A 72,089-nucleotide genomic window follows, 5' to 3' on the forward strand; every position below is an offset into this window, starting at 1 on the left:
TAGTTTGCTGCTGACTGAGCAGTTTGCCTTGATGTGTTGGCGCCAACAATATGTTTGTGATTTCAACTTGTTTTTCCATCACAATCTCAGTGTGACATGTTTCCCAGTATGAACTAACACTATTTTCTCTGTTGTGAAAACGGGAGTACAAATTATGTTTTGTTCTGCTATTTCACTAATTATAGCTCATAGCAATGTGGGTTAGCTTGCACTTGTTTTTGAGCTTAAACGACAGTTAGTGAGTGTATCCTTATAGCTGTCCTCTTTTCTAAACAGTAATGTTATCTATGTATTAGGAACTGAATGTTCATTTTAAAATGCTTTTCTTTTCAATTGTGTTCATGGTTATCTGTGTTTATTGCTTGGTTTTATGAAAACCATAAACCAATATTACATTTATTGAAGAACACTTATTTTAACACTTTAATATCCTAAACTTAGAAGTACAATAAAAACAAAAACAGGATTCTTATGCCTATTTCCACCTTTATTCAAATACAAATACAACTAATTTTGCTGCCTAAACAAATACAGATACAAATACAAATACTTGGCTCTCTGCACATCCCTAGTGTGTGTCTACATGTGAAAGTACATGTTGTGTCCTCACCCTGTCACTTGCTGCTTCTCTACATTCCTCCTCTACATTCCATACCTCTCATTTTCTTCCTCCTACTTGGCCTCTGTTCTAAATCAATCTACACTTTCTTTTTATCCATCCATTCATGTACAATTCCCTTGTCTAACTCCTCATTGTTATTTTTGTGACTGTAAATAGCTCACAAAGATCAGACATGCTGGCATCCTTTTCCCTTGTGGCTTCAGAACGATTGTACTTATACAACTTTAAAACAATCTGTACGATTAACCCATTTTAACACTAAAAGCAGCACAGTAAACTAGTTGACCCTCTACAACAAATGCAGATGAAGTTTTAAAGATTTTCATCTTTTAAAAAATGCAAAGCCTTCTCCTAGTTTTCACCCTATAATAATTTGCATTTGTGAGTGGCAGACTCACTTGAGCACAGAGACCACATTGAGACCATAAATCCATAATTTTATCACAAGAAATTATGCTGTACATTCTCACTATTTTCCTCAAGTGAAGGTTTGACATTACAGTAGTGAGTCAGAATGTGGCTGCAAAGGGGTCTAGCAAAGGGGTTAAGTCTGCTTAACCCCTTTGCTAGACTGGTTAATATACCTCCTGGGGATGATCTCAAGGACATTGTCTCTCCCATTACTGCTGGTTCTATTCTATAGCAGCATGTGGATAGTGTGTTAGTGGATGGAGGCAAGTCAATGACATCTAGTGAGCACTGGCAATCACAACAGTTGAACAGACAGGTGTGGTGGTGGAGTTATTGGCATGGTTGTCTAATGAAGCTGAAATGTGCAGACTCGAATGGCAACTGATGGCAGACCCATCCGAGTAACAGAAGGATATTTTTCCATGTTCTCAGACTGTCAGTGTAATATTTCTGAGTGAAGTGACTCTATATGGGAATGATTAACCCCCTATGTGTGGTGGCTAGTCAATAGCACCAGCCATGTGTCAGCAACAGCACCCTCCCAATGTCCTCCTTGACAGAGGTATTAGAGCAGGCTCTTTCTATTTTTATCAAACAGCTATATTCCTCTGGTGCAGCCTCTTTATCCATGTCTTGAGTGAGATTTGTATTAGTAAGATGCTACATATACAGATATTGGTTGGCAGAAAGGTAAAGTAATCAATCATACTGTGCCATCCATGCATGCCATAAACGTAACAATTTAAGGTATATCATATAAAACATCTTGCCCTGTTGGATCAGTTTCAAAAGTTTTTTTCACAATAGGCATGTAGAACAGTGCAGTACACTTTTGTATGTGCCCACAACAAAATCAATGTCAAGAAGAGAGGGTCTGATTCTATATTTTTACGAAACAAATCAGTTATTGTATAATGTATTTCAGTAGATGTAAAATATTTTGAGGATGATGGGCAACTGATCCATTAATATAGGACTTCTCTATACAATTTATTATCAGTCAGTCAAAATGAACAATCTGTAAACACTAATAATGACAATAATCATTTAATAGAACAAAGTACACAGTAATATATGCATCCATTTTGCAAATAAGAGCAAAATACATATCTCCATTAACCAGAATGGTATGGGGGGGTGGGAGGGACAATAATCATCATCATAACATCAGGGTAGATTCATCATGTATCATAAACCAGGTTATGAGTGTAGTGTGCCTCGACCTTTCCCTCTCTATGACTCACAATGAAGGGAATGTTCCTCATCTCTCCAGTCTATAAGTGACAGAACAACAGCACAGCATCATTTGGTCCTTATGGTTCTATTGTATTTGGGGGATAAATCTCATAAGAGCCCCTCTTCAACAACAGTTTGGTTGAATTACAGCCCCTGGGATTTGAATAGTCTAGTCTAAATGTAAGTGAAGCTATGGAGCCATGATTCCTCCCTTATAGCGTTGTGTAATTGCATTGTCCAGATCACCATTTCTGATAACTCCCTCATGAGGTTTACATTTTTTTTTGTTTGTGCCATGTACTTTTGTCAGCCAACATGGGCATTGTAATATGTATATGCAAATGGGTCGTATAAAAGGCTAACAGAAACCACTTGACTTCCCTTTTAACCCTTCAGCAAATGGCTATATGTTATTGTGTGGCACAGCTGGGCGAGATTATCTAGACAGGTGTCGATCATGTCCACTGAAGGGATGTGCAGAGAGCCCAGTATTTGTATTTGTATCCATATTTATTGAGGCTGCAAAATTATTTATATTTGTATTTGTATTCGAATAAAAGTGGAAACAGGCATAAAAATCCTGTCTTTGTTGTTATCACACTTTTATTTTTAGGATATTAACGTGTTAAAATAAATGTTTATGAATAAACTATCTTATGAAGGATGTCCCCACACCGGGTCTCGAACTCGAGTCTCCCAGATCATAGACGACTGCACTGTCTACTGATCTAAAACTCAGCTCATTGCCCAGATGCAGACATACCTCTACTTATTTATACATCCATAACACAGAGACAGCACAGCATGTAACATGTAGGGAAGAAGAGGAGAGGAGAGTCCCTTGAGAGCACTTTGCTCGTGTCAGTAGCTCAGCTTTATCTCTGGGGAACACCCCCAACTCCAGGAGTGATGTCCAAATAACGAAATGTGCGTCATGTAGCAGGTGGATGTGACTCCCCTCATTGAGACCTGCTGATAGACGTAACAACGAAGCAGAGGAGAAAGACTGAGATAGCGATGTAATCATTCTGTGCGCTGGTATTTTTTTCTTCCCAAAAACAAATAATTTTTAAAATATTTGTACGGAAGAATTGTTCATTAAAAACCCACTATTTGTGCTTTGCGGAATAATGTATTTGGATTCAGGCCCACCCTTAGTCTGCTGATCAGTTCAACAAACCAAACCTACCTGAAACATCCCAACCTCACTGCTCTGCAAACTCCGAGACTGTGTGCATCCAAGAATATATTGTATGTCCATGTATCTCTACAGTTCCTTTGAAGTTTGGATGAATGAAATTGTATTGCATACAACACGTGAATTGTCCATTCAGTTGTTGCAACACACCGCAGTTTGTGGTGGGTGCACACTCAAGTACACAAAGGCAACGGACAATAGTATTAAAGTTTATAAACTGCACAAAATGTGTTGACTGTGTTGACTGTTTCAACTTATAAATGCAAACAGACATTTGAAGTATATATTTACAAATATTGTTCATTGCTCTGCCATTGAAATTATAAGCATAATTCCAAATTGGTTATGTCTACTCACACTTAATAGTTATAGAGTTATATGACTCATATAGTTATATGAGTTGCTTGATTATTCTGCTTAAATTACCTGCATTATATTCTTATTTGATTTAATATTTGAACGTACCAAATGGAAATACTGATCTTTGAATTAAAAATGTTCCATTTATTACACTATGAATATTGAACTATTAATTGCATATCAGTAATTGGTCATCTATAGCCATCCTGTTATTGATTGTCATTAGCTATTTGATTTATGGAAAATCAACATGAATTCCTCTGTAACTTTCAGTAAAATACCACATAGTGGTGAAACTTAATCCCTGTGTCCGCCTCCTCCTTCATTGATCAGCCTGGCCGTTACCTGCTCACCTTGTCAGTCGCCTCACCTGATCATAGCCTAACCTAAACCTTTTTCATGGATGCTGCAGCATTGCTGATGCAGTTCATCACCTTGAATAGCATCGGGCTATCTCTGTTAGGACCATGCCAGTCAAAAGCAAGTGTCAACTATCAAAAGACATGCAACCAGCTTCAGGTGATCGTGGCTGTTTTAGTCATTTTTAGTCGTTCCACCACTTTGGTACTGACTAAAATATCTCAACAAGTATTGGATGCATTGCCATGAAATTTGTTACAGATGTCTATGCTGTCCAGAGAATTAATCCTATTGACTTTGGTGATCCCCTAACTTTTCTTCTATTGCCACCAACAGATCAAATTTTTTACTTATCCTATGAAATATCTGTAGATGGATTGGAAAAAGGTTTTGTAAGCACATTAATGGTTACCAGATGATAATGACTTTGGTGATCCCTTGACTTTTTTCTCTAATGCTACCATAATGTTGACATTTGGGGAAGGGGTGGAGGGGGTTGAAAAGTCTCAACTATTGGATGGATATTCATGAAGTCTGATACACTCATTTCCTCATGAATTGTAATAACTTTTGCCAGCATAATACCTGTAAAACTAATGACATTCCCATCATCCTCAACTGTACTTTGTATTTAGTGCTAATAGCATGATAGCATGCTAACAAGCTAAACTGAGATGGTGAAGAAGTTGTATTGAAGGAGCCATTTTCAGTTGTATGTAGTGCTGTATATATTCGTGTTATTTATGTTTATACCTCTTACCACCAGGCACGCTGCCTTGTTTTGGGTAAATTGAGAGTTGTACTTAAGGAAGTCAAGGTTGATCAGCTTCAAGTGTAGCTATGTGGGAGGCATACAGTTTCTGACCATGGTCTGCTATACCCCAGCCTTTATTTGGTCTGTTTAATTCGTTTTTGGCTTTGTTGTCGATATGCTTACCATATGATTGAAGCAGCTCCACCTGAGCAGTTGAGAATAAAGCCAACCCAAATATCAGATCACTATCAAATATCAAATTTTCAATTACTGTAGACAAGTAAAGACTGTAGAATGACTTTGGCTTCAACATACCATATATACTGTATATCAACAATGGTGTTACATTATCACTGTTTCAAGTTTTCAAGTTGACTGAAGCATAAGATAGTTGTTTTTTTAATTAAACTGTGTGCACAGTGGGATTGAGTGCAGTGCCTTTTACTGAGATAGAGCCTACTACTTCTTGTCTTAAGGTATCTTGTTGTTCTGTGGTCAAGGAGTTAGAGCAAAAGCTCATAGCACTCTAATTTCACACAGTGTTGTTTAGAAAATAAGTTCCGCGTGCTTGTATATGTGCTAGTGTGTGTCTAAGCCTGTGTAAAATAGTGCATTTTGTATACATGTGTGTGGGCAGGCTAATGTATAACTTGCATGGTAGTGGGAGTTTGTGTAAGAGATTATGTGTGAGATTGTGTGTTTATGGGTGGTATGAGAAAGAGAGTCACACAGGTTTGTGAGAATATGTGTGTAAGTGTTTAATTCCTGTTTTTTTTCTGGATGGTTAATTCCCTCAGACTTTGCTGTGATAGTGTGATTAATGACCCAGAGCCTGACTTAAAACAGCAGGCGACAGGATCAGGTCTGCCTCTTTTTTTTTTTTCCATCTCTGCATCTTGAACCATTGCCATCCCTTCCTTGTCTCACTGAATCTCATTCTCTTCGTTTTCCTCTACACTGTGATTTTTACAGTAACTAACCAGCACCAACTGACAAGTAACTTACTGTAATTTATTTAACAGTAAGTTACTTGTCAGTTAATTGCTGACAGTTAGTTACTGTAAATATAAATGCAGTAAACTTACTGTGAAAATGATTGCAGTAAGTTTACTGTGTTTATATTTACAGTAGCAATATTGTAACTGTAAAATGAAAAAGTTATTTAATGATAATGTATCTACAGTTACAGTGGCTGTGTGCAACTGTAAAATAAAATACAGTAATTTTATCTTACTGTGTATTGGATTACAGCATCAGACATTTTGCAGTAAATTAGAATATGGTTATTCATGTAATGCTGTAAACTTTCAAACTACAAATTTCAATAAATGAGTACAGAACCAGCTCTTTAAATGACAATTAGTTATTGTTAACTGCTGAACGGGAACATGCATATTTACTTGTTTTCATTGTGTGCAGGAATTGTGCATACCATGTTTGCAGAAATCTGATGGCCTCCCATATGGCAGAAATACCCCTGAATAGTAAACTGCTGCAATTATATCTGTGATGCACAGTGCAGATGGTTTTCCCTTGGATAGGACAGCAGAACAAAATAAGTTGTTTATCCATAATGACATACTAGATGTGCAGTGATTCGCACAAACTGCAGTAAAGGTGCCTGTTGCCTGCTGCTCTAAGTCTACCAGCTCACTGTGACCGTTTCCTTCTTTTTTACCAATCCTCCTTTGCAATATATAAATCTGATCTGCTGACCAAACAGCACAAAACATTTTGCTGTGTACACCAATATTTACTGACCAATAGCACCAATGCAGTCAGTTTAGTATTTCCTGTACATACTTCATGATAAAAGCCACACAGTGGTATACCCAACACATCCTCATAACTAAACAACAGTATAGGTCTAAAATTCACCCGGCAAAAAACAACCTATAGTTACACTGATGCCATCTTTCAAAAACCTTTACAAATCAGGTTAAAAAATAATTATATTTTATGGTGTGACAATGCTGTGGTTAAGGTCTGGTTAGATTTAGGCACAAGAATCACTTGGTTAGGATTAGGGAAAGATCATGGTTTGGGTTAAATGATCACTGGAAACGTGTTTTATACTTCCTTAACGTTATTAAGTTAGTTAACTTTTGTTGACATTGCAACAGCAAACACCATGATGTTACAGTTTTTAAAAAATGTCCCAACTTGCGGTTGGAAACACTTGCAGTGGGACACGGGAAGCGAACAGTGATCTCCTGCAGCAAAGTCCCCTTTTTGCCATCTAACGCCTGGGACACACTGGATGCGTGAACCTCAGCAGTGCGTGTGTGTCGCTGAACTGCTGCGTCTCGCACACTTGCAGAGTCCACACAGGAAGCGTGTCTGCTGCGGCGCTTCTGCCACTGGCAGCCCTATCTTTCTTGTTTTCCGTCTATTTCTGCTGATAATCTCACGTGTCACGTGAGAAAATAGGCGAGACTTTGAATCTCTAGATGAAGCAACGTAGCAGCTGTGTCACACGTGTCTCACGCAGGCTGTGTGGCTGCTCTAACCTGTCAACATGGGCGCCTAAATGAAAAGCAAGAGGTTTCGCAGCGCACACACGCTGCTCACACATCTAGTGTGTCCCAGGGGTAACTATCTATCTAGCCATCCAGCCAACCTACCTCATCCTAATAAGGCAAAATCATCTTATCAGGTCACTTTGTATTGACGTCATGTGAACTGCGTCACTTCCCCGTGTCATAATTATTGCAGCCACTAGATGACATGACTGTAACTATAGGGCATTTTTCCGGCCTGATTTTTAGACCTATACTGTTGTTTTTCTTGTGAGGATGGGCTGGTATACCAGTGAAAAGCTTTTAATGTGAAGTAGCAACAGCTAAGTCACAAGGTCAGCAAAGTTTTCAAAATTACAAACATTAGCAAATCTTACAAAGACAGCATTAAAAAAACAATATGTAAAAAGCTTGTTTAAATCTTCAGCCACAGTTAAACAAATCCTCATGAAAAAAATATTGATGTTATTGCTTAAGCCCACTACAATTAGAGAAAAAAAAAAAATGAAATTACTGAACTTGACAATATACTAGGCACTGTAATTTCTCACTATATAATGCTTACTGTGATTTCATACAGTAGCATACTGTTTACTGTGATTATCTACAGTAGCATGCTAATTACTGTGATTTCTACTATACTGTAGAAACAATAAATTACTGTGGATTTCACAGCCATTTTTTACATTGTACCGCTTTCCGTCTTGCCATCAATACACATACTTCCTCTTCTCATGCTGGCTTTCTCCTCTATCTTTCCTTCTTGTTTGTATCCCTCAAAATTACCCTTTCTGTCTTGTACATTTTCCTTTTTGCTCTTGTTCTTTCTCTTTCCCTGAGTCTGTCTGTCCCTCTTTCTTTTTTCTTGATTGTCAGGTTTATGGATTACAAAATCCAAAACAAACAAACAAACAAACCATTTTATTTTTCAGTTTATTTGTGTTTTGTCCTTTTCAGCAAGTTGCGTTGACTTTGTCAAAATACCTGATGGCATACACCAATTTTGGACACAGTTCGATCAGGCCATAGTGGAACTTTTAGTTTATGCCTCTCCTAAATAAAATAAAATAATAAATCTTTCTAGTAGCTTCCTATTGCATGATGGCATTGTGGTATGTGGCCCATTCTTATGACAGAATTACCTTTGCTGGTCCCTCAGTCTTGGTGGGGAACTGCCTCTGGCAAACAGTGCCATAGGCCAGATGCTGGTTTCACAGCACATGAACCCTGAATGGCATCCACTGATGAGTTTCAGTTTGTCTGCCCTCAGTGGAGCAGACAATCAAAATGGATTAGTTTTCTGAAATGATGTGAATAGAAGGGGCTTGACCCACTGTCCTGTTTGATCAGTTCAGTGCTGTCTTTCCTCCAGCTTCTCTTTGATAGTACCTACCTCACACCATAAAGTTGCACAGGTCATTGGTTTTGGTGAGAGAACTAGAGACGTTTTTGGCAGGAAGTGACAGAGACCAACTGTTTGTTCCTTTGCCTTGGTGCAGAGACTTCCTGTGGTGCTCAGGTCGTTCTCTGAGCCATATGAGCTCAGGACAGACTGGTTGACCTTGGTGAAACAAGTTTGTGGTTGGATGCTCTGTCAGTCCAACCAAGTTGCCTGGTCATCCATGGAGATCACAGTGGGGCGACATTTTAACAAACCACATCTATTATCAACCCAAGATTGGCTTGCTAGGTTGGAATGTGATTCTTTTCTATCCCTCATGCTAGTGGGAGAAGAAACTTCTTTGATTGTGGCCTATGCTTTTTTGTCATGCTATATGGAATGCATAGGTTATTTTAGATACTCACACCTACTATTTGTTTGTCCTTTTTCACCTTCTGAAATGTTTCTGGATTATTGTGTTCAGTGGTTTCAGACCCTTAGAGAAACTAAAAGAACTTGCATCTGCATTGTTAAGTCTGGATGAATCATACTTTGGTTTGTTTTTCACCTTGGTACAATTATTTGGGAAGATCTGAACAATCAATCAATCAGTCAATTTTTATTTATATAGTGCCAAATCACAACAAAAGTCATCTCAAGGCACTTTTCACATAGAGCAGGTCTAGACATACTCTTTAATTTACAGAGACCCAACAATTCCCCCATGAGCAAGCATTTGGCGACAGCGATAAGGAAAACCTCCCACACGCACAGTAATCATACTTGGATGTGGACCAAAACAACCATGCCGAGACCTTTTGAGGAAGTGGTCTTGGTCCAGCCCCAAACAAATTCTGGAGCAGTTCATCTTAGGGACATGATCTGATTTCAATCTGACCTAACTACAAGGCGTACTCTGCAAGTTTGAGTTAAATGGCTCCCATAGCCAGGTGTGCTTTGCATATAGGGATGTGGATAAGCAAAATCAACATTTGCTAGCAGCTACCCAAAGAGCGAATTGAGATCCGAGCTGGATTAGTACAACGAAGTACGTTGCATTCTTGATATTTGGACAGATAGGACCTTCTTCAGAACCTTCATCCTGCCCTAGACATATCTAATCAATGAGCAGAGTGAATGTTTTAGCGATGCATTTTGGCTGACTTGGATTTTCCCTGTGTGAAATAAAATTTAGGATTGGACACAGATTAAGTGAACTACAGGCTTGACGATGCCCTAAGGCTGCTGAGACATCTGAGTTTGTCAAAAATATGTTTGCTTCCAATCGTGGTTGTATAATGACACCTTCATACCTTAATTTCTTTTTGTTGGCCAATATCTTAAGTGTTTTTTTGTTTGTTTGCTTGTTTTGTGAGTGTGGGCGCGCGTGTGAATGTGTGTGTGTGTGTTTGTTTGTTTGTTTTTTTACCCCCAGTAGGTATTTCAGTTTACTTTCAACACAACTTTATTTATTTGAATTTTCTCCAAAATACCAACACCTCACATTTATTTACATGGATCTCACACCTAACTTTGCTTCTGTTCTAGCACCAGGCCCGATGTGTAGGGTGTGAAAATACCAAATGAACAAATGAAGTGTTGTGGTACTGCATTCAACAGTCTCATTGATGAACATCAAAATCTGTCTTACATTCACTCAGACTTTCTTGTTTTCTCTACCCTTTGTTTGCATCCACCTGATTTTTTTGCAGTACTTGTACTCTCTATTTTATGTTATTCTGTCTCTTAGTCTCACCCTCTCACCCAGAATCTTCCACTGATAACTGCAGATGGCCTCAGTTCCACATCAGTGTTGAAAGTGAAACTAGTAGTGAAGTGGAATTCCCAAGGAAGCAAGGTAAATAATTTCACTAGACAGCAGTTTACCTGTTGATGTCACAAGCAGATTGAAAATAAATGGGCCGTTTTTCTATGTTCTTCTTCTGATAAAGCCTAATTTATCCAGCTATATGCATGTGCATATACCAATACAGCATTTGGACTTGTATATAACTCATTGTGAGCACATAAGTGTGTGTAAATATGGGTATGTATATACATGTATGTGTGTGTGTGTGTGTGTGTGTGTGTGTGTGTGTGTGTAATTCTGTTGAGGTGGACCATGGATAAGTGCCTGTGGCATGTTGTGATTACTGTTTGCTTCTTTCACTCTGTCCTCTTTACCTCTCTGCTCCCTCCACTCAATCATCCCATGTTTGTGCGTACACACACACACACACACACACACACACACGCACATATCTTATGTTACAGTAAGTTGTCCACAGGGTCCACCTGCTGTCTGTCATTACCAGATCAAAGACACAATGGTACTTGTGTGTGTGTACAAGTCACATTGTAGACAGAATGTGTTTTTGCATTCATGAAACAACTGGGATACAAATAAAAACAATAACATGAAGCATTATTTATGATGCATGTCCACTGAACACTAGGGACACTTTTTCCTAATTTAACAGCTTAAAAGTGTTACATGACTGACTGACTAGCTAACGGCATGACTTCAACTGTAGGCCACAGCGGAGCTCTATGACACAAATGCTAGCAATGGTTCTCATACATTTTGCAAGAACTCTCTCTAACCATTGACAGTAGGCCTTATCTGCCATGTTTAAAAAATGTTTCATGACACTTGGTGTTTGTGTGGATAATGCATATTGAAATATCATCTGGTAAGGACTGGTAATCATTTCATGCAGTGGTATGTACATAAAAGAAAGTGTCACAGAAAAAATATTTAATGCATCCCCACAAAATAGGTGTCAGTTGGGATAGAGTGAATACTTGAAGGTCGCGTATCACAGCAACTGTAATATGTAGCTTCCTGAGGACTCTCATGTTCTCTGCATTCCCTCAAAGGTTATCAAAGTCAAGACAGTTTGCAAATTGGTCTAAGGCACAAATTTGCATGTTGCGGTTCACCAAAGTTGAACTTGAATATTTAGCTGCAGTGATTTACATTCAGTCATCATGGCAATTTCATTCAAATTACCTGATTTTGGTCAAATATTTCACTTTTGTGAAAAGTGACTGAGCCCTAAGAGACAGGTATGGAAATTAAAAACTCCTTAGATCACACTGGAAGTAATCAGGGCATTTGGGCTACTGGGGACAATATGGTTACTCAAAACCAACAAACTCTTTTCTCTTTGCTGTATTTCTTCAGACTAGATTAATAGAAAGATAGAAAGGGAAAATTAATGTTTAATATTATATAAAAAGGTTAGCATAGGGGATACTACAAATAGATAGAGCTTACAACTGGAAAACATTTCATGAGCGTGAGATAAATCTTTAGTCTATAAAACAGATCTCCCATTTCCTGGAACCCACACATGATCAGTACCAACCAAATGTATATGTACAGACACAGAAACACATAGCACTTGCTAATGTGTTTGTTTATCACATGGTGATGATAGAATTTTGCAATGAGAGGAAAATGAAAGAACATAGTGTTAGGACACCACTATTTTTTGGTCTCTATGTTTTGCATAGCATCATAATCTCCCTTTATATCTCGGTCTGTTTCTATCTCTCCCCCGCTGCTGTGCCTAAACAGGCTGGGCTTCATGCATATGGATTAGTTCAGTCTTCAAGGCTGCTCATTGGATGAGGCTTAAATTGCTGACTCTTTACTATTTGTGGCCATGTTCTCTGGAGAATGTTAAACATGAGATACAGTACATTATTAAAGTAATCTGTACTTTTACTCATTCCCCAAGTAATCCATTTAGTCAAGTTATGTGGTTGAAACAATAAAAGGAAGAACAAGGATTCAATGTGTACCTTCTAATAAAGTCTGTGGGTAGCTATTCAAATACTAAAATTAAGTTTTACTTTAATATTTTATTAAATATATACAACTGTGTTTGTACAACTATACTGACACCTACCATTGTTCTCTGGAGAAAAAATATCACATTCAGGTTTTATAGAGAACTTCATTCCCTTTTAACAAAATACAACACAAACCATTCAAAAGGATTGATTGGATTAATTTAGATGTAAACAAATAATTGGGACTTTTGGATGAAATGCATGGTTTGTAACTCTTCTGTATTACCTGAGTTGTCCATTTTTCATTTGATTTACATTTAAGCTAAGAAAATAAACACAAGTTGAAAAGAGACAGCAGCCATAAATTCAGTACTTTTTAAAATGTGTTCTGTATGATAGACAACATATCAGGTTTTGTTTTTCATATTGCACACATCAATATTTTCTAGGGTTTGATAATCTTCCTCCTTGCTTTAGGCAGAATGTCCAATTTGCCTTCCCTCACATTCTTCCCTTGATTTGTGATAGTGAAGAGAAAAACAACTAATCCATTATGTGGACAATACAGAAAAACAAAACTGAAACAAGGCAGAAATGACAGTGTCTGTGATGTCATTCTAATATACAGCCTAAAGATACTAAACTGAATGGGAGGCTGACTTTGTCGGCATGCGGAGGTGTTTTATAACCACTGAATGAATGTCATTTTTGTTATTGCCAGGGGTCATCTGCACTACCCAGTCAAATTCAGGAAACAGAGTCTATCATACATGTTGAAATCTCAAGCTCTGGGCAGGGTGACAGCAGGGAATTGAAAACTTTGAACCCCACTAGCAGTATTAGTTTGAACCCACCAAATATGATATAACAGATTCTGCCTTGTTTCTCACTGGTAGTAAAATAATGGGTGATTAAGTCACTTAAAAAATTTTAGCTGGAACATTCACAACTGCAGATTAAATTGTGTTGACTTTATAAAGTATTTAGTTTTACTTCTGGTAGAATGGGTCACATTATTTAACAGATAATTTTCCATCAGAGACGTCTGTCAGTGGCAGTTTGGAATAGGCACCAGGGTGCACACAGCTTCAGGGCAGAGCTTTCTGATGCTCAGTGTTTTAAATCTCTTTAGCCAGAGGGCCAGAGGTGTGTGACAGACTGTGAACAAAGGATGACAGTGATTTGAAAAGAGCCATAAAAGATGGTTGTTACAAAACCAGAAAAACTGCAAGTTTATGATCTACCTGATATTATTGATGTGGCACTGTTAGAGCACCAAGAGCCTCAAAGATACAGATTTGGGCAGAACCTGTGGATAAAAGATGTCAAGCCAGATAACCCAGGTGTATGGCTAGAGCGGGAGAGAAGTAGAGGGAGAGGTGAGGTTTGAAAGAGATGGACGTCACAGGAGGAACAAAAACTGTGACCAGTATGAGTCATATCTGTGGTCTCTTCATCCCAGAGAAACGCTGCTACAGCAGGTTCCCCCAGCAAACTGTTATTGCACACACAGACGGGCGCTCACACATTCTCTTTTCGCTTCCTCCTTCCTTAGAAGTTTGCTTCTTAAAAATTACACACGTCATACTCAGTCACACTCACAAAGTGATTCACACAGATACAAAGGAGGATGCACCCCCAGTCACACACACTTTCAAAAAATTAGCCTCTCAACGCTTTGACTCTGTGTGTTCTATTATTCCTCACTTCTTTCCCACTTTTCCCCAGCACTCTTTGGAAACCTTTGCTCAGGGAAAGTAAATCTGTAATCAGCTTAGTCGTGTTGATGCATCAGACATTTTTAATCAGCGGTATTGAAAAGAGAGCAGCTCAGCGCTAAGTCGCTTGGCAAAAGCAATGCACCAAGAGGAGAGGAGAGGTGAAGTAATGAAGAATGGGGGAGCATGGGTGGAAAGATGAGGAGAGAAGTGCACGTTTGTTTTTTTTCAATTTCTATATCCCTCCTTTTAATGGGAGTATCAAATGAAAAACAAATTTACAATGTTCAAGCACCGCATCACCGCTCTTTGAATGATTTCAGTAGACTCTTTCATGGATAGACCGATAAGAGGCAAAAAAAAGGACAAACATTTTATTTAAAAGAGAAACAGAGATTGTAATATTTGAAATATGTTGAAATATGTTTACTAGAACTGTTAATGGGAGGAGCTGTGGCTTTTCTGTGTGGATCAGAGGTGCTCAAATACAAGTCTTAGAGTTCCAGTTAGTACATTTTCACCACATGAATGGTGCAGTAAGGGTGCATTACATGATGATAGTAAAAACAAACAAACAAAAAAACCAAAAAACAAACTCCAAAGCTCAGTAAAAAAAAAACTCTGTACATGAACAGTGAACTGTCCTTAAACATGAGCATAAAAAAGGTGCGATGGCCAGGTGGAGATACTGGTGTAAATGTTCATTAAAAGTCTGCATTTATTGTTTAAAGTGTTTGATTTTACTGTTATTCTGCTGGAGTCTTAATATCACAACTTCAACTGGTTCAGTTTTGTGGTTTTTATCTGTGTGTTTTTGGAGTAGTTTTGTTCAAAACAGGAATGTTTGATGTCGTAGTGGCATTTTGTGCCACTATTCATTATGGCCACTGTTGTGGATATTTTGAGCGATGGTCAGCAGTGGAGAAAGGTGCACACAAGACTTTGATGTCTTAATGCCGAAAATGTTTATTCAAGCACTTGGCCAAGTGGAGAACCAGTAAACACCAGAGTGTTCTGCTCCGATGCTGTCTCTTTCCGTTCTGCCCTCTGAAGTTCCGAGTCCTAGTCTTTATCAGCCTAAAATATGAAAAATTAGTCTGATTGGTTCACTAGTTTCTAAACAAGGGACTGCACTTTACGTTGCATGTAATTTCAGCAGTTTTGGTTTGAGCGTCTGACTGTGTCATCCACCTATCTGTGTTGTTTAGGGAAGCCTCCTCTGACCTTCATAACCATGGAAATGCTAATATACCCTCTATCAGAGAGGTTTCTGCCTTCCCCAAAACATGACAGACAGCTGAAGTCTCAAGGAGAAGATATCTTAATCTCTGATTAAGAATTACAGTGTGACCTCAAAGCCAAGCTTGACCCAATGTAACCGAATTTGTAACCTCTAAAGATGGAAAATTCCATAACAGCCACTGTTTCATTGCAAGTCATGCACAATGGTCTTGTACTTCCAGATCCAGACCAAAGTCTGCTTATTGCGTATGTGGTGTCGATGCTTAACCTTTGAAAGCAAATAATGACTGTATAGATTTGAATCCTATAAGCAACTGATAATCTGATTTGAAATTTAATCGTTACTGAATTCTTATTTAAATTTAAAAACCACAAAATTTATAGCACTGAAATATTTTACTTTATAAAACCAACTACCTGGTCTGAATTCCTGTCCTCCAATTTTCCAATAGACAATTTCAATCCGTACAACTTCATAAAAGAATTTCCAGTACTGAATATGTATGTCTTAGTGTGCATAAATTCAAATAGAAAATTCAAATGCAGAATACTAAAAAAAACAACATTCAAATTGCTCAAATTCAGTAAGATCAATTAGGATCTTAAAATTCTATGCAAATCCAAAGATGTGAGGTCTAAACATCAAGTATTTCGAGGATAAGCAATTGAGCCTGAATGGAATCGATCAGACATCAACTGCGTATCCTCTGAATCCTGGATGTTCAGCTCTGAATTTCACACACATTGAATTTTAGGATCGGATTTTTATCAAGCCAATTTGAACAACTACATTTTTTTAACTTGACTTGAATTTTTACATCCAAATTGAGTTTATAGAATTTGAAAACTAGTTTTTGAAATTACACAATTTGAAACTGACAATTGAAATTTTCAAAAATGAATTTAGACCATATAGCTGGTTTTCAAAGTAAAATATATCAGTGCTATAAATTCTGAGGTATTTATTGCATATTTAATTTAACATTAAGAATTCAGTAGTGATTCAATTTCACAATTAGATAAGATCCACATATTTATGGCCATTATTTGATCCATTATAAAGAACAAACACATGCTGAGACTTATAATATAACATAACAATATACTATAATATAATAGCAGTTATAAGCTGCTCTCAAAAGACAAGAGGGAGAGGCAGACTGGTTGTTTACTTTGCTGTCTAATTCCTTTCTCATTCCCCAGTTGAAATGAAAGCTCCTTTATTTGGAAGGTAAAAGTGAACATGTGCCAGGCTTAAAATATATGGTTGCTTTTTCATCTTCTTTTGTTAGACATGCACTACACACTTGGCAAGCAAAAAAATAAATATTCAAATAATAACCATTCCTAAATCCCTATAGTAGCACTGATTTCAAATTTTATCACATATCTAAAAAATGCTCTTTTGAAGCAAGGAGAGTCAACAGCAAGTCAAGCATATGCCTCTTTGCATTGTAAATGCAGAAGGAGGTTAGGACCACCACAGCAAAACTACTTCTCTCTAGCTTCAAACAGCATCTCGGGGATCCAATTTTACTCTTAGAGCAAATTATTCAGCACCAAAGCTATAGCATAAACTTTTGTTGACATTTTAGACTTTAAACTTTCTTTAAATACACAGTATCATCTCTTTCTTCCCGACACACAGACAGTAGATAGGCTGGCTCGATTTCACTTCAAAGAAATGAGCTACTAATTGACATTTGCTTTTAAGCAATTCCAACATGATGAAATGTGCATGCAAAATTATTCAGTTTCTAATATAATGACTGATAGATAAACATTCTACATTCTCTTTGTCATATTAGGCTGGCACAGCACTGTCACTCTTTCAAAAACAAGATGGTCCTGGTTTCAAACCACATGGTTGGCTGGGACCTTTCTGTGTGATATTAGCATGGTTACTTGGGCTGCATGTTATTAGAAACTCTAAATTATGTAAGTTGTGTGATAGACTGACAAACTGTGTAGTATGCACCCTTCCTCTTGCCCAGTCTAAGCTGGGATATGCTCCAGATCCCCACAACCATGTACTGAGAGGACAGGAGAGTCTGGAGCCCAACCCAGCAGGCACTGAGCACAAGAGGGGGTACTCCTAGGATAACTAAGTAGAGCACACAGACACTAGTCAAAATAACATCATGGTAAGTATTTTCTTGTAATTTGTTTAATTACATGATGTGTCTTGGTATGTTTTTATTCTTGCTTTTGTCTCTGTAAAACCTTTTGAGACTCACATGTAATAAAGAGATAAATTCATAAATTACCTATTGAGAAAATGAAAATACTAAATGACTGAAACCAAAAATAACTAAGAACATGATTGAAATGATTTTGACCGTGGTTCAATGCTGTCATTTTTCTAATGTGAATCTACTGTTCAGGGGAAAAAAAGAAATGTTGAAATGAAAAGGAATTGGATTCATTGGGTAACTAGAATTAATGCAAGCAGAATGTTACAGAATTTAAATCAAGAGGAAGACAGGCAGACTGAATTCCTTTACTGTCCGATTAGATTCATTATGGTGCAAGAGTGAAAAAAAGAACAATGCATATAGAATAATCTGGCAATAGAAAAGAACAGGTGCTTTACACAGTTCACCGGGTATATGCATGGTGCTAACATCTATAGCATGTAGGGTGGGAGATTCAGAATATCCCTACATATGACAGCATAAGAGGCATAAGTGCAATCCATCACTTAGTGAAAGAGAAGTTACATTAAACAGTTCATGTATTAAATTAACATGGCTAAAGCCCTAAGCTCAGATACAGGCCACTAGAGGCTGCAGTGTTCATTATATTACAAGGAATGAAAGAATGAACACAATTTCATCTGAAAGCCACACACACAGAAAAAGTTGCATTTTCTCCACACAGATGTTCCCAAACAGGAAAAATAAATCAAACTAAAGCATTAGCCTAAAATTTCACAAAAGAGCTAACTGATTATAGGTTGTGAGGGTGCAAAGTTGACCCGAAGCATCCATCACACTGCCACTTGGTCATTTATTTTATTCACCACTTCATTGTGTATATGATGATTAATTCCTTCCTCACCTTCACTTGTCATTCAGTGACAATAGGCAAGGTCAGTTCATCTTCTCATTTAGCCAAGGCTAAGAGGAGCAGGAGAGGGAGACTGCTGTTTCCTTTAATACAGGGACATGGTTAATTACCACAAATAGAAATTACACAAAGCAAACCAATTCCGGTTCTATAATGTGATGCACTATACCTATTCTAGATTTGACTCACCTCATCGTTTCATCTTGCAGCCTCCTCTCCCTTTCCTTGACCATTCAGCAAGGTCAAGCCGGCAGTTTGTCTTTTGTGTGCTCACGCCTGGCCTCACAATAGAACACAACTATTTGCTCTACCTCTGCTTCACCTCCATTAAAACCTCTGAGTGGTGATTAAAAAAATAATCAATTTTAAAAGGGCAAAGTTTACATGTGATGAACTCACTGACTTACACAGCAATTTGCACAGCAGACCACTAGGCACCAAGGCAGTATCACATCATCTGACGTCATCTTTTTCCTTAATCCCCTGTGTCTGTCCTGCAGTGCAATGCACTCACAGCATCTCTAAACAGCTCAGTGTTTATGGCAAGCTTTCCGTCAGAAACTTTAGGTACTGCAGCCAAGCTACTACTCTTAGAGACCATCCATTCAATGTGCAGACAGTTAAAAAAAGAGTTAGCATTATCTGGCTGTTCGAGTATGTAATATACTCAACCATCTATATTCATAGAATCCAAACAAATTAAAAAATTTGTAAAACTACTGTTAAGTCACAATGAATAATGGGGATCAGAGTTATAATCCAAAAGCTAAAATACAATAAAGCTGTATATCTCTTAATATGTCTTAAAAGCTAAAAAAAAAAAAAAAAAAAGAAGTGTTATTGTGATGTTTAAATTCTGACAGTTCTTATGAGGTCTTCTGATTCTGCTTGGTTAAAGGCGTTCAACCACCAATAATACTTATTTCTGGGATGAGAAAGTAAACTGTCTAAATGAGATATTATCACTAGATAATCCCTTGAACAAAAAATATTTTCACTATAGAGAGTGGGAAACAATTTAACCTCTTGCATCTAAATTTAAATCTCTCTTGTGTGTTAGTGGATGTCAGTACTGGAACTGGAGTTCCCTCAAAGGCAGTTTTCATTGATCTGTTAACCTATACGACATCCCTAACGACGGCTTTCATAACCTCTCTGGCATGATACCAGACCTCTCGGATGCAGAGTCTTTTTTTGTACAAATCGCTACCTCACAGCATATGCACTGATAAAAACAGACCACAAACACACACCCACACATACACACACAGATAAGGAGTGATATTAAGGGAAAAAGTTTATACTAATTCAGTATTTTCTTTCCAATACCAAGCACACATACACCCATATGCTTAACAGTAAGTCAGCTGAATACAAAGTAATACAGAATAAACATGGGAACTTTTCTCTATAGAGAAGAAAAAGTGGGAGGAAATTAAATAAAGGAAGAGAATATTTGGTCAATTGTTAGATATGAGCTGCAGAAGTGACACATCCGCCTTGAACTAGTTGTTCCATCCTACAGACTGTAGAAGTATACTTCATAAAACAAGTGTGATAGCACTATTATTATGTGTGAGGATGTAACCCACCACGGCACTACAATATTGTTTTGTATTGTATCATTGTGAATGTCTGTCTTTGCGAGGGAGTGAGTGTGAGAAGACTTCATATAATTGTTGCAAAACGGAGGAAGTGAGGTAAGGGAAAAGTTGAAATAGGGCAAATGAGACAGTAGACATCAGCTTTCAGACAAGGTTGTGTTTATTTTGCTCCTTCACGCCTAAAAAATTATCCACATGCCCCATAATAAACCATACTTTGTGCATAAAAAAGATTAAAAAAAAAAAAAAGAAAAAAACATGTCCAGGACCTTTTTCAATTTTCATGGAATGATGCTATTATATTTCTCCGCCTCCACTCATCAGTAGCCTGATGAAAGCCGGCTGCCTCTCCTTGTATCGTTCAGTGTCACCAAACCCCCTCTCATTTTGAAAGTCTTCAGTCTTTCATTACCCTCTCTATGTGTCCCTTTATCATCTTTTTTTTTCTTTCTCTCTCTTGCCAGACTTTTGTGTTTATTTTTCATGGTCTGCATCAAAATGATTCATCCTCCCTCGCTTTATCCCTTGCACACTTTTTCTGTATTCTTGCAAATTACTTCCTTCACGACCTCAGTCTGCTTTTTACCACTTCTGAACCCTTTCCGTACTTCTGCTGTATTCCCAGTTTATTCTCCACCACTTGCCATCATGTTTCTGCTCTCCCACACCACCGCAGCCCATCTCATCTCATACCTCCCTCTGTCTTTTTCTGTTTCTCTTTAGCTGTCTGAGTTTGTCCTTCTCCTAATCGCCTGTCTCATTTGAATGATGGGTGTCTCCGTCTCAACTGACAGCCGAGGTCAGACTCATTCTCACTTCGCCATGGTGTTAAATAGCATTTTCTGGTTAACTCCAGGGAATGTCTGAAATGGCTCTTGTTATGGGATTAACCAGTTGAGCTCTGTTTTTCATGGGCATACCATTCATGGGCGTGGCTACATGTCCCGACATAAGTGTTGAAGATGATTTGGCTTTTTGTCCAAAGGTACAGGAGATGGTTCTAATTTGCAAGTGAAAGTAGGTGTCCACCTGTCTTGTTGAAGTTGTTTTGGAAAACAAAAAAAAAATAAATAAACAAAACAAAAAAAAACAAAAAAACCCTAAGTTTTAGGGGAACAGGTATAGGTAGTATTTGATGACATGATCCAAGCTAATATAACTTAAATTATACATTTCCATTATATAAAATTATTTTTTTGCAACTTTTATTACCAAGCCCCTGCATCCACTGTGTTTTATACATTTGGATTTGAGTTTCATAGTTGAAGATAGCATTTCATCATATTGAAGCACAGAGTTCTGTAACGGCTATCTTTAATATAAATACATGAATAAGGAAATTAATGACTGATGAAAATGTAATTAGACCACATTTCTTTTATAAAGTCTTTACCAAAATAAGTGCTTTAATACACTCATAACAATAAATACTTAAGTTGAGAGTCTATACAGTAGGTGTGCAGTAAAAGTTTGCATTAAAGGACTTGTTTATCAGCTATTCAAGTTCACTTGCCATGCATTTGACCCTGCATCTCTCTGAATCTCCCTTTCAAAACTTTTTTTATTGTTTTTCATTCTCTCAACACATTTGTATTTTTCCCTCTGCTGTCATTGATTAATTTTGTTAGACCAGGGATAAACTAATCATAAGAGCATGCTTCTATGTCAGCTGAAGTATGACAGAGCAACAACCACTCCCTTGTTGTTGAGAAACAACCAAAATGCCTTTTACGGGACAAGTTTCCCAGAATGACCCAGGACACACAGAATTGTCTAACTGAGGTAATTGTAGAAGAGTTTGAAAAGAGTCTGGAAAAATAAAACAATGATCAACTTTGTAGTGGTTTCCACAGCAAATGTATATAGTGCTATATAAAGGTGCAGATACATGAAACACCATAAAGTAGTCAGTAATCAGTCCCTGTACCATAACTGCATGTCACCCTGTATTGCTTGGGATACACAATAAGAAAAGAAGGGTAAAAATTAGCATCCAGAGTTGCAACTAATGATTATTTTCATGATCAATCTGCTGATTATCCTCTCAATTAGACAATTAATCAATTTGTCAAGACAAATTTAAAAAAAGCCCTTTCTTATTTGCTAGAGTCCAGTATGATGTATTCCAAATGCTTGTTTTATCTGACTATCCACCCACAAAATCCAAAGATATTCAGTTTATTTTCATATGACAAACAAAGCATCAGTTCTTCACTGACATTGATGGTGACCCTTTTATCAAAATAATTGCTGAATAAGTTTCTGTTAATCAACTCATCAATTAATAAACTAATCGTTTCAGCTCCATCAGCATTGCTTCCATTAGCCAACCGCTGACCACTGTCAGAAATACAGAATATATGAAGAAAAAGATTAAGAAATAGTGCTACTAGAGTGCTACTCGTGACATTCCGGGGAGAGTTTGAATTTCATCAAATCATTCAAATGTCGCTATGAATTAGTAATGTTTTAAGGTGTGTAATTTTCTTGAAAACACCCCACATGTGTCTGTCTAATGTGAAACAACAGTGCTGTTAGCCTCTTACATCAAGCATTGTCATTCTTTTGACAATGTGCTCTGCCTTGACTATGCCTGGGGGTTGGTAATACTAATTTCACATGACACGCAGTGGGAGGTGTTGTCCTCTTAATTAATGAAGCTGTCACTGTCATACGCATTAATCACAGCTCACCCCTGACATCTGTCTCAAAGTGTCATGTCTGCGAACTAAACTGTAGCACTGACATGAGTCAAAACAACTAACCTCCTGTGAAGCAGCTGTTCATCACTCAGAAGAAATATTTTTTTAATCTAATTTGGTGATCAAACTACAGTGGTAAAGATACAGGGACACGAACATCAAGAAAATAAAGACAATTATATGAATAGCAACCCTAAACTATAAGTTTACACAGTATGCTCTTCTAATAATAATGTGAAGATATTATAGAATCTATAAATTAGAAAACCTGTATCCACATTCTGCCATAATAAGCTATAAAGATCAAAACCCAGACTCCTCAGACAACAACAACACAAGGGTGACTTGGCTCATGCAGTTGAATGTATACAGACAGCTTTGCTTCATAAAGAGTAACACATATCAATGTTCCAATGTTTCCTCATTCAGCATATATGATCTTTAGTTTGTCAGTTATTATGAAGATTTTTGCAGGCTTTCTATTGTTGCTATAGTGGTTGCTGTGGTTGCTGTGGTCGCAGCTATCGCTGAAACCACAAAGTTGTGACAAGGTTGTCTGGTACACCAGGGCTAGACCCAAATGCACGACTCAAACAGTAGTTCCAAAAAACAAGTCTTTAATAGCAGGTTCGGTACACGGGCAGGCAGTCAGAGAGGGCAACAGGACCAAAAAGGGCTAGGCAGAGGCAAAGTCAAAAAAAGGCAGATCCGGGGTCAAAAACACTAGAGACTATAACAAAGAGGATAATGCTGGAACGCTTGCGACTAAGGGCTAAGACGAACTGGCACAGGAAGCAGGGGTCACACAGACTAAATATACAAGGGGAGTGAGGGTAATGAGACACAGGTGGAGGACATTAGGGGACGATGACGAGGACAGGAGCGGGAAACACACAAGGGCAGGAAGTGGATCTGAAACGAGAGGAGAGTTAGAAACCAAAATAAAACAGGAAATGCAGGACTAAAAGAGAGAAAAAACAAAACATAACCTAAAGGCAGGATGATTCATGACAAGTTGCATGTTGTTTGAATCATTCTCTTTGCGTTGTGCAGTTATCTGAGCTGTTATGTTATTTGTGTTATTTTATGTAACTGTTTGATGATGTTCTCTCAATAAAAATGTAGATTTTAGAGCACCCAAGAGATTAATTGAAAGAAAGAAAGAAAAGTGAAAGAAAAAGTAAGTGTCCATCTGTCTTGTTGAAGCTGTTTTGAAAAAAAAACAGCAAAAAAGTCTTGAGGGGAACGGGTATAAGTAGTGCTATTCAATGTCATGATCCAAGCTAATATAGCTTAAATTATACATTTCCATTATATGAAATTGTTTTTTGCAACTTTTAGCACTAAGCCCCTGCATCCACCATGTTTTTATATATTTGGATTTGAGTTTCACAGTTGAAGATAACATTTCATTATTTTGAAGCACAGAGTTCTGTAACTGCTATCCTTAATATAAATACATGAATAAGGAAATTAATAATTGATGAATAGATCACATTTCTTCCATAAGGTCTTTACCAAAATGAGTACTTTAATACACTCATAACAATAAATACTTGAGTTGAGAGTCTATACAGTAGGTGTGCAGTAAAAGTTTGCATCAAAAGAATTGTGGAACTCAGCTATTCAAGTCTTTCACTCGCCATGTATTTGACCCTGCATCTCTCTGAATCTCCCTTTCAAAACTTTTTATTGTTTATTATTGTGCTGTCATTATTTCATTTTGTTGGACCAGCGATCAACTAATCATAAGAGCCAGCTTATGTATCAACTGAAGTATGACAGAACAACATCCAACAACCTCTCCCTTGTTGTTGAGAAGCAACCAAAATGCCTCATACGGGACAAGTTTCCCAGAATGACCCTGGACACACAGAATTGTCTAACTGAGGTAATTGTAGAAGAGTTTGAAAGAGTCTGGAAAAATAAAACAATGATCAACTTTGTAGTAGTTCTCACAGTAAATGTATATAATGCTATATAAAGTTGCAGATACATGAAACACCATAATGTAGTCAGTAACCAGTCCCTGTACCATAATTGCATGTCACCCTGTATTGCCTGGGACCCACGATGTAAGAAAGGAAGGGTGAAAATTAGCATCCAGAGCTGCAACTAATGATTATTTTCATGATTAATCAATCTGTTGATTAGCCTCTCAATTAGATAATTAATCAATTTGTCAACACAGATCAAAAAATAGTTAAAAAATGACCATTCTAATTTGCTAGAGTACAATATCATGTATTCCAAATGCTTGTTTTATCTGACTATCCCCCTACATGTTGGGCCTCAAACCACTAGGTCACACAGAGAACGCCTAAATGTAACCTGTGAGGCCTGACCATGAGGTGCTTTTTCCTTTGTTTCCCCCGAAACAAAGGAATAGCGCCAAAATGCTCTTTACAGACAATGGGAGTCCATTGCAAACTCCATTTCCAAGGATGCTTTGTGATTTTCACACCTGAGCAGGGAACAGTCAACATACAGTCTCTCATTGATGGAGACACTCCTGCACAGCGGAGCGTCCTGATGACGCAGCCATGTCTCTGAATCTCCAAAAACTTTTTGTTGTTTTTCATTTTTATCAGCAAATATATATCTTTCCCTCTGCTGTCATTATTTCATTTTGTTGGACCAGAGGTCATTCTTGAGAGCCAGCTTATGTGTCAGCCAAAGCATGCAAAAGCAACAACCAAATTGAATTTGAAATCCAGAGTTTGAAGTTTCGCAACTGGAGGTCCACTGCCTGGAAGTGGTTTCCTCACTGTCACCGTGTTAAGATTTTCTTTGAATGATATCTTTAACATTTCTCAACATAAAAACACAAAACTGTCCTTGATAACTCAACAACAGGATAGGTTAATGTTAAGGCCAGTTTTAATTATTTCTCCTTTGATGTTGAGAAATAACATTTTTTTGTCAGGCCAAAAACACATTTCACAATTTTAGAGCCGTTACTGTGAAACTAATTTGTCTTGCGCTGTCGACCAACGCAGCTTTTACACATTTTGATGTGAGACTGGGTTGTCATTATGGTATATGGACTACATTATACATTAGTTTTCAACCTGAGCAGACCAAGGCATTTCATAATGCCTCTCATTCATCCATTCACACATAAAACTCATATCCACATACTGCTATCATAAGGACAAACAACCCCACTCAGTTATCTCCTTTGTTTGTTCATTCCCAGCTTTTCTTGATCTCTGTGGAAAGAAGCTAAGCCATGGCTAACTCCTGTACCTCCAAAGACTTCCTCATAGTACTTTACAAAGATTCCCTTTGTCCTCTTCTTCTTTGTAAGTCTTCAACTCCTTCTCTCTCTTTATCCTCTTCTCTCTTCTCTCTCTCAATCTGTCTCTTGTCCTCCCCCTTGCCCCACCTCACTGTCTTTAACTTCATCCATAATTGATGAGGCACACTGAAGACAATTATTCTCTTTTGGAAAATACCAAACGTTTTTCGGAAATGAGGGTGCAATGATGTCACTTCTAATGCCAGCGGTCATGTCTCAACCGACCACCTTTGCAAAATGTACTTCTTTCCTCCTGTACTCCTTTGCTTTCAGTGTCAGGCACATGCACATACACCACATCCTGTAAACAGCAGTGGTCAGCAGTCATCTTACAACAGTCACTTTAAAAGGTCAAATCGAAAAGAGCAATCTTAACTTATTGTGTGTGATTTTGTGTAGGTGTGTGTGTATTTGTGGCAGTGCTTGTGATGGGGAAGGGTAAAGATCCAAATAGATTATGACAAAAATAAATTGCTTGGCATTTAACGACAAGTTCATTTTGGCAGAAAAAATACAAATTGCTACACACCACAGTATACAGTAGATACAAAATAATATGTTAGAGGTCTCTGCAACTTAAATGCCCCCACTTACACACACACACACACACACACACACACACACACACACACACACACACACACACACACATTTACTTTGTACCAGATGCTCAAACAATGTAATTACTTTTGCACCAGAGATTTTAAATAGCATCCAAGGTCATTCAACCAAAGCCGTTCATTTCTCTCAAACATCTCATTAGCTTTTTGTATCAACACCCTGACCTTTGTTTGGCAACACTGTTTATTATCACATTACTGTCTTCAATGACGGAATGGGGAACAATAACACAATACACTAAACTGTGAAACACTTCTGATGACAAAAATAAATATCATTCATCAAGTACTAATGGCAGCTAAGTGATGGTTTTGACATTACAAATAACTTGTGTTTACAAAATTATTTCCATTGCTTACAGTAATATTATGTGTTTGACAGGATTGTCTGGCAAAAGTGCATTCTTTGGTCTTTGTATATTTTTACAGAAAAACTCAGTTCATACACCCAGATTTTATGTCCCCATGCATCCACAAGGTAAGTAGCAAGTAAGTATTCTTCTGCAAGAAGACACTGATCATTACACCACAGAAATTACATCTAATAATAGAAAGGAGAACATTCCAATTAGATACATGTACCTTCAAATATACTGTAGTATTTCCACTGAGGTCAGATTTTCTTTTGGATTTTCCCATTGTTGACTTTCTAGAATCAGATTTTTACTGAGTTTTACATATAAAATAAATATTGAAATACTTTTTTTGTCCATAAAAACCAAAGTCTGACACAGAAGTAGAGTAAAATAAGTGATTATGTGTGAGCATATGTGTGTGTGTGTGTGTGTGTGTGTGTGTGTGTGTGTATGTACAGACGGGTGACAAATTTAAGGGTAAAACCGGTACAAGCCTGAATAATTGACCCCTACAGTGAGGGGATCTGGTGGCTGTGTTATGCTTTCGAGGGCATTTTGCTGGCATGGCTTGGGTCCACTTGTCCCCTTAGAGGGAAGGATCACTGCAAATGAATACAAAGTTGTTCTGAGTGATCACTTTTATCCTATGATGAAACATTTCTATCCTGATGGGAATGGTCTCCTCCAGGATGACAATGCCCCAATTCACAGGGCATGAGGGGTCACTGAATGGTTTGATGAGTATGAAAATGATGTGAATCATATGCTAAGGCCTTCGCAGTCACCAAATTTCAACCCAATTGAACGCCTATGGGAGATTTTGGACTAATATGATAGACAGTGCTCTCCACCACCATCATCAAAACACCAAATGAGGGAATATCTTTTTGAAGACTGGTGTTCATCCCTCCAGTAGAGTTCAGAGACTTGTAGAATCAATGCCAAGGCTGAGGAACATCATTCTTCAACCAGCAAAATGCCCCTGACAGCATAACAGAGCCGCCAGATCCCCTCACTGTAGATGTCAAACATTCAGACCTGTACCAGTTTTTCCTTTAATTTGTCACCTGTCTGTATGTTTGTCCATCAAACAAACATAAAACCAATCAACATAATACATAAAAATAACTTCCTAATAATTTAATGGACTACTTCACTATTTAGCAACCTCACATTAACACCTTTAATGATCAATAAAAATAAGAATAAGCTAATGAGGAAGCGCTTCTTGGATTTGTACATGTTGATGATGTGATACAAAAAGGGTGCATTTGATGCAAGAGCAGGCAATCAATGTCCACAAAAAAAGTGAATGAACTCCCCAAAAAGTTAAGGCACACTTTTTTATTTTAATGGCTACATGATAAAAACAAGAGTAGAAATCAAAAAATGTAATAATGCTCCCCACTGATTCTGCTTGTCCGCAAGGAAATAATGTGTTTTCTGCAAGTTGAAAATTATTTTATGAAAGTCAAATTCTGACATGCCTGTTAGTCAAATGTGTTACACAGTATTCACTAACCAATTTCAGAAGTGCACCTAGAAAGTGAAAGAAAGACATAAACAAATGAAAAAATGTTAGTTAAAAACTAACTAGTTATTAGAAGTGACAATAGCCAATATTTGGTTGTTGTGTGTTGTACAGTAACACTACCTGCAAATAAAAATCACATAGTATTGCTTGCTCCAAAACTACAGCTCTGATTTGAGCACCCCATAAAATTGTCCCTGCTGGGACACATAAAGCTGTCATGACATGTGGACAGCTGCCTGAAGCTGAATGAAGCATTCATTGTTAATGCTGGTTATTGTAGGTTATTGTTTCTGCCCACGTTTTTTTTTATGTAAACTGTTGCTTATGGCTGTATTGAAGAAGTTTTATGGAAGACAGGTCTCTTCACCCTACAAGGTAGGTTAACGTAATAACCAGTAAAATGATAAAGAACATGTAGTTACAGCGGAGTATCATCCCATTTGCAGTAACACAAGTCAGCAGATCATCTGTGGATGAAGAAAGAGACAAAGAGACATATTTTGTAATCTTTCACAGAGGTATTGCTATTTTTGTGTATACAGTATATGCATGTATATGTATACATGTTTGCATGGTGAGTTGCATTAGAGCAAATCTAGTGGACTTAAAGATATAGTACATGATGTGACTTGAATAACAGAGAAAGAGTTTGTCTGGATGAAGGAGACAAAATGATGCCACAAACAGTACACTTTGCATGATACCAAAAATAATGTAAAGACGTGCAAAGGTGCAAATGTGCAGATGTTTGTGTGTATGTTTGTGTGTGAATAATGAGTTCAGTGGATAGGTGTATGAGTATTATTCACCATGTGTGTGACCAGTGTTCAGTAAAATGATGAATGACCCTCTTCTCCTTCCACTCAGATCTCCAGAACTGTGGTGAAGTGGAGGGGAAGCAAGCCAGGATACAAATCTCCTCTACAGGCTAAACATGGCAAAATGCCTCCCTGGCAGAGCCTGATGCAAAACCACCTACTACAAATAACTATATAGAGTTGTGTGTGTGTGTGTGTGTGTGTGTGTGTGTGTGTGTGTGTGTGTGTGTGTGTGTGTGTGTGTGTGTGTGTGTGTTTGCTTGTGTCTAACCTGATACTTTCTGTATCTTTGGTATTAATTTGTTCCAAAGGTGACACTCTCTAGCCCTCATCATCATCTTTTCTTCCGGATGGTTGTAGTTCAGAGTGACATACTCCTGATGTTCAGCGGTGAACGAATGCCACAAAGCTCCATCAAGTCCTGGATTCCTGACAAACAGAAAAGCCAATCAAGACAATCCAATAGTGCGATGAGGGTCTATACAGAGTTTAAGTGATTGATTATGATTACCCTGTCCGTGCAAAGTTGCCCCAGTGTTTCATAAACTTCTTGGTCATGTTCACTTCATTCTTCGTGTATCCCAGGGATACATTCAGAGGCATTCCAAAGACAAATTCTATCTCATAGCCGTGCATCACGCCCATCCATGCTGGCCAAGGATTGGTGGACGACCGGTGGTCAAATAAATAAAGGAAAGTCTTGCCACCCCGTTCTGAGTACCTGGAAAAGAGATGAACAGTATTGAGCTATATGTGCACTGTACTAGGTCAGGTTAATAAGAGAAAATAGAACACAAACATATGGAACAACACAGGAAATGAAAATTGACCATTTGTCCTATTCATTTAGGATGACATGTTTGTTGGTGACCCAAAATGGTGGGACAACAAAAAAACAAACAAAAAAAACAATACCACCCTATTTGTGGTATAGGGGACTACTGCATTGATGCATTACAGCACAATGATAGATTATTTTGTAAAGTGGACACTGTATTTCTACTATTTACCTGGAACTCATCATGCCAAACAATAGCTTGATAACTTTCTTGAGTTTTAACATTTAGTCTCATGATATTATATACCACTGTGTAGGGTTCTGGTATCTGATAAGCCCTGAAACTCATGGATCTATCAATCAAACTGGACTTCCTGCATCATATTTTACAGTCTCAAAGATACCTATGTATGAGGAGTGTGCTGTTCCTACTTCATCACCCAACTAGATGCTCAAGTAAAAGAGAAACATGAAAAAAAAACAACTCTGCAAAACCAAGCTGACTAACTGGAGGAACTCACTGGTACCTAACACAGGGATAATCTTGTTACCCATTGGACGTGATGACAGCTCCCCAATGGTGAAGCCAAAACATCTCGATCACCCCCTGGTGGCTGGCTGCAGTATAGGTCATAAGTCCCACCCCCACCATGTTAGCGGATGAGACATAAGCCAAATTAAAGAACCAAAATACACGTCAAATATATTTTTCCCAAAGATGCTTTCTTTCATTTTATGCAGTTCTTATCATGCTGATATTGTGCAAGTGCTCATTTTTCTTTTCATTTTTTAAGTTTGTTTTTAATTAGTTATTTGACAATATAAAAAGGGGGTATGACATCATAATTGACAGCTGTGACAGCCGCTCTCAAACATCCGTCAGGCAGTGGGGGTTCTGAGGCTGAGGGGTCACCCTAAAATACAGTGAGGTTTTCTCTATGGAACCAGGCTAAGCCAAGACACACTCACGATACAAAATGGCTATCACTGATTGTAGTATTTTTTGTTGTTCTTGTTGTTATACAAGAGACACTTTTTATTTTGTCCTTGTAGACATATCTTCCCCATTTTTCATTGCATTTCCTGAGTGAAACAGCACCACTCTGGCTTATAAGGGCTTTTACATGTCAGCCAGCATGTGTGGTCATACATGGTATTGCAACAATGCAGAAAACTATTGAAAGAAAGACAGGTGACATTGACATTCTTTGATTAAAAAATTGTGCCAAAAATCACATGCAGTTCACAACTGTGAACAGATTGTTTGGGACCAATTTGAAAATGAGATGATACATCTCAAGGGGTTTATCCTGATATAATAAATTTGCATCACTATGCAAGAAAGGACATTGGACTTAAATAATGTGAGTCAGATACACCATCTATTTGCCTGACTGTCTGTGTCTATGCTCTGGTTTTCTCTCCTTATTGTTAGGCTAAATTGTTCTCTGTGGCTGTGTGTATTTGACTCCATAGCAAGAATGCAGCCAAGAGGTCATATTATGTAATATACAGTAGATTGCCTGGACACTGAAAATGAGTGCCTAGTTTCAGAGTTAATTTCACTGGCCCCTCCAAAAGAGGAGCTGGCCCTAGCCTGACCCTTGTGGCTTAAATGAACTAGAACCTTCACTGATGACCATGAGTCAAACCACATCATTAAAACTCAGAATTACTCTTTACCTGTGAGCGAACTCAAGCACAGGACAAACGAACAGTTGATCTCCAACCAGACTGCCCAGCATGTCACGGTTTTTCATTTTGCTGTTCTCATCTGTCCAATCTGTGTACTGGAAAATCGTTGCTTCTCTTGCGACATCACTGGCATCCGCCATTGTAATGGCCACCCCTTGCAGATATTCATTTCTGCTGATGAGACTCTGACCAGTGATGTTAAATCCAGGAATTCCATAAAGAAGGAAGAAGGTCCCTTCATCCTTGTTTAAGCCAAACAGCACATCTTTCTTTGGGAGTTTACCCGTACGCAGCAACACCTGCAGGGAAATGGCAAACAAGACTTTTTCAATTTGAGGATTTGAATAAAACTGCCTCTATGTGTTTTTGCATTCAAAACACCAAAACCGTACTCAATGTAAATTCACTGATTGGGTGATTGACATTTGATACATCAGCCAATCGAGGTAAGATGTAGTAGTATTAAAACTTATGTATAAAACACACAAAACACGCCCATCCTCCCACCCCCCAGTACACTCACACACACCCTCAAGTACATTCACAGAACACACACACCCACTTCAGGTTTATCTGGTAGGAAGTCCCCATCAACATGAGGAACAAAGGGGGTGGCTAAGAATGTAGGCTGCTTGAGAACATCATATTGCTTAGATGTGATTTTTCCAGCATCAGCCTTCTGCAGACAAGCCTCCACATGGTTTGGATGAGACTTGGGACATTTCAGTAGTGTTGCCAGCATCATGGACCTGGATGTTGACATAGAGAGGGAGCAAGCCAATCAATCAGTGAAAGAGGAAGGGAGAACAATGATGGAGACTGATTAAAAAATGGGACAAACAAAGGAGAGAGGAAGAAGGGACTGACAACAGAAAGAAAAGGAAAGAATAAAATAACTCAGAATTGCTTTTTAAAGGGGACCTATTATGCTTTTCCTTATTTTCAGTCATATATATAATATTACAATGTCAGATGTTGTGTTAAAAGTGGCCAGTGTGTCAAATAATGAGGTAATGTATGTAGAAGTAATCCCTGTGAGCAAAAAGCTCAGGCTTCAGACTGCTGTGAACGCTCATTTCCCAGCAGTTTTTTCTACTTTCAGCCTGGGCCAACATCGATTCGTGACGGATTTCTTTATATAGTCATCTGCTCCATGCACAGCGCGCAAGTTCACTGCTCTGCTCCACTAACCTTATGGTATTTTTCTATTGTTTTGGGGGTAGTCACGCCAAGCCATGACTCCATTACACAGCACAGCGAAGTCAAATAAGTTATTTACCTGTTGGAGGTATGTTGGTCGTCTGCAACTCTTCATCAAACATCATCATCACTGCGATTGTTTCTGCTTGTACTATTTCTTCTTGAATTATTTCCAACTGATCCGCTGAACAAATATCTCCAAATATGTCCATATCTTGGAATTTTGATCAGTTTTTTAGGGCTGCTAACAAAGCTCTGCTAATTCATTGAGTTACACGTTTCATGTTATTTAGTCATTTAAAAGCTTTTCATTTAAATCAGTAAAGCAGAAAATGTTGGGTTTGCATTGGCGACAACTTAACACAACTCTCATATGTGCTGCCCCTCGGCAGCTTCCAGAAAGCTGGCCAATCAGAATAGAGTGGGTTCATCAGTAAGGGGGCCTTAAAGAGACAGGAGTTACAATAGCCTGTTGAGAGACAGGGGCTGAACTAAGGGGCTGCATAAAGGGACAGTATAAGTTTTTTGAACTCTGATTCAAGCAAAGCTACTCTAGTGGAATCCCAGAATAAAAATATGGGGCTGGAAATGAGCATAATAGGTCCCCTTTAAAAAATACATACACTAAAACTAAATCAAAACATCGTACCAATATTTAGTCTATTAATATGGTGAAGACACAAGAATACACATATACACACTACCTGTCCCAGGCAACAGTCTGGCTGATTGTGGCCCAGGGTGCATTAGGAGAGCCACTCTGCATGATAGCCCTTTGAAAAAGATCATGACTGCCTGGGGAGAGCAGGTGGAAGCCTACAGATGCTGACCCTGCACTCTCCCCAAACAGAGTCACCTGTAAACAACAGCAAATCAATAGCCAACAGCTTGTTATATTCTTTGTTTAAAAAATATTATAAAATCTTATTATCTAATCTTAGACAGAAACGGCATAACTAAGAAGAGAAGACAAAAACCTCTTACCTTTGAAGCATCGCCTCCAAAAGCAGCAATATTACTGGCTACCCATTGGAGAGCCAAGCGCTGGTCCAGCAGTCCTGCATTGCCCCTGATGTTCTTGTTATCAGGAAGAGACAGGAAACCAAAAGCTCCAACTCTGTCATAGATGAGACAAGAATGAGGAAGACTCATGAATTCCACATTCACTTACTCCCGTAGATACCACAGTAATCACATTGATAAAGTACTTTCCTGTTTACAAATGCCTGTGCTCCACATTTTACACCCATGTCTCATGCTACTTCCATTGCAGGCATGGAGCCAGTGTCATACTGTCACAGTATAAAAAATCAGAAAACTTGCTCATAGATTTACCTGTTGCTTATTGTCAATGAGTTAACAGTTACATAATTATATTCTGCCATTATAATATATTTTTTTAATTTCTGTTAATGAATACTTCAACAATGACAAAAATACTCAATTTCCCATTTCAAGATATTTTTCATGCTTTTATGACCTCTCTTCCCATTCTTATATACCAAATTATTTTGTTTTAGAAGAATTCTTTTAGAAGAATATTATAACAACATATTCACATCATCTTGTTAACCAAATTCTCTCGTTCTTACACAAAATCAAGGTATCTTGTTAAAACAAGGAACATTTCTCATTTTAACAACATACAGACTTATATATTAACAGAAAAAACATTTCCCATTACAGCATGATTTTTGAGGCTCGCTGTTATGACAATTTCACGAAAAGGTTTAATGAGATATGTTGTATACATATGGATATGTATATAGATATGTTGTATGAGAATGTTTAGTGACATTAAGTGATATGTTGTTACAAAAAAGTTCCTTATAAAAACAGAATAATTTGGTATCTAGTGTTCTAATAATGAGAAACTTTTTAAAAAGATATCAAAACAATATATCATTATAAGAGAAAGTGAGCAGATTTTTTAATGGTAGCAGCAACACACTGCTGTAAATTCTTACCTGTAATTCATTGATACCACAACAACCCCTTCAGATTTACTCAGAAAGCGGCCATCATAAATATCCAGAGAGGATGTTCCTTGAATGAACCCGCCTCCATAGATCCAGACAAGGACAGGAGCCAATGGTGAGGGCTGAGGATGGGTTTTGTTGAGACGTGGGGACCAGATGTTTAGATATAGACAGTCCTCACTCAGAGGAGTGTTTGGGTTCCACATCTCCGTGCCCGGAAATCCTAATAAGAAAGATCATATACATCAGTGTTAAAAGAGACTGATTGGGACTCCTTTATTCAAGTGATTGATACTCTAATTTCTATTCCTTCAGATCTTTCGCAGTACACATGATTGTTATCAGTCATTAATTAATGTTCAACTTCATTTATATGACCCTTTATCACAGGCAAGAATTTTAAAACAGATATCAGCTGTATTTCAATTAACAGCCATTTATTACAAACTGCTTTCAAACATTTACAGAAGCACTAAAAATATAAATAAATCCCTGCTTTGTTTTCCTCTTAATGAGCACTGCTTTGTCCAAATCAGTAATAGTAGTCTGACATCAATGCCTTATGTGCAGATCTATTTCTGCTGTCATATCTATATTTGGTGTATGTTTTGGGAATTTACTCTGTGCACATGCCTGGCATCGGTTGTATCTGGCTTCCAAACAAACCCTAACAGGTGCCTGTGTCTATAAATAACAAGGTATCCATGACCGAGCCCCACTCCATCTCTAGGTTGGAGGGTAGGCCTGTATCAGTCAGTTTGTGTATGAGTGTGCTTATGAATGTGTATGAGTAGACATAGTTTTGTTTACTAAGCTGATAAAGAATAACTCAAATGTTTTTATCATTCATTTCTGAGAATTATTACTGTATATAGTAATACAGTAATAAAGTGTGCGTACAGTAGGCCATATTTTAGAGGAAGAGCAACGAGCAGTGCAAGCAGCACTCTGACTGTTTGGTATTTTCAAGATCTTGAAACTCACTTTGTGCGTCTGTGCGGTATTTTGGTGACCAGCACAAGAGCACACAATGCACAGGTGGGAGGAAAGGTGCAAACAGCTAGGGGGTTCATTCGAATGAAGCAGTGCAAAGCAAATTGTTGTATTTTAGTTGAAATTTGGTCCTAGAAATTGCACTGAAAACAGTCTCAAAGCCATATCTGTCTGAATACAAGAGCAAACTAAATACTTGCTATTAACATGTTTGAAATATAAATAAGTTATTTCAATTAAACACTCGTGAACCAAGAGACCTACAACTTTTGCACTTGTCATTGCACTTGCACAGTTAAATAGGGCCCATGGTGTTATTTAACTACAGCACCAATAATAACCATCCTCAGTGACACGCCTTCCTTAAGTTAGGACAGTGGCCAAATAAGGTCATCTTTCATTCAGATATATACTAATATGGACTCTTTTGGTGCCAGATTCTAAGCCTAAACCAGATTCAACTCCATCTCAGTCTGTGTTATAAAAGTGAGATAAAAAGTTTCAAAGGTGAAGGCATTTAAGGAGGGAGGGCCTAGTGAGGAGACAATGAACTGCATTATGGAAAGTGTAGGACCCAGGGTTTTCAGAGCTTGACTTATTCTAGGGACTAAAAGTCAGGATAATTTTGCTTTCGCTGAATTGATTTTGATCATCCTTATTCTTATTTTTTTTAAGTGCTAAACCACTGGAATACCCCTTTAACATCCAAAAAGTGTACATATTGTGTTCATGTCAAGGTCAAGGATGATTTATATTGTCTCCTGAAAGATAAATCTGAATTGAAGAGGGTGCTACATAAAACCATACATGTCACAAAAGATAGTAAATAAAAAACACACTTGCAAACAAACTGTTTGCTGTACTTGCATGACTATAAACAAGCACACAACATTCTATAGTTATGTCACTGTCCCCCTACAATTTTGTCTTTCCTCCACTATAATAGTAGCCTGTTAGTAAATTTAACTGAATAAGGGATGAATGAATGTCTGTAACCATTGTACTAACACAATGGCACCCTGTAACTCTTACCAGAATCCATTAGCTTATACTGAGAGTTACTCACTGAGACCTGCCAGCGAATGTTATTCAATATCCATTATCCAATATCCATAAAGAGTAGGTAATGAGTAAGGTGAAGTCAGAACAAAGGGCCAGACAGTTATCCTCCTCTGAAGGCATCCTCCTAAAAAACACTACATGTACACAGAATACATTGTGTTTGTCTGTGTGTAAACATTGTGTCTTACCTGGAAAGGTGGTATCTAGCAACTGGTAGCAGGAATTTGAGAATTTTGTGGCATCCTTCACCCCCTCCCATTTCTCTGCTGGCTCTGGAGCTCTGAATCTCAGCTTCCCTATAGGTGGTTTTCCATAAGGAATTCCAAGAAAGGCTCTAACATCACCACCCAGCACTGAAAGCAACTTCCCTTGGACTTTGCCATGCCTGGTATTGATTACAAGGTCATCTTGTATGGCAAGTGATACAGTCAGGAAATGAAGCAACAGAAGAAGAAGGGCAAAGTATGTATGGGGAGAGACTCTTGCCATGGAAAATCCTGGGGAGAGAAAAAACATAAAATACACAAACACCTTAATTTAATTTATTTTTTATACTATTGTTTTTTTTTCCAGTTTTCTTAAAATATATATATCAATATCTTCATAACACTGATATGAACAAATTTATTTTGATATAGATTTTTTTATTCTATTTTTGAAGTCAGTGAAGTGTGCTGTCTAAAAAGGAGAAAATGTATTCGGAATTTATGTCTGCAATCTTAATCAGTTTCTTTGCGTAGAGTTTATGGAGTTTGGGTTCAAGGATCAAGGAGCAGGGAGTAAATCAATTATTTTCACTTTGAGCATTGTGTACGCTTACATACTGTATAATCAGACTCCCTCTAGACTAACACTCAAGGCTGTTGTGGAAAATGCCACCATGCATCTGTCACTGATTAAAAAGTAAACAATACTTACTTTGATATTATTGAGTAATAATAACAATAATGTGAAGAAGAAGACGAAGTAGGCTACAAATAATGTAACAAAGTGGTAAACAGATTAAATGATTTGGGGACGTATGGCAGTAAAAATCCATAACTTCTCAGACATTTGTACTACATTCAAACATTTCCATTTATGCCATGCAATAAACCAGCTTTCAGGAGCATTGCAAGCCACACATTTGTCAAAGTGTGGATCCACATTTTTTTTCTTCGCCGGTACAATATAATACAATAGTATATGCGTGAGTGAGAGTTATCATTCCCCCAGCAAGTGTGTCACTTTAGAAACGTTCTATTATACCAAGCGCCTCTATATTTTGAAACACGAAGACCGTCAGCGGATGACTTCCCAGACGCAGCTGACTCGTGAAGCCGCTTCTCTTTCAAGAGGTGCAGAGTAAACAGAGAAAAAAAGCCGCACGCAGCTGGATTTATAAAGGAGACGCGCGCGTTGGTGAGAGACGCGCTAAAACATAGGTTAATTCAAACGACTTAAAAACAGGCATTTTCTGAAAGTTAATCTACCAATACCAATCTACAAAACCCCTTAGTGTCTTACCTTGTCAGTTAGCAGTTTGTGTCTGTCTGTGTGAGGTGAGTGGGGACACAGCACTGTTGAGATGAAGAAGGCGTGGACTGACAATACATGTGTCCAGCGTCTGCTGGGCTGGCCCTGTCCGCCCCCCATATTAATATTATTATTATTAGCAGTAATATTAGTATTAGTAGTAGTATTGTCATTATTGATATTAATATTAATAATAATAATAATAAAGTCAAATAATATAAGAAATAGCATTTATCATATAGTAAAACAAAATTTCAGTCATTTTATGTCAGCAACTTACCCTGACATCATCACTCATCTACATTATATACTCAACATCCATTGGAGAACACTGTAGACGTACTGTAGGTCACATGTCAGATGTATGAATCATCGAGGATTCACTGGCTCTCTCAGGTCAAATCAGCAGGAAACAGATGACTAGCACTGAATCAGAGTCAGTCATTCTCATTAAATTCTGGTCAACATTTCAGCAACAATAAAAAATATCATGAACATGATGCTATGTTGAAAACAGGCATCCGTTTTGCATCAAACACAATAATGGAGTGATATAGAAGGGACCTTTGTTTCCATGTCCCACATTCCAACCGTGTCTCGAAATTCTGTTTATGTAGCTTCTACTAAGTTACAACAGTAAATGTGTTTTATAAGAAATGTTATTCTACCTGAATTATGTTTTTAACAACATAATGAGAAAACTGTTAACATAAACTTAACTGTCAAATTGAAAAATTGTCATACCAAATGTATCTGCAAAATGTTTATTGACAACATATTTCATCATATTGGCTCTTGCAATACAATATCCACTTGTAGGTCTTGGTTCAATACTGAAAAAGTCAAAAGTTACTTGAACATGAGACATGTGTTTAGAGTACTGACATTTAACAGTCCTTCCCTAATCTTAACCAAAGTGCTTTTGTGCTTAAACTTCACCACAAGATAGCCCAAGTGTGAAAGTCCTTACAATGTTGATATACAATGTTAATGTGACTTTGGGTGGTATGAAAACGTAGCACTTCATTTACTCCAAAAAACCTCAAAACAAAACATTGCTGCTTATCATAATCCAGCTTCTGCCAAGTGTAACTGGTTCAACAAATTAGAAGTATATACATTTCCTGGGGACAGGCTTGCACATTGCACCAAGAAAATCCGATTTCAGGAAAAAAGAGACAAAAATTCCCAGGAAAAATGAAGATAAAAATCTATGCTCTTTTCTCTTTTGTGTCTAGCTACCTATTGATCCATATTTATTTATATCTTTCTCTTATTCTTATTTGTGTTGTCTAATGTCTGGCGATGATTTCCATCCAGTTTGCTACAGCTCATATTACTTAATAGAACTTACAAATGATATATACTTTCTATTACTGTTGAGTTTCTATTGCTTAACCGCAAATATACAATAATGATTAAACTGGAATAAGTGTCAGAGCTCATGCCTGTATTGCTTGACAGTCCCCAAGATGACATCATTTCACTCAGGCTTCTGCTCTAAAATTAACAACAGGGACGCAGATATTTTTGGTTACACGTAAGAGACCATCTCCATGCACTCTGTCAAGGAAAAGTAAAGACATAGTAAAGTTCCTTTCATGACCTCCACAGAAATAAAAGCTGACTCAGCATGATGACACAGAGTCTAAGTCCTCATTATACAACTTCCTGTTTCTGTCCCCTGTTTCTTTCTCACATTACTGTCTGCAGCTTATTTGTCATCTTTGCTTTATTTCCCCACTTATCTGGAATGCATGGGCTTGTGTATGCTTGCTCTGTGTGTGTGTGTGTGAGTGTGTGTTCGTGACAGAGAGGACCATGAATGTATGTTTGTGTATAGAAGTATACATGTGTGAGAATGACCATGAGGTATACGTGCATAAGCATGTGCCTGTGCGTGTATTGTATGTATGCTGTTTATAGTATGTTAATGTGCAATAACATTACAGCCTTTCTGGGACTGTGATGTAGTGACTTGGCATGACACATTCAGACTCAGGCACACAGGCATGAAGTCAGTCTTATTAATATTTTGTTTACTATCACAGTGCATACTGTACATAGACATAAACCATCAATGATTCCATAGAACAGAAGCCCAGGAAATATTGAGTCAGAGTATCCTGTATACCACACCCTTTTACAGAAGAAAATAACTATAATGATGCAATATTTGTGAGATGTATTTAAGCCTTTCATGCATGAATTATGATAACCTCAGTCAGGATTTTTTTCCTATGTGTTTTTATTCTCCTTTAAGCATGAAAAAAAAAATATTTGAACTTCATTTTTTTTTTTAAAAAAACATGCATTTTTCAAGGAGTTTTTCACATGTCCACTCAGGTGGACTTTCAACTGAAGGAATATGTATTTAACAAACCAATGAATGAAATGATACATTATTAGAAAACTATAAAATAATATATATTTTCAAAGCTGTTAAACTAATGTTTTAACATATTTCAACATATTCTAATACTGCCCACTGCAATGCAAAAACACTGAACCTTGGTCCTAACTCCTCAACCTCTCCCCTCTGTCTTACTGCATTTATTAGCACATGAGCTACAGATGACTTGAAATGCAGAAGATCCTTCTTTTCTAATCCAGACATTCTTTTGAGGTGCCAGGCATTCCCTCAGCATACTCAGCTCCCTCAACATCCTTATCCCCCTCAGCATCCTCAGGATCCTTAACCCACTCAGCCCCCTCAGCATCCTCAGCCCCCCCAGCAACCTCAGCATTCTCAGCTCCCTCAGTATCCTTAGCCCCCTAAAACTGCAAGTTACATTCTAATAACATAAATCAATTGATTTACAGCCAAAAAAGTTACTGTAGATGAAGTATTTTCAAGAACAACAAAGTCACAGTAATAGTATAATTGTAGTTGAAATATAGTCTGTAATGCATGATGTCCAACTTAGTGGACAGATGATTAATCGTCATTTTCTCCCAAAATACAATCAATACTTAGAAATTTTAACAATTGTATTACTCCTTAGTTTTTACTTGATGTTACAAAATTTTATTTACCTGCAAGGGTCTACTACCATAGAAGGATCGGCAAGATATTCCTGAGCTGCTGAGTCTTTCGGGCCGGCTGGCTGGCGGCCATCTTGGTTTTGAGTAATTTGTGTTGCACTTACAAAGGCTGGCCAGTGCATGACAGTGTATGGGATGACACACTATTGTCCACTGTGGTGGCTGATGTGCAACTATACCATCAAAACCCATGCATATATAAGAAAATGGCTTTTGAATAGCTGTCCACTGTAGTGACCACTATGCATGAAAGGTTTAACTCTTGCATACGTATTCTGATGACTACCCTTTCCAATCTAATAAAGCCACCCTGTCCAAACCACTTTAACGTCACCACTGTTATAGCTGTGTACTCAAATGCAACCTTGAAATGCAGTTATTGTTGTAATAAATCTGGAATAACTTCACAACCTATAGCAGATTTCTCCATTCATTCCTCATGTGAAAATGTCATTCCACCTATGTTTCAAACTGCAGGGTTGGTGGTTTGATCCCCAACTCCTCTTGTCCATATGCTGAAGTGTCCTTTGGAAAGACATTGAACCAGTGCCTTGTACATTAGCTTGCTGCCATCTGGGTATGAGTGTGTGAATGGGAGGCAAATTGTAAATCCTTTGGATAAAAGCGCTATTTAAAAGCAATCCGTTTACCACTATGGTTAGAATTCATGTCAACAATTAGGAGTGCATAATCTGTAAATGAAGAATAATGAGTAGGCAGTTCAGCAAGTAGCTTGACCAGATCTTTTTCAAGTTCAAGTTTTATGTGTCACATACACATCAGTACAACAGCAACAACAGCAGCAGCATTGTACAAAGAGATACATGCAAAAAAAGTTTAAAACAGGATAGAAGATCAAAATGTCAAACAGTGCAACATTTAAGATTTAAGATTTTTAAGAAAATGTAAACAGGCACATAATATAAATGCATAATATAAATGTAATATAAACATACATATATAATAATAATATATAAACATATAAACATCCCTCCTTTGTCTTTCAAGCATTCAGAGAGGGGTTGTTGGCTTGACACCGTGAGGTCAGTTTCTCCACCTCTCCCTGGTATATCGAATGCCAAATGGGTGTGGTTATTAATTGCCTTGTTTTTTTGCCGTCACCTGGCATGTTTTCGTTAAAAAACATATTGGACAGTGCAAATTGTTGCAATGCAACATTTAATAAGCGCCATACACTGGGTGGCATTGTGTACATCTGCCCCATCAGGCACTTATTAAATGCCGCCAGGTGTCCGTTATGCAAATTTTCATTATATCTCCTCCCTCCCAAAAAGGCACTACCTACTGGCCTCTACAGAGCTCAGGTAGTACAATTTGTCCGAATGAGGGTTTTTTTCAGGGTAGAGGTAACCACGCATGTGTGGATTTGTGAGACATGGATTTGACATTATGTGTATGATGTGTGTGCGTATTGAAGACTCATTGAGGTGGTCCAGGAGAGCCTAAAATCAACTCCATATTTCTTCCCTCCCAAACCGTATCACCTCTCCTATTATCTGTGTTTTAATGTTTTGTGTAATGACTCAGAACCTAGGAACCCAAAAGCATGAACTCAGAAACAGGAGCAGAGTCCAATATTCTTTAATCAGTCCAAAAAACAAGCAGGGGTCACAAACCAGGCAGGCAGGCAGGCAGATCAGGCAGACAGATCCATGGGACTAGGCAAAATCTTCAGACCGGGAAACAGACAGGGTAACAGGAGAGCAGACAGATAGGTATGGTAAGGCTGGAAAGCTAGGCATAAACACTAGACAATCTGGCAAGGGGTATGAGAATCTGGGCAAGTATATAAAAAGTGACTGATGAGCATAATGGGAGGAGATGGGCGGGGAACCTCTGGTGAGGGGAATGAGGTGATTGCAGGGCAGGTGGGGGTGGCAGGATCTGCAATGAAAGGAGAGTTAGTGATCAGGCAGGTGAACAGCATGAAAAATAGTCACTAAGAACGTGAACCTGTGACAGTTTTGTGCTTTTATGTTCACTTAGCCACATGCGATTAGGGTGGAGTTATTAGTGTTTTCAGAGAGTTGGTGTTAACTGCACACACACTCACGCCTCACTCACTCTCTCTGTCTCTCTCTCTTCACATCTTAAAGCTTGTGAGGCTTAAATAATATTGACTTGATATTCAATGATATCAAGGGCAAAATCTACAGTCAGATATTGGGGGGTTGGTTATGGGGTGGTAGGCTTATTTCAGACTTTCAGCTACTTCAAAATAAACATGTCCTGACAGCTCTGATGGAGCTCAGGATTCATCTGTAAGGGCTACTTTATCACTAACAGTTCCACTGTAACCTGGAATCTGTGTGTAACAGCTGACCTGTGTAGATGTGTAGCAGAACACAGAACATTAATACTGTCAGATCCTGACCAATCTGGTATTAATGAAGTTACCACTGCTGTGCTGCGTGCGCAAATACAGTTTCTTTCTCAGTTTGGAGATGCACTTATCCTTTCAACTGCTGTGTAATGCTGCAGCCAGCTGTGACACACAGCCAGCTGTGGGCAACAAACAGAACATGAGTACTGATGTTTCTGTGAAATCCCGGATACATTCAGTGACACCTGAACAACATTATTGCAAGATTCAGACATTAATCTAACATGTTTTAGATCTGCCTGAGTCACATTAACACTGTATTTTGACATTTGACATTTCAGCAGATTATGTTATAGATGCTAAATACTAAAGTAAAATAAGCAAAATACATGAAAGTTGGTTTGTGATTGTGGAGAGCTCTGTGTGTGCATACCTCTACTAATTAAAGACATGCAATTTGAGGCTTTTGTGCTCTCTGCAGTTTTCATTATGGACCAGTCTGTGTGCTGAAATGTGGAGAAAAGCCTGAAACACTTGAAACCGCTCCGCTCACTCAATCAGACACAAAACAAGGGCAAATTGCACCCGGCCACAAAATTTTATGGGTGTGTTTGCACTGGCATATCATTAGCACAAAATCTTTTGTGAATAGGACCTTAAAATGGGGCAGATTAAGGTTGCAAATGCTGCACAATTCACAGTGCTATTAGCGGGCACGATCCATTCTTTGTGGATTTGGTAAACATACTTCCCTGATCAACTAGTAGGCCTAACTACAGGTCCCTATAAATGTATACAGTGGACTAAACCACTTTGAAATCTTTATTCGCAAACCCATCTCAGTGGTGTGAACTTACAGTCTTTTGTCCCAGTGACCCATCATCAGAGCAGACCCCTCTGTCATATTTGTTGCATTGATTGTGTTGGGGAAAAAAAGCGTCAGATCATCAGGCAGGCGAAACCAAAACTTGAATCTATAGAAGAATAAAACGCAAGAAAAATAACAGCAGCAATGTCCACATTGTTGTACTGTCTACAAAAGGTGCAGGCAGCCACACAGGCACAGCTCCTGCAGCAGTGCTGCACCAGCAGCAGGACATGGATATATCCTCTGGGTGGACAGGAGCTTTAACACCGACTCTACCCATCAACAGATGTTTCAGCTGGGTTTGAAATAACTCCTTGAGCACCACCATTGACTGAAAATAGCCCCATTCGACAGTAACAGCTAATACCATGACACCGGTGGCAATCAAGCTGGATCTGCTGACTGGGAGAGAGCATAAACAAAAAGGGGAAGAGAGGAGGGCTAAGGGATAGGCTAAGGCTAACTCCTCATCAGCTATCCCTACCCAGCATTTTCCTCATCAATGTATAGTCTCTCATGAACGACATGGATGAACTTCTACTGTGGATCACCATTCATAAAAGGATTATGGACTGCAATGTCATGATTTTTACAGAAACATGGCTTAACAACAGTGTCCCTGATAGAGCCGTTGAGCTACTGGGCTGCTACATCCTCAGGGCAGATACAACAGCTCTATGACTCCAGTAAGATCAGAGGTGGGGCGTGGAGCACTGTGCCTTTACGTTAACAAAGCTTGGTGCACGCACAATGCCATTATCTAGAGGCACTGCTCTGCTAACCTAGAATATCCCATAGTTAAGTGTAGACCTTTCTATTTGCCCAGAGAGTTTACATCTACTGTTGTGACCACAGCACACATCCCCCTGGATACTAATACTGAGCTTGCAATGAAAGAGTTGCATGCTGCCATCAGCAAACAACAGACTACACACCCAGCTGATGCCCTCTAGTTCTTATGTAATGTTAGGGGAGGGGTCATGCTAGTAATCTGTCTATGTCACTGAGCCACAATTTCAGGCCCGCCCAAAAAATCCTGAACACAGAAATGGTGAAAAGCAGTTTAAAGGTCTTACTCCAAAGTTCAGTATTACATAGTTCACAGTCTTTTCACGTTTTCAGCAAGTACCTTCTAACCTGTATAATGTGTTTCAAAAGAAATCTCTGATGTTCCTTTAAATGGACTTTAAACTTAAGGAATTGATGGTAATTTTAGAAAAAAAAAGGGATTCATCAAAAAAAGCAGGTAGACATTCAAAAAATTGTTTTCACTCATTTTGAAAGGCAAAAACATATCATTTGTCTGTAAATCATCCTTTTTGCTTGTTATAGCCTACTTTGCTAGTCTACATTACTCCAACCATTATCAAATAGGCTATTAACATTAACAGTGTATATGTAACCCTGCTCCTGCTGCTGTTTTTCTGTTGTTTTGTTGCCACCTACTGGAGATGTAAAGACAAGGTAAGACACAGTTTTCACTGCTGGTACTGACGTGACCATACTCATTAGTTTAACAAGTTTGTCTTGTGAAGTATTTTGACTAATTCCATGCACAATTTAATTAGCTAGCCTGTGCAAAAGGTACTGAATTCCAAACATGCTGAATGATTGAGGAATTTGAGGAAGAAAAACACTAACAAGTGAACTTTAATTGTGATGTGTTGCCAGCCTATTGGGAAATACATAAAAAAATGCAATTGCCCTGTTTTGAAGTCAGTCTTTCCATGTTTTCCCTTTTCACAATGGCGAATATTACTTTGTAGCATAACACGTGTAAAAACATTTTTGTGCCAAAGCCATATAATGTTATCTTGTCTTTATCAACAACTGTAGGAGTATTAATACTTCATTAATGAATTACCTTGTCATTAGGGCACCACCTCCTTTTTGGTTAAGATTTGTTAGTGCCAGGAGGGAGCACTGACCCTTGTTCAATTTAATCAATGAATCAGTCTCATAATCGTGAGTTCTTGTCCAAAACAGTGACCTCTGTTTACTGCAGCTCAAAGAAACAACAAAACACTTTTAGGATAAATGAAGACATTTATTAATAGCTAAACGTCTTGAGGATACATTATAAAGCATAGTTAATATAATATATACAGATAACGTATTGTATTACGTTAACGTATTGTACCGGGGAATGCTAAGGAAAAAGCTAATGTCTTGCTCTCAGAAAGCAGTTCTTCTTCTTCTTCTTCTTCTTCTTCTTCTTCTTCTTCTTCTTCTTCTTCTTCTTCTTCTTCTTCAAAGGTTTAGGTTGCAGAGTCAGGCTTTTGGTTGGCTTGTAGCAACTTAAGTTGAGCGTCGAATAAAGTTTAGTCTGACTACGTTCAAGTCTTCAGCGGCGTCTACTTCAAAATAAAATACTGTATGTGTTTACTTCAAATTAAATTACTATGCGTGGAAATACGAGACTTAATGTTACTACCAAAACAAAACAAATTAACTTGTTGCAATAAAAGGTTAAACACGGATATATCTGGTTGAAAAACAAATAAAAGAGAGGTCTTAAGAGTTTTCTTGAGTTCTTGGAGGCCAGCTCAAAGAGGAATCTCTTTGAGGCTGTTTTATAAGGTAGAATAAAACGGGAGGAATTCGGGTGTGTTTTAAAGGGTTTCGCGCTGAATTATTGATGAATATTCAATTTCTTTGTTCTAGGGGCTTTAGGTGTGGCTTGTGGTTTGCAGCCTGTGTCTCCTGAAGTAAAGGAATTTGGTGAAATCTAATTCTGAATTTTTACATGCAAAAACTCACCCTTCAAGTCACTGTTGCCTATTATTTCACATTAAAGCTGTAAACACATTCTTTTCATAGTGTCCAAGCATTCATGATATTTCTGATTAATAACGGTCCTTTCAGCTTGTATCATATTTGTAAAACCATTCAAAAACAGTTAAGAAATTCACATGATTCATGATAAGTCAGTTCTTCTAATAACAAACATTAACCTTCATATTAACACTTCATGATGTCTAAGCATATAACCTTCATTGATTCAACTTTCTCAAACTATTTACACAACTAAAACCATTTACTGAAATAAAGTTTAATACTATAGTGAAAGGAAATAAAGTCAGGCAACATTTATGTGATTAGATTACTTTCAGAAACATATTATATATAAGTTGACATAACTTTCTTCATAATATTAAAGCATTCAATGTGACTATTGTTTAACAATAAAAGAAACTTTAAACTCAAATCCTTGAAATATTATCTTTACATTCCTATTATTTTAGAAACTTCATTCTTTCAACCAAACTACTTGTCTAATTTAACTACTAAAATATGATTGTCTATGAGGTTAATAGATCACAAGTTAAACACTTACAATACAAATACATGGTTATTAAACATTCATTAACTCTTCACATAAGGGAATTTAACTCTTGTCAATAGAGGAGCAGTATCGTTACCTGTTAGTATAAAAGGATAATACAATCTAAGTCTTATATCTCTTTAGTAGATAGTCATACACCTATGAAAGTTATACCATTCTCCTTGTATTTACATGACAAATAACATGATATTAGTTACATGGTGATTAGACATTTAATTGACATGAAATTCAGGTTTGTCTCAGATTTGAAAGGAGGCTTCAAAGTCCTCAGGAATGAGGGTTAGTTTATGGCGTTGTTGATAAGTCTTCCATCTAAGGTGGGAGTTGTTTTACTCCGGTCCAAGGGTCAGTTCATGCTTTTAGTTCGTGTTATGATTCAATTTATCGGAATGGTTTATTAGAAGGTCTTTGAGTCTGTTGAGCATCACTGATCAAATCCCCACTTAGAGGGTTACAAAGGTCAGTTCTGCAGGCCGAGGGTATGCTCTTACAAATTTATGAATCCAGGGAGTCTGTCTCTTATTTTCCTTAAGAATCAAAGATTAGTTAACAGAATTAAAGAACAAGCGCTCCTACAACAACATACCTGCCCACATTTAGGTTTCAAAATACTGGGGGTTTTTTGATGAGGGGGGAGGATGAAGTGAAAGATAACATTTTACTCGAGTTGAAGACAACTATGCTCACAGAACTTAATATAAGTGCAACAAAACCGTTGCGAGTAAAAAGCCTATAAGTATTTTATCAAACCACTTGTTAAATAAGCATAAACATGTAGAGAAGCGATTTTTTCAACTGCTTTGCCTGCAGTGTCCCATCCACCGCTGGTATGTTTACACAACTACAGCGCACTGGATAAGCTAATAACACAGAAGCTGTCTGTATGTAGCCTAAATGTTAATCTGAGTTTGCCACATATCTTAAAATTTGGCAAATTCTTGTAAACTTACGTGCTAACTGAGACAAACCAGCCCCTCCTCTCTACCAGTACCTGCAGCAGTGAATCACATCAGCAACAGAGGGAGGAGAACAGAGGACGGGAGGAAAGACGGCCGTGCAGAGAGCAGAACATGCCTCTTGAATTGGGTTGTGGTGCCAGATAGGTTGAAACTGTATGTTGTGTGTGGATTGTGTGTGTATTTCGTGTTTCATAGACGATCTGGCAACTTGGGTGACTTCAGTCAAACATACAGAAATTAGGGATCCATGTGTATGACGATTATTCATAATTAAGGTTGAGGGCCATGCAAATTACAGGAGTTTCCCGGGAGAAACAGCAAAACAGAAGCACAGTGGGAGAGGGGTGAAAAAAGGAGAAACCCGGGAAAAAAGGGAGTGTTGGCAGGTCTGATCAACAACATAACTGGTGCTAAATGAGATACAGTTATGGGAGGCTTTTGACTTTGGGTCACACTGTCCTCCTGAGGGACACAGTCATCGACTTGGCTTTTTATGTGCAAACAATCAAAAGGGTGGCACTGAAAACACAAACACTACAAATGATTCTGACAACTGTCTTGGCAATTTACCTCGCACTTGACTGAGGAAAGATACCATTCTCAATACAGTATTGTCATACCGTTCCAGTAAAGGTATGTAAAGGACGTTGGTATTATATTAATAATAATAATAATAATATTAAGAAATGGCAAAGCTATTAAAATGGTCTAAAAATAAACAACTATTCCAGACATATGACTATTAGCCATTAAGCATCAAGTTGGGGAGTATTCTGATTAAACAGGAGACATTATTTGTCAGCCTTCATTCTGTAACACAACAGTGCGATAATCCCTTCAAATCTGAAAATGAATATACATTATGTATACACAGCAAAATCGCCAGTGTTAAATTAACTCAGAGTGTTAAATTTAACACAAGAAGGGTGTTTATATGCATCTACTCTTTTCAGTGTTCATTTAACACTTACACTAGTGCTAATATTTTTGGAGTTATTTCAACACTGTAGGGAGTTAAAACTGAACACCTCTGTAGTGTCAATAGTACTCTACACTAGTGTCAGTGTTAATGTTTTTACTCTCAGCCAGTTATTTCAACACTGTAGGGAGTTAAAAATGAACACTGGCTAACGTGTGTAGTGTCAATAGTGCTCTACAGTAGTGCCATTTTTACAAAATGCTACACTGACTAGGGTTAAAAATGTTACACTGACAACTAATGCATAAACACTAACAGGTGTAAAATGTGACTACCAATGCCCCCACTAGCCACCACAACCACCCCACCAAAAATACACAAAGCAACAATTTCTTAAGAAAAATATATTATCATTAAAAGTCCACCACATCACTTTCACAACAGACAGCATAACAGACTGCATGGATTCATCATACATAAATACAGTATGGAACAAGGTACACTTGGTCATCGGTGTCATATGAAAATTGCCTATCACAAGGTCTGTAATGTAACAGGTCGTTTACAGATATTACTGTGAAAACCCCAGTGTTCTCCTCAATAGCAAATGTATTGAAATGATCATCAAAGAAAAGGGTTGAGACTTTACAAATTAAAAGATAAGCATTGTCGTCTCTAATAATCATACTGTCAATCCTGTTGAACAAAGGCATCTCATTTTCAACTCCAGTAACCACATACATCCCCACCTGATACTCTGTGCCATAGCTTTTGACCCAAGGGGTGGTGGAAACAGTCAATACATCAAAAGATTCATTCAGTGCCTCTCCACCCTCTAAACTGCTGACCAAGACTTGACTTATGGGACCAAACTTTAATCTTTTAAACTTAGAGTTCTCGAAATGAGATGCTAACTCTTCCTGATGTTTCTTAGCCAGTGTCATGGCAACGTTTTTAAAATTTTTAATAGACTTTTTAAAGAAGTTGTGCTTTCCTTCAAATCTCATCTCATGGTCCAGCTATAGGCTCAGCTACAGGGTCAGCTACATGCTCAATCTCAAAATCGACAGGATCTGGATCAAGACAGTCCCCATGTGCTCGAGATAAGTGACGTTGGTAACCAGAGTATGTGCAGAAAACAAAAGAACATTCAGGCTCTCCACATTTCAAGCGCAAAGACTTTGCAGGCAACAATCCATGCTGGAACTTCAAATATCTGAATATCACTGAACAAAATGTGTGGTGTGCCTTGCAAATGTAACAGGTGCACATACTTCAGGTCAAAGATGTGTTGTTCTTCAAACTGCACAGTGAAGAAGCCTTGCTCTGATTTCCTTGACCCGGGGACTCTCCTTCACACTGCCCGCATTGATCCCATACACGGTGCTCTGGATGAATGTGAAGAAGCTGGACAGCGCATCATCATACGGCACAGCGAAAGTAAAATGTGCCTTGAAGAGCTTGTCGAAGGCGGCAACTGTGGTCTGCATCCTGCAGGGAATGGCCTTCTGGTCCAGGATGATGTGGAAATCCTGGATGCTGTTGCTCCTTTCTCCGACACACAGAAGGGCTATTTGAGGCCAGTTTCCTTGAGGAAGGTCTCCATGCTATTCCCCACCTGAGAAAGAGATAGAGAAATAGAGAGAGAGAGAGAATTATGCCATGTTTTGACTCAAGTCATTTTGATTCATGTGCAATTGGATGGATGGTGCACAAGGACAATAATGAATTAATGTGTGATAAAGGAATGGATGGAATATACTTTTCTAAACATATATATATCTGTATCACCCCTTGCCATCATGGCCCATGAAATCCTTACATCAGTTGACATGAACCTTGAATCAGTGATGTGCAGTCCTAAGATAATACCTTCATGAACTTGATCAGGCGTCCAGCAGCATCTGATGCGCTAATCTTGCCAGTCTTCTTGCCCTTACAGGCTGGATGTAAGAGGTGAAGCAGCAGAAGGATGGCGGCCATCTCAGAGTCCCACTCTGCAGAATGCCATGCTGAAGAATTAGAATTGACACTATAGGAATAACTTTCAAGTGTCACACCATACTGAAGTTTGTTTTCCAAAATTACACCGTGGGTTTAAAATGGTCAGCAGTAAGGTGCAGTATGTGATTTGTAGTAAAGGGGCCAAAAACACAACGATGTTGTGTTCAATCTACTGTCCAATTTACACTTACCACCACTCTGGTGATCATAGAAATGTTCCTGTTGATTTCAAGAAAAAATGTTAATCTGTTAGCTGGTGAGTGCCCTCTTGGACACTCCTATGCAGTCCGCAATAAAGATTGCATTTCTAGCCAAACAAGGAAATTCATAGACTATGTGGATTACTACTTGCACCAGCTCTATCATTTCCTGAAGTTTGGCTGACAGGTAAAGACATGATCACATGACATAGCCAAGATGGCGCCGTCACGGAACGACTCCAGCATCAGCACACACGTGCTGTTAAGTCTACCCTGCAATGTTGGGAGAACAGCATCATTCATCCCCCCAAAAATGCAACAGAGGTAAAAGAGGCTTTTGGAGGTAAAAACAACAACAACAACCTGTTATTGCAAGTGCATATTCACTTACCCATGACTCTCCACCATGTCAGCCACTAGTATGTTCACCAGATTCCAGTATTACTGTCAAGTCAGAACCTGATGATGACCCCTGGGATGCATGGGATGGTGACCACTCTCATCCTCCTCAGCACCTAAGAAAACACACAGCCTTGCATTGTAACATTCTGTTCACACGATTAATAACAGCAACAATCTGAAAACAATTTGAAAAATATAAGCCTGCAATTTCTCACCATTACACTCTTCAGCCTTGAAAGACACCTAAGATGACTTCAAGAGTTCATCAAATATGTCCAAATCCACTTCCATGCCTGCAGAATCCTTCAGGCTCAAGGAAGCAGAAACTGGCAAATTGAATTTTGCCAACACTAAAACAGAAGAAAGGTCAATATGATTTGTTTATTTGAGAGGGACAAGTGTGCATAAATGAGCAGAGCATACGTGATGAACTATAAATACACCAGAGATAGCAGGAATCCTCATTTTCATCTGTATTTCCTAAGCGATTTCGGATTCAGTGTGTTGCCCAAGGTCACCAATATGTGGACAGCAGAGCTGGGATTCGAACCACCAACCCCTCAGTCAGTAAACAACCTGCCCTACCAACTACAGAGAGGGGTGGAGGGTGGGTGGGGCGGGAGAGGATGAGTGTGGGGGTGGGAGAGAAGGATGGAGGGTGGGAAGAGAGATGGGTGGAGGGTGGGGGTGGGAGAGAGGGTGGGTGGAGGGGAAGGGTGAGGTGGGAGAGAGGGTGGACGGGGGGAGGTTTGGGGTGGGAGAGAGGGACAGGGGTGGGGGAGTTACTAGAGGGCCCAGCTGTTGTCTGAGTACCAGGAACTGCATCTGTATGTGTGAGCTAGAGCCGACCCACCAAGGGTCTATTTATTCACTATTTATAAAGTGCCTTGTGCATGTGTAATGTTATACTCTATCTTTCTATAAGTGTTCAACCTTTACTATATAGCCTAGCCTAAATGTATGCCCCTTACTTGAGTATGTTAGCCTATAATTATATCAATTTTATATTTAATTTATATTTAAACACATTTACATTTTTTAAATGGGTTGTTCTAGTGGAAATTCAGCAATTTTCTAAAGAAAATTAAAAAGCAGTTTGACTCAAAAATATAGCTAGCACCCTACTGGTCTCTGCATCTCAGTTCCTAGGCTGCATCCTACCTAGGTCCTATTTTATCATTGGGTCTTAAAGACTGCTCCTCAAACCCAATGATAAAATAGGACCTAGGTAGGATGCAGCCTAGGAATTGAGATGCATCACAGCCAACTTACAGAAGTGACAAGACACATTTACTAAATTGAAAAAAAAACACTGCCGAAGCTTGAGCTAGCTAAGGTTAGCTGGCTAGCTAATGCTTCATACAAGAGCAATGCGAGAGCACACTGGGCCAGGATAGTAACGTCAAATACAACACTGGGATTTTAAACGTCCTTTTAAAAGATCTCTGGTCCGGTAACGTTAGCTAGCTGGGCCAGGCAGGATAGTATTTAGCTAGCTAGCTAGCTGATATAGCTCTAGCTAGCTCACGTTAGCTAGCCAGCTAGCCGGTTACAGCTAAGTTGACCAGTTCCACAAAAACAAAGTTGTCATATTTATATATATATATGCAATTCACTTTAGGCTTATTCGTAACGCTAATATCAATCTAAAACCTACAATTTTATCGACTCAAACTTACCGCTGCAAGATGAAATCTGGCCGAAGTCCAGGCTGTGTGTCTGACAAGGTCAAGTGGGCGCGCAGGCTCAGCTCACCGGTGGCTGGGTGTGGCCAATTGAATGAGCCCTGGTGTAATTTCAGAGTAATTCTCAGGACGACCAAAGTCCACTCTTACACTTGGAGTAACTGACGACTTTGAGTGTTGGTTTTGATCAATTCTGAGTAAAAACAACAGTAACCCCAGTTAATTAACACTGACGCTGAAAAAATAACACTGGCATATTTGCTGTGTACATCCTTAATATTGCAGTCATCTTATCTGTTGCTTTGCGGGAGTTGTTTGGTGGGTAAGGCATTGTTTATGCCAGCTTAAGTAAGGGTTATAAAAGTGGGAGTAAAATCTAAATATTTATTTAGGAACACACTTAGGTCTAAAGACAAACTCTTGGCATTTCAAGAGACAGTAGAAGTACTGAAATCAGTTTGAAGAATTTTTATAGAAGTCCAGTTTTTTCTGGTTGTTCATATGTCCCTGCTGAATAAGCTTGTATATCCTTTAGCCACTAGGGGAGGAACATCTCCTCATCATCTCTTAATCTGTGCACACAATTTAATGTGAATGAAATCACCAAGGTCTCTCTGGTCTAGGGGTATAGCAGAGACAGAAGCATCTTATCACAGTTTACCTTGAGGTCAGTCAAGTTTTAAATTCCTCAATCAAATATGCAAAGGTGTACTCTCCCATGAAGGTTATATTGCACATTTAACTCTAGTCAACATATTTAAATGGGGATTAGGGTGTTCAGTTGATCAAATGGGTTTACTATAGGGCTGTAGTCTCCCAGTCGACTTGTCGATTAGTTGGTCGATATGCTCTCATCCGACCAAATTCTCATTGGTCAGATAATCTCCGTGTTCCTTTCACAAGAGGAAAAGTGCTACATCAGTAGCCTTCCAGGATTAATCCATTATTTCGGAGCGGAGGAAAAGGTTAGCGGTAAGTTGTCAGTCTGGCAGTAAATGTACAGTATAGACTCCAGTGTGTCAGTTAATAAATGCTTAAAAGTCATGTCTGTCATTTCCCCAAGTGCTGGAAAAGTGAAGGGGGTTAGCTCCAAAATTAGCAACAATGGGTTAGCCTGAAGACGCAAAACAGAGAATTAGAGAACGGAGAAATGTGTGGCTGCTGAGTTCACTGTGCACTCTGTCCCGTTACATCCAACCCTGACTTTTCCCCGACTAATCGATTAGTTGAAGATTATGTACGATTTCAGTCGACCAAGATTTTCTTTGGTAGACTACAGCCCTAGTTTACAAGCAGATGTTTTACATGGAAATTTATCAATTTTAAGATACCCTAACAAATTATTCCCAGTTTAAAATACCTCTGCACACTGAACCAAATTTCTGTGATTTAAGGTTGATATATTATAGTGTATACTTACTGTTGAAGAACATACAAGAAATATTCAACTAACAAATGACAAGAAACAACGTCTGATTTTTCTCTCTGTAATCTACTGCTTTTCAGCAGTGTGTATAACGTAGAGCTCAGCAGACTCTAAGTGGCACAAGTCACTTGATAAGACATTGGTTATAAGATGACTGCAATTACCCTCTGTACAGTTAAAGGATGAAGCACTGTTGCAGCTGCATCAACGAACTGAAGCATTAAAAGAGACTTTGAGGAAGCCAGATATCTAAATGCAAAACCCTACCCTGAAAAAACCTCATTTGGACAAATTGTATTACCCGAGGCTCCATAGAGGCCAGTAGGTGGTGTCTTTTTTGGAGGGAGATATAGTGAAAATTTGCCCAACAGATGCTTAGCGATGTTTAATAAGTGCCTAACGGCGGTAAACATATACAACGCCAACCAGCATATGGCGCTTATTTAACAGTGCATTGCAACAACTTGCACCATCTCATATGCTATTTTCTAAAAAGAAAACACGGCTGGTGACATCAAAAAAACAAGGCGATTAATGGCCCATTTGGCATTTGATACAGGTAGGGCCTCTTGTCATTTTTCTAATCAGGCCTACCGCTACTGTGTTGTCAGCAAACTTTACCAGCCTGTTGGAGCTGCTGGTGGCCACACAGTCGCTGGTATACAGGGAGTACAGTAGAATGCTGAGAATGTAACCCAAAAGTCAGTGCTACTGGGTGGTAATTGTTTAGTGATGTGGGGCGGAATTTTTTCAGAACAGGGGTAAAAGTAGAGGATTTGAGGCAGGTGGGGATGATGGCTTCTGTAAGGGAGATTTTGAATATGGTGTTTAAAACTGGAGCGAGGTAGTCAGCACAGGATCTTAGGATGCGCCCAAAGGATGCTGTCTGGGCCGCATGCCTTCCTAGGATTTACTCCTTTACACGCCCTCTTCATGTCATGCTTGGTTAGAGCGAGTGTGTGTCTTCCTACCTCCCTGGCAGGATCACCATTCAAGCTGTCCGGGGGGCTAATGATGGTGGGATAAAAATGGGCATTAAAACGAATTAAGCTCATCAGCCAGGGGGACATCAGTGTGTGACATGGGAAGGGGTTTCCCTTTATAATCCGTAACAGTCTCCATGCTCTGCCATAGACATCAGGTGTCTGACTGCTGAAATTAGGCTTCAATCTTCAATCTCCTTCACCGCCTTAGGTTGCAGGAAGCCGCATTATAATCCTCCATGTCTCCAGTTGTCAGCTTTGTGTTGTAGGAAGTGATGTATGTATGGCTTCTTGTCTCTCTTATAGGGAAATACGTGTAGTTGAGCACCACTTCTGTAAACAAATTGATGTTATCAACAGAGCTTCGATGGAACATCTCCCAGTAAGTGTCCAGAGCATCCTGCAGCGGGCCTGTGAATGGGCCGTCCAGCATCTGACATTGTGTGTCACTGGCTCTTCCCTCCTCTGCCACTGTTTATATGTTGGCTTTGGTAGAATGGTGGCATGGACTGACTTACCAAGTGCCGGTGTGGAGATGGCTTTGTATGAATCTTAATGCTGTGTATAGCAGTGATCTAGGGTCCTCTCCTCCCTGGTGCTATACATGATGTGTTGGAAAAAGTCATAATGGACTAAACGGACTGACATTAGCAGATGTCCTTGTATAAAATTGAAAGTGCTGTATCGGTGTTGGCCTGTGGTGGAACATAAACATCGACAGTTATAGAAGAGGTGAATTCCCTTAGAAGATAAAACGGCTGACACCACTCCACATTTACCATAATGCCACCTATGGTTTTCTGTGAGTCCTCCATGCTGTACTAGCGGTGTACGGAGAATCCAGGCAGCTGTATGTTGTGGTCTGGCACCATGGGGGTGAGCCATGTCTCCGTCAGGCAGATAATGTTGCAGTCTCTGAAGTCCCTAATTGAACCTTATCCTGGTCGTCCAGTTTGTTGTCCAGGGACTGGATGTTTGCTAAAATACTGAGCAGCGGTGTCCTGTGTGCCCAGGCCCGCAGCTTGTTCCACACGCTGGCTCACCTCCCCCTGCAATCTTCCATCATCATAAATCAGAGCGCAGAAGGGCATTCACCCAGTGTCAAGTACAGAAGAAGTCTCAAACCACCCAAGCTAGACAAAACTACAGCAAAATGTTCTCTTTTTCCATGCCACTACATGTAGTTTATACTTCAGTTCAGTGATATTAAGAGGTTTTGTTGCTGTCCCCAAGCACCATTCATATACTGTATACTGTATATTAAAACTGTCACAGGTCCGTGTACGAGGCAAAAGGAAGGAGGATCCAAATCCAGGCAGAGAGGCAAGACAGGTTAATGAAAAGGGAATTTACTAAATCAGTGTTTTAATAATCAAGCTTACAGTTAGGCACAAGAAGACAGTCAGGGCAAGGCGGGCTGGCACATCATAAACAGAAAGCAGGTCAAAACACAAAAACAGATAACACACGATCAGGAACAGGTCAACAGGATCAGGATGCAGATAACAGGCAGGAACAGGATACAGGATCAGGTGGCTGGAATACAATGGCATGCTGAAAAAGAGAGGATCAAACTGTTCGACATGGATGAAACTGTCATCCGTTTTAAGAGAAATTGTTAGCATTATCATTATTATATTCATTCTTGTTATTTTATGAAAATATTATCATATAATCTAACCAATGCTAACGAATAACAAAGATGATGTTATACACTGTTTTATGATTATTTCCCCAAGATATGATTCCAAATCAAATGTTACTTATGGCAAAAAATCCCTGTTTCCTGATTAATGTCCTCAGAGTAATAACTTTAAGACCACAGGAAATCATTTAACCCTATTACCTATGCAATGATTTGTTTTCTTTTTCTGTCTCTCTGTCTGTCAACCTTTCTTTCTCTGTCTGTCTCTACCTTTCAACATACCAGCTGTTATGGAATTTTCCATCTTTAGGAGTTACAAATGGGGTTACACTGGGTCAAGCATGGGCCTTGAGGTCACACTGTAAATCTTACGCAGGGAGTCTCCTTGAGACTCCAGCTGTCTGTGATGTTCTGGGGAAAGCAGAAACCTCTCTGATAAAGGGTAAATCGGCATTGCCATGGTCATCAACTTCGGAGGAGGCTTTCCTAGACAACACAGACAGTTGAATGCGTAGATTCTATTGACACAATCAGACAATCAAACCAGAATGTGCTGACAAAGCCCTTAAGTTCCATGCAACATGGCCTGAACTGGCACAGGTAAAATGCAGTTCCTTGTTTAGGAACTAGTGAACCAATTAGACTAATTTTTCATATTGTAGGCTGATTTAAAGACTAAGAGTCAGACCTTCAGGGAGCAGAATGGAAGGAGACAGCATCCAAGTTGCAGATGACTTCGATGTACGATGCTTCAGTTCTCCGCTTGGCCATGTGCTTCAATAAACATTTTCAGCTTTAAGACATCAAAGGCTTGTGTCCACTTTTCTCCACTGAGGTGCTGACCATCGCTCAAAATATCCACAACACCAGCAAGCTATAACAGTGGACACCAACCCAAGAGAAAAGGAGCCATGGGAAGGCTGGCTCTTTAGAGATGTGTACAACTCAGCAGGAGGGTTGGACAGATGCACAGACAGAGGTAGCAAGAGAGACAGAAAGATATATAGAAAGAGGACGCAAACAGTTTGTTTGAGAAACTAGACAGTCTTTGCCATAACCACACACCATCAGGGATTAGGCAGTTAAAGGGAGAAATGACAGGCATTTGATAGGAGTCTTTGAGAGAATGTTTTCTCTCTTTCATTCCAACATCATCAAAAAAGGCTTGGGACTGGAATGCAACCCCTCTAACACACACACACACACACACACACACACACACACACACACACATATACATAGGTATGCGCGCACACATGCACAAACACAGACACTCAGACAAGTTAATTTCACCCATGCCCTTTTAATGTCAATCTGCTGTTATGAAGGCAGGGATAAGCAGTAAAAAAGAAGAAAAAAAACATTTAATTCATTTCTTGTGTGTAAGCTTGGAGCAATGAGATAGTAAATATCCAATCATGGTGTCACAGAGAAGGATATTGGTTTATGTCATGCTCTTTATGTCTGTCTCTATTTTATTTGAATGTGAGTATGTGAGTTCACACATATCAACATATACTGTGTGTGTGTGTGTGTGTGTGTGTGTGCGTGTGCGTGGTGCTATCATGTCAGTTGCAGTGCTTTACAATATTATCATATACATAAAATATACTTTAAATAAACAGCTTTGTTGGACAATCAAGAAGAAAATAAAAATAAATTCTACACTATAAGAACAAATAAAATAGTTGCATTACATCCTGGATAGCTGATAAACCAGTGACATGAAAATAAAAAGGAACCAGCTTGCATGTTTAACAATTACATTTTAAAGTTGAACAACATCTGTCAAGATGGACTTCTTGATTATGCAATTCTAGTAGAAAACAGGAAGGTCTGCTCATTTAAGAATGTTTAAATTATAGGACTGGGACTGACTTCCTTCCTCAGCAATGCTGCATCCTCCATCTGATATACAACGCAAAATAGTCAGCTGCAATGTGGTGCCTATGAGAGATGACAAATGCACAGATATATGTGGAAGAACACGTACACATACACTAACATGCACACACTCAAGATTCAAGATGTTTAATGTCACTCCAGTTATACAAGATTGTGTGAAATTGCAGTAAAAACAGTAAATAAATATATATAAAAAGACATATAAAATATAACAACAAAATTATATATATATATATATAGTATAAATATTTAAAAAAATACATGTACATAAAAAGACAGACTTTAAACTCACACATTAACCGGTGAGTGCTCTGCCTGCCCGTAACCTTCACAGGTAATACAGCATTTGTCCTTCACTGACATAAGCTTCCCTAATTGGTAGAACAGAGATAGATAGAGAACAGGGAGGAGGCTGGCGGTTGGGATGGGGGATGTTACTTACAAGCTGAGAAACAGGGAGAAGGGGGTAATGAATGTGAGACAGCTGGTTAACTGGTTTCAGAACACACCACTCTAACTAGATAACTCAGTTAATGGAGCGGTGAATGGAGATTGACAAGGTCAAGTGGGACAGAGTGGGACTAACAGTTAATTCATATTTACCTGTTGGTGTTCCTCCAGCTATCTATAGTTTTTTTGTTTTCTGCTGGTTTGTTTTGGTGTCTGATAATTAGAGCTGGAGGGGACATCATACTATGCAGAGTGAACCAGGATACTGCAGCCAAAACATGCTCCAAACAGCAGCAGCTGTATCCCTCTATCAGTGTCCATTCAGCTACAGATAAGAAAAAAAAAAAAAAAAAAAAAAAAAAATATATATATATATATATATATATATATATATATGTATTTTTTTTTCTTATGATTTCACTGATCTGCGAGATCAGTGAAAAAAGAGGAAAGAGTAAGGCATTATCATCAATGACACAATCACTGACTGACACACTACGGAAAATGTTTTAAGTTAATATATCCTATTCATTAATAATAAAATTCAACAGTAAAACTGTGGTGAGTGGACTTGGTAGAATAAATATTTATGAGTAAATGGGTAATTTCATTCAGATGACAAAAAGAGGAAGTTCTGTCTGCTTACTGACAGAAAGGCGCAAGAGTTTTAGTAACCCAGAGATGAATAATAAAAAAAAAAACACAGATGAAACAGACATATGGAGCATAAATAGGCTAATATCAAATTATCTTAAGAGAAAATGTACTTGTCAACTTTGACAAGAAGGAAATTAGAAGAAAATCAAGAAAAAACATGGTAAAAGGCCACTTTTATAAATTATTTCTTTTTTTTCTATTCCTTTTTCATTTGTGATCACAACTTTACATTTTTTGACAGTTTTTGACGTTTTCCTACTTTCCTCAGCAATCTGAGACTGTAAATAGAACCATTTATTTTTAATATCTTAAAATATCTATCACTGATGTACAAAGTTAGCTCTCTACATGAGTACCTGACCTAAACACACCAAATATATCATTTTAAATAACTGAGGAAAAACAGATAAAACATTTCATGTAAACCCTTTATTTTTGAATAAAGAACACTAATAGACTTTTACTTTAACTGACTATATGCTTTATTAAGTCGGCTTGGGTATATATGGTCACTTTCTATTTCACCTCAACAGGCAGGAGTGAGTGCTCAGCACAGAGCAAGCTGGATTTATCAACGATGGCTCAACCTACTGTTTTTAAATCCCCACCAGCCACTTAGAACAGGATATTTAGGTCAGATGAGTGTCCACTTAACTGATGTCACTGTATACAGTTTCTGAGTAATTAAGTCTTTAAGACCAATAAAAGGAAATACAGTCATCTCTCACTAACATTTTAAGCTGCCATGTCAATTTTTCTAACCAAAAGACTATCTTCATATTACTAAATAATAGGTCACATTCTTGGCTAATGCCCACATCCATATTTGGGTCAGGTTTCACTCTTCAGAGTAAGTCAACATGGTCCTCATGCATGTCACAGACAGATTACCAGGGATTTAGCCTGTTTATGCTACAGTATGGTGGTGGCTAAAAGGTTAGAGAAGTGTGAGTGCAGCATGACTGCAGGGTAGCAAGTGGACAAGACTTTTCTGTGAGTGTGTGTTAGTGTGTGGCCGTGAGTGTAAGAGGGAAAGAACGAGGGAGAAACAGGATGATAGATTATATAACCGTTTCAATGGTGTAAAATTTCATTTGAAATCCTGCTTTCGATTCAATCTTAATAAAACACTCAACTGTCTTGCGACCTATTTAATGTCCCATTGCACCCATACTCCATATACCCAAACTCACTCTGTCTTTCTCACTTGCTCACACACACGCTCGCGTGCACACACACAAACACACACTCATGCACACTCACTCATGTACACAGAAGGGTCTTATCCGGCTGCTGTGTGTCTGAAATGTTGTTTTTATATTGCAGCCATATTTCATTTTGGCCTACTTTCTTTAAATTGCCTATGGGGTTTTGTATGGGGAGATGAACCATCACATTTATATATGAGATTGAAGGAAAAGAAAGAGAGGTGGGAGACTTGTTTATGTTCTTATTCATTTTCTTTGCCTCCTTCTCTCTCTCTCTCTAGCTTTATGCCACCCTTTTTCCTATTGTTTCATTTCCTCCACTCATTCTATCCCTCTCTTTCATGTGTCCTGAACATCTCTCTCTCTCTTGCTTCTCTGCCTGTCTCTCCCCAAGCATGTGTCTCTATGCAAGGTGGGTTTAATTGCTAAAAGAACTCAGAGGTGAAGTGAGGCATGACACGTGGAAACAGAGGCACAAAGGGGAGGAAAAAGGAGAAAACAGAATTTGGAGTCCATTGTTTGAAGGTCTTTCACACTGTTTAATTTGAGAAAGAAAAAAAGTCTGAGTAAGACTGAGAGTAAGTATTACCGTAAAAAAAACAGGATGGGATAGATGAATGGTAAAGACAGTATCGCCTTTGTCTATTTCATGTATGAATCATAAAATGTGATTTTTCACTGCTGTTCATCACATTACTTGAGTTGAAATGAGAAGAGTGCAAGAAACTGCTCCCTCTGCAACAATTTATTTGCTTTCTTGCTGTTGCATCACAAAATTCAAAATGTTTAATGTGACTTTTGTGCTGTAACAAATGGCAACTCAGTGGAAATGTAAATCATGTCTATGTGTGCATGTGAGAGAGAGAGAGACTGAGAGACAGATTATATTAATTTCTATTCATTTTGAAGTTGACACATTGACTTTTGATTGATTTTACTGGGAGGTAAAAAAAAAAAATCACGTAAACACAAAAGTGCGCACGCAAGCACACAGGCAGTCTGTCCCCAACACCCACACATGTTCAGACATTCTTGTACATAATGCCTCTTACTGGTGGCTTTCAATTTGTTGCAGCAAAAAAAAAAACTAATTTTAAAATCACTTTGGCCTTTGACACAGCAGATTCTTATTTGCATACAGACTATATGTTTCTGCATAGTGTGTGTGTGTGTGTGTGTGTTTGTTTGTTGTGTGTAATGCAGTTTTCTTCACGCCTGTTTATTCAAATCATGAAACCAATTTTAAACAACATACATCCCTATTTCAACCTAGACATCAGTGAGAACAGGCAGCAGGTGCATGCAAATCAAAGTACAGTTGTATGGTTGTGAGATTAAAATGAAGCTGTATTCATTTCAAATCTTATCAACTCCTAATGGAAACCACTGAAGCCACAAATTGTCACATGCTCTTGACATGCCAAGCATAGTTAGTTCTGTGTGGGTTGTGTGTGTGTATGTCTGTGTGTGTGTGTGTGTGTGTGTGTGTGTGTGTGTGTGTGTAGTGTAGTGTAGTGTTTATGCAAGCTAGGCAACTTTTGCTCCTATTAGCTGTTAGTTGTTTTAATAAGATATTTTGTGCTTAGTTGCTCAGAAACTCACTAGTGAAACAAGTCCAACTAAAGCAGTACTAATGACAATGATTATATGGATATTGCATAACATCATAATTTCAAATGTTGATGTACAAGCTTGAATTTGTGGTTTTTGTTTGTTTGTTTGTTTTACCCCTTTGCTTTAGTAGAGACCACAGACCTTCAGCAGCTTAACAACATACTTTACTTTCATTTATTTGCTTGATTTTTTTCTTGATTCTTCAGGGCTATTAAAAACACTCAAAGTATGTAAAAAAATGTTCCCTGAAAGTTAAAAGCCAAGGCTTTAGCCTTCTGTGAACGCTTCATTTGCAATGCTATCTCTACTTCCCAGGCGCGTAGCTGTGGGTGGGCCTAGGTGGGCCTGGGCCCACCCACTATGCACTCATGCCCACCCAATGAGAAGGCTTCTTTTGTTGCTGGATCAACTAGTGAATAGCAGTCAATGAATACTGTTTCAATTACTGACAACACAACCAATATAAATATAAAAACATAAACAAAACAGTTCTTGTTTCTTGCTTCTTTTTTTACCATATGATGATGTGGATAGGTCAGATTTTTTGAGTGGCAGCACATTTTGCAAATGCTGGATTGTGAGCAGCCCCTCCTTTTTAAATCAGTGTACAACCTGCACATTGCACAGAGGAACAGAAACCTACTGTCCGCTAGTTAGCTGCTTTCAATGTAGGTTAAGATAAAAACCGTGATGAAACAAAGCAGTCACAAAAAGACGTCATGAGGAGCAGGACGAAGAGAATTCAGCTTAAGTTCAGCCATCATTGTCAACCCAGACACCTACTCCTGCACCAGATTCTCTTCAACAAGTGCCAAGTAATAACGAGACGTTCATGGCTGCTAATTCAACCCTTTCACCATCAGCATCAGCAACAAGCTGAAGTGTTGAAAGACTCTTTTCAAATGTCAGTCGGATAAAAACTGGCGTCAGGGCATCAATGATGACATACAGACTGAACTCTTTGTCCTTGCTCTCCTTTGAAAGAGAACTGACTGAGGCATTGGACTATAATGAAATAATTTCAGTGTTCAACACCAAACCCCATCGTCTCCTGTAATCATCAAAAGTAGGCTAATTTACAATTTCGGACTGTAGTAGCCTATTGCCTATTTCAGTATTATTGTTTATTGGATATCGTTTTTGTTGGGTTTACAATTGGATTTTATGCTGATGTTGCTGCCATCTGTGTGTGTGTGTGTGTGTGTGTGTGTGTGTGTGTGTGTGTGTGTGTGTGTGTGTGTGAGAGAGTGTGTGCGTGCGGTTTATGTGGCCACCGTGCCAGGCTATGCAATGCTGTTAGTGTTTGTCTTGGTACCTGTAATGTTGCCTCTGATGACGTATAAGGCTTGTATGATTAAACTGTGGTGCATCTAAGCAAGTGTAATGGCCTATTTTGGTTAGTACATGTCTTTCAGAACCTATTAAGTATGATTGGTCTTGGACGGGCTAGGTCCACCTGATTTTCTCTGTGCCCACCTTCACTACTGCTACTTCCCCCTTGTGATGATGTCAGTTTGTTTACACATGTTCCAGTAGAACCACAGAAAATAAATGGAAATGGAAATGTGCATGATACATCCCCTTTAACTCCTTTAAGTTGCAAGGGTTTGAGCACCACAAACCATGAACAGAAATATATAACTTAATCTACAACAACAAAGATTTTCTTCCCTCAGATGAATACTCTCTGAAGAATGAATGTCTCCATACCTTTCTTTCATTTGCCAGTGTCCTCTTAGTTATTTTCTAATCAAGGAAATTAATTTCTTCCAGCCGTTTGTTTTGAACCCAATGGCTCTTCCCATTTTTAATCTCTACTATGTGGTACTAATCTACTGATGCTAATGACTTATCAGCTTTGTAGAGACATTAGATAATAATGTTTGAAATCCATAAATGTGTGTGAGTGTGTAAGGGGGACAGAGTGGGAAAAATAGTGTGTATGTCTGTGGGCAGTGTGTAATTGTGTCTAATTGAGGCTTTTTGTGTATGTATGTGTGTGTGTGTGTGTGTGTGTGTGTGTGTGTGTGTGTGTGTGTACTGTATTTTGTGTGTGTTTCTTTCTTCTTTCTTTAAACCGACTGACCTGCTGGGACAGTGGTGGGGCTGGTTAAAGCTGGTCACTCAGCAGGACTCTATTAATTAGACACCAGAGAAGGATCAGGGCTCACCAGTAGCAGCTAAAGGGTCAGCTATATGGAGATAAATAGGGGAGAAAACAGTAGAAAGACAGGGGGAGAAGGAATGGGAAAATAAATGAAACAGAAAGAGACAAAATGAAAAGGATGGAAGTTAGGAGGGAGAAGAGGCAGGGGATATATAGAGGGGTTTGGGTCAAGCACGAGATGGTGGGGGATATATTACAGAAATGGAAAGGGTCTCATGGTGGAGTGATAGATGTGACAGAGAGATATAATGGGAAATGGAGCTGATGCAGTAAAGGAAAGACTAAAAAATAAACAGTAACAGGGAGAGCAGTGAGTTTAGAAAAGAGAAAGAAAAAACAGAGTAAGTGAAACCAGTTAAGATACAAACAGAAATATCCCAAGGCTAATACAAGGACCTAGAGAGAGTGGAGAGGAGGGAGTTAAATAGAGAAGACATGAGGCAAAATCAGAGGAGAAGTAGGAGGATCTGTGTGGATGCGGGTGCCACTTAGAACAACATAAAGGATAATGATAAGTAATAAAAAAAGGCAACAGCAAAGCAATACCTAAGTGCGTAAAATGATGTTGACTGAAGTAAAATGAGTAAACAAAACATAAGGCACATCAGGACCTGGATAGTATATACTTAAATTGTGGGATAGATGCAGGCTCAGGTTTATAATAGATAGAGATTTATTATACATATCAGCGTAGCTCTTTTCTTTCTTTTCTAAGACTTGATTTGTAAAATAACATACTTGTAGAAATATAATGCTGAGTGATGAATGGCTTGTAAAATATCAAGTAGCCATCGCAGTCATACATTAAAATATGGTTCTATTGAACAGAACAGACATTTATTATGAATTTGAGGCAATCTATAAAAGTCAACTGGTAGAAATAAAACTTTTTTTCTGTCTTTTTTAAAATAGCTTCTTAGTAGGTGACTTTGCTATTAGGACTCATCAGAGGGAGGCGTTATGGAAAGGTGTACTCCAGATATTTGGCCATACAAGAAGAGTTCTAGTCTGTTAGTTTGAACTTCAAGTCCTCATAAGTTAAAGATAAAATACATGTAGGTTGTTTTCCTTAGCTTAATTGCTTAATTCCACAAATAAAAAAGTATCTGTGAAAACATTAAATTAATTTACAAACAAATGAAAAGCATTTGTGAATATCTTCCTGACATTTACAGATTTCAAACAGGCATTTGTTAATCCAGTTCTTATTTGTGAATCAAAAAGGCATTTGTCTTCTACACTTGTGTATTTGCATTTTACACACACAGAGTTTTGAGACAAACTTTCCGCCAGTCCGAACAAAAATCCACTTGTGACGATGTCATGTCCACATTCCAAAGTCAAAGCATGCAGTCTTTCTATGAGCTGTTTTTTTTTTTTTTTTTTTAAATCATCAGCGATAAATAACTTGCATTCATTATTTTATTATGTTAATGTGGCACAGTATTAGTGTGTGTTTATTTGTTCTATGTATATTATCTAGCACACACTTTGATATATATTACTGTATGAAAGGCGCAAGGGCGCTTATAGGCAACTTTCAGGTCCCTAAAGCGGTGGGCTTGCGCTGCTTCTTTAGTTGACAGTTATCTAGCCACTGAGGACCAGCCAACTCATCCTTTCTATTTTTTTATTTATTCTTGGTTCTTGGCACCCTCGTTAAGGTCTTTGATAGTATGGCTGTTGGTGTTGATATTTGTTTTTGTTTAGAAATGTAGTATTGTAATTTAATTGTTCATTGTTAATATGTTGAACAGTAAACATTCATGTTGCGGGTTGGGGGTATAAAACTAGGGTGCAGCATTGTATACATTGTAAATATGATTAAGATACATTGTAGATAGACCAGAATTCATACCCATCCAACCTATAAAGAGATAACTTGTCTGATTTGTTTTACTTAGCATTGCGTTTATTGTAATCATTCAGTCTAGTTGTTGTTTTCAGCATAATTGGTATTTTCTATATATATAATCAGTTGGCAGTTATCTTCATTAGTCCTGTGTGGCCACTGAGGGCCAACCAACTCATTCCTATTATCTTTTCTAAAATATGACACTGAGTATAATGTCTCACTCTTCATGAGTGTAACATTAACAATGTTATTATCTAACTATGCTTTCTTTTGAAAAGACATTCCTTGGGTCCTAGTGTTTTGAAGGACATTCTGATGCAGAAGCTTTAATGTTATTTCTTTGGGTACAATCCTGTACAACCTTCTCTTTTATAGTTATCACATTTTATTTTGTAGACAATATTAGTGATGGGCAAACATGAACGAACAAATCTTTTTAAATTAATCTTTTTAGTGTCCGGTATGTACCGGGTCAGCCTGTCATATGTACTGAGCACTCATGAATCCTGGACTTTTCCCACTCATACCACCCACACCCACTCACTGTTATCATAGGGTACTGCTCACATTGCCTGCCTGCCTGCTACGGTGGTGCAGTTGCTCAAAACATGAATGAGCACCAATGAATGAGCGGGAATCATTGTCTTGAACGAGAACGTCAGTGAGTGACTCGAGTCGAAACAGCCTGGCAGCTACTCACTGAACGAGATCAAATGAGCAGTTCTCTCGAACTAGGACATATGAGTGAACGAGAAGTGATTTAATCAGACTTGAGTCAAGACAGACGGCAGGTTAAATTGAATGAGACTGAACGAACTGCTGCTCTTTCGAACTAGGAGGTCTCCTACTTGCCCCTCAAAAAGACAGACAGATCGTTGGTCAGTGTCACATCACATTTCTGTAACATCGTATTGAGCTTATATAGCCTACCTATATACAAGCGGAATACTGAATCAATGCATTTAAATTAATATTTTATCTTTATTATGATGACTGATAATGCACTGAAGATAAATTTTGTGGGGCAGGCAGCACTAGCTGTCGAATGTGCCTGTACTATAACTGAGTGTCATGGAGAAACTGAAGGCATATTTTGCAAAAAGTATCAAAACTCGAAAGGTTCGATACATTTACGTGAATCAACTCGAAGGAAACAATAATGTGAAAAGAATCGGTCCACCCATTACTAGAAAATATCCCTCTTAGTTTCCCGTGATGACCTGAACCAACCGTAAAGTGTTCATCCTCCAGCGAGTGCATGACACTGTAGATGTTGGTGACTGACATCCAGACTCTCCACAACCTTGAAATGGTAGTGTAATAGGTATAAAATTATGATGTTTAAGATTTAGACATTTTCAGCACAGCATTTAAAAGATGACTACATAACCATTTTAGTTTGCCAGTTTACCTGTTAGTTAATTGTACCTGACCAACCAGCACATGGACAAGGGTTTTAAAAGAGGTAGCTAGCTAGCTTAACAATTTAATTTGCTAAGGAGTGAAGTTATAATACGTTAATGGTTATTTCAAACCCCAAAAGACATTGTGCCCTAATGGCTGATCATAAGGTTTTAAAAGTTTTTTTAAAAATGGAACAGCCACACAGTCTTTCAGCTTGCATGCTTTATTTTTCACTGTTGATGATTTAGTTCTATCCAATAGGACTTAAAAGATGTAGAGGCTAAACCTGGTCAAATTAATTGGCAGAACACTGGGCCAAAGGCCAAAGTGCAGCTATTCCACCCTGTCCTATTCGCCCTACTCCTTTTGAAAGAGGACATTATTATGTTGTTCCTGCTCCTGCTGCTGCCAGTGTGAGTACATCCACTTCATCTTCCCTTGCCACACCAAATACTTCAAGGATACAGGTGGAGATCACGATAATTGAGACTTGAGTTAGAACATATACAGACAATCTGAACATTATCCCATTCTTTATATGCTGCTGTTGCTCCTCTAACTCACCATTTCATTCCTTCCTCCACCTACTTCCTAATTACTTTAGAGTTTTTCCTGAGCATTTCAAAAGAGGCGGATCGAAACCAAAAAGAGGTCAAAAAAACATTTCCTCAGCCTCCAAAAGCAGCTACAGATAAAAGTGTAACACTCACAGTGTTTGCTTTCCCAAAGCCAACAGGGGAAACTCCTATGGCCAATTCTGAAGATGGAAGGGCACCTGGAGGCTCAAATGGAAGCCAATCTGGATGAGCACATCAAAGATGCCAAGGGAGTATGGCTAGACAATCATACACTGCCACAATGGCTCCTGATGCAGCTCCTGGGATTTTTAGTATGTAATTGTCACTGTAGGATCCATTTTCCCATCTCTATGTCTCTCTCTGATCAAAATATAATCAAACATTATACAACAGGTAGTTCCGACCAAGCAATCTGATTGGTCAACTAGACATTTAGAATGTGCTCAAATCAGCATGACAGCACACCTAGCTGTGCTCAAATGAAAAAAGCCTAATCACTAAAAATATTACTCCGCCATTGTTTAAAACTATAGACCGTGACATCACGCTAACAACAACAGCCATTTCTGGGTTGGGTTGATTTGATTTGGAGGGATATGTGTGGGTGGCCATCTACTTTGACCTGTTGGGTTGAGAGAGAGAAAGAAAGAGGGAAGGGGGGGGGGGGGGGGGGGGGGGGGGCAGAATAACAACAATCATAACAACAATCATAACAACAATGTCAATGACACAGCAGCAGCCAGGGAAGGATGCCAACAGGACTGTGAAGGACCGCGAAGGCTCGGCCCAGAACCCAGGGTTTCCGGCGAGATGAGACAGCACAAAAAAAACTCCGGGGAAGAAGCAAAGTTAGTGACATGCATTGATGTTACATGAATGCATACAGATGGAGAGGAGGAGGAGGAGAGAGGAGCTCAGTGCATCATGGGAAATCTCCCAGCAGTCTAGGCCTATAGCAGCATAACTAAGGGCTGATCCAAGGTGAGCCTGGTCGGCCCTAACTATAAGCTTTATCAGAAAGGAAAGTTTTAAGCCTACTCTTAAACATAGAGAGGGTGTTTGCACCCCGGACCGAATGTGGAAGATGGTTCCACAGGAGAGGAGCCTGATAGCTGAAGGCTCTGCCTCCCATTCTACTTTTAAAGACTGTAGGAACCACCAGTAAGCCTGCATACTGGGAGCGCAGTGTTCTAGTGGGATAATACGGTACTATGAGCTCTTCAAGGTATGATGGTGCCTGAACATTAAGGGCTTTGTAAGTTAGGAGAAGGATTTTAAATTCTATTCTAGATTTTACAGGAAGCCAATGTAGCAAAGCTAAAATGGGAGAAATGTGATCTCTTTTTCTAGTTTTAGTCAGTACATGTGCACCTACATTTTGGACCAGCTGGAGAGTCTTTAGAGACTTGTTAGGGCAGCCTGATAATAAGGAATTGCAATAATCCAGCCTAGAAGTAACAAATGCGTGGACTAGTTTTTCTGCATCTTTTTGGGACAGGATGTGCCTGATTTTTGCGATATTACGTAAGTGAAAAAAGGCAGTCCTTGAGATTTGATTTATGTGGGAGTTAAAGGACATATCCTGATCAAAAATAAC

General features: G+C 38.6%; 1 protein-coding gene and 1 long non-coding RNA gene across 5 annotated transcripts; both read right to left on the reverse strand.

The window, feature by feature from the left end:
• Nucleotides 1-28,583: 28,583 nt before the first annotated feature.
• Nucleotides 28,584-38,922, reverse strand: LOC121898268 (acetylcholinesterase-like). The gene is made up of 10 exons (XM_042413244.1): nt 38,820-38,922; nt 37,502-37,810; nt 35,247-35,481; nt 34,264-34,396; nt 33,984-34,135; nt 32,642-32,828; nt 32,068-32,378; nt 30,118-30,327; nt 29,878-30,035; nt 28,584-29,255 (listed from the first exon to the last, which is right to left on the reverse strand). Exons 2-10 carry the CDS (start codon nt 37,800-37,802, stop codon nt 29,152-29,154), a joined length of 1,791 nt encoding a protein of 596 aa, XP_042269178.1. The 5' UTR covers nt 37,803-37,810; nt 38,820-38,922; the 3' UTR covers nt 28,584-29,151.
• Nucleotides 38,923-42,791: 3,869 nt separating this feature from the next.
• LOC121899558 lies at nt 42,792-55,387 on the reverse strand. 4 transcript variants are annotated; one of them, XR_006096749.1, is made up of 5 exons: nt 54,595-55,205; nt 53,131-53,265; nt 52,182-53,028; nt 51,584-51,927; nt 42,792-43,778 (listed from the first exon to the last, which is right to left on the reverse strand). It is a non-coding gene; the product is annotated as an uncharacterized LOC121899558 (long non-coding RNA). The 4 variants fall into 4 exon arrangements; XR_006096747.1 differs by lacking the exon at nt 42,792-43,778 and having other exon boundaries at nt 50,695-51,927; nt 52,182-52,306; nt 52,905-53,028; nt 54,595-55,195; XR_006096748.1 differs by lacking the exon at nt 42,792-43,778 and having other exon boundaries at nt 50,695-51,927; nt 53,131-53,503; nt 54,595-55,387.
• Nucleotides 55,388-72,089: the final 16,702 nt, after the last annotated feature.

The sequence above is a fragment of the Thunnus maccoyii genome, chromosome 6 (genome assembly GCF_910596095.1).
Source record: "Thunnus maccoyii chromosome 6, fThuMac1.1, whole genome shotgun sequence".
NCBI classification, from domain to species: domain Eukaryota; kingdom Metazoa; phylum Chordata; class Actinopteri; order Scombriformes; family Scombridae; genus Thunnus; species Thunnus maccoyii.

Bases quoted from the DNA above. Each gene is read 5' to 3' on its own strand.
- LOC121898268 (XM_042413244.1), bottom strand. From the start codon at position 37,802: ATGGCAAGAGTCTCTCCCCATACATACTTTGCCCTTCTTCTTCTGTTG. The intron at 34,397-35,246 runs GTAAGAATTTAC...CATCTATGACAG, and splicing joins GTGGTATCAATGAATTACAG to AGTTGGAGCTTTTGGTTTCC. The intron at 29,256-29,877 runs GTTAGACACAAG...CTTCATCCACAG, and splicing joins AAAGATACAGAAAGTATCAG to ATGATCTGCTGACTTGTGTT.